Genomic DNA, 72,089 nt, shown 5'->3' on the forward strand with positions numbered 1-72,089 from the left:
GGGAAGGACAAGGTTAATCTCATGTCTTCAAGTGGATAAAAGACTTCTTGATTTAGTATAGGCATTATTTTCTTAAGAATAGATGAACGTCATAATTGTATAAATCAAATTAGACTAACAAAGTTGTCATTATGGAAGAGTACAAAAAATCATTAGCTTGAAAATAGTTTGGTAAAATTTATTTGAGGCATTTCCTTATGAAGAAGGTACGTGAAGATGAAATTCTCTTGATATATAGATTGAGAATTTAAAACTTAAGTTGATAACTAATATTTTAAGAAAGGTGAATGACTTGTCCTTGATATAACCACCTTATTATCATTGATGAAGTGATTATTGAAAAAATCATGTAAACTTATTGGTTTCAATTTAATTTGGTCTTAAGATCCTTGTTGGAGTTATAATATTAGTTCATGATTGTTGAAAATATAAGGATGATTCTAAGTCATATATTAAGTAAATATGAGAAAGTTAATTACTGTATAAGAAAGAAGAGCATAAACTACCTTAAGGTATTGGATTAGATGTGGTGTTAATCCTTTGAGCTGGGTCCATGTCTCATTGATGATGTATCTTCTAGGTGATCCTTTCTCGAAATACACATTAATGGTGTATTAATCTAATGGATCTTAAACCTGATAATGTATATAGACTATGTGTCTTAATGTAACTAACACAATTGCAAAACCAATTCTCTAAGTCTTTGGCTTTTGCCTATATTTATTCCTTGTTTGCTTTAGCCTTTCATTATTGATAATTATACAACTTTTGCCGTTCTTTCTTTTCTCGTTCACTTTCTCTCTTTCTCTTTCTTTCCCTTTGCTAACATGGTATTTAGAGCTTTATGATTTTGACCATGGCTTTCACTCAAAATTCCTAAGTTTTAAATTCTGAAAATTCCTTTACACCCATATTTCAGCCTTACAATTTCAATACTCTCATTTCTCTCAAGCTAGATGATGACAACTACCGCATATAGAAGCAATAGGTCCTCACTACCATGAAAGGATTACAACTTTAGGGATTCTTGGTGAATCAAGATTACTCTTTCAAATATCCAACCCCTAAAAATGTCGTCATCAGTATTGTTAATCTTGTTTTTCAACAATACAAGCAATAAGATCAGTTGCTTCTCGCTTGACCGCTTAGGTCCATGTCTTCTTCCATTCTAATCAAGATTGTTGGTCTCATCACTGCCGCTCAAGTTTAGATAAAATTCAAGATATATTATGCTTCTTAAAATTTTGCACGTGTTCAAGTTATGAAAATTCATATACACCCATATTTCAACATCACACTTTGAATACTCTCATTTCTCTTAAGCTAGATGATGTTAACTACCACATATGGAAACAATAGGTCCTAACTATATTGAAGGGATTACAACTTCAACAATTCTTGGAGAATTAAGAGTACCTATCAAATACACAACCCCTAAAAGTGGCATTAATAATGGCTTCAATCCTCTTTTTCAACAATATGAACAACAAGATCAGTTGCTTCTCGCCTGAATGCTTATGTCCATGTATTCTTCCATTTTGACCAAGATGGTTGGTCTCACCACCACCACTCAAGTTTGGACAATAACTCAAGGTTTATTATGCCTTTGCGCATGTTAAGCGACTCAAGATTCAACTCTAAGCTCCAAAGAAAGATAAATAGATTGTTGTTTAGCTTTTTAATACCAAGAAGTGTCACTAGTGCAGTGAAAAGATATGACATTAGTTGTTTTCAATAATTGACAACAATTTAAAAACTGATGAATATTAAGACGAGGTAAAGGGGGCAGGGGGGTTAAGGATCTATGACAACAGTTCCATAGATCCTTGATAGGTTCTATGACCTCGATTGTTTGTAGAACCGATGCCAAAGGTATTTTTGCTTCGGTAATTGTTACAATCGATGCCATAGGCCCAATTTGAATTAAAATAATTATTTAATTTAAGCATCCTTGGCCTCGGTTGCACCAAGAATTGAGGCCATAAATAATTATTTTTCCTTAATTTTTGTCATAATTGCTGCCTAAGTTTGCGTTTTTTTTAAATATCATTCTTATTTTTGTATCATCCTACGTCACAAAAACATACTTGCATATCAAAACCAGTATCCACAACACAGAAACATACTGTAATATATTTTTCAAACAAAAACATAATTATAACCCAAAATCAATATAATGTACAAATTATGATATCCTAATATACAAATTATTATATCCTAACAATTACATACTATTGTATAGTTCTATTACATATTTTGCACAAACTTTCCGTATCTAATGAATGGACTTGTTAGGAATTGGAGAAGGAGAGTCTTAAAGCTCTACACAAAAATACAATGATTTCAATTAGTGTATATGATTTCCAAATAATGGAGGACAAAATTTGATTCAATGCAAATATTACCGTTTCCCAGCCATATGTAATATGGGCACGAATAATTATCATCATCCAATGCATTACATAGTAACCACACTCATATGAGTCGGTTTGTCTATTACATTACAATATGTCATCATAATTATAAATAATTGAGGAATATCGTTGGAATAAAACAATTATAAGAAAATATGGACCAAAATACCAAACCTTGAAGGTCAACCATCCAAAATTTTTAGCCTTAGCAATTGATTTCCCTAATAACATCATATGTGCTGCAATTGAACTATGAAAAAAAAGAATATTTTAGGATACAATTATATAAAACACATTAGAAACCTAATTCTTTACTAGTACGTGTTAATTCATTACTTGTTATTGGGTCTCCCATTTCTACTCACGATCCCATTTCTACTAACGATCACATCGAAATTGTTTTTGATGGATTACTTGATGAGTTCGATGAATTTGTTACCACCATTTTATTTCGTCTCGATCTTACTCTTTAGAAGTTGAAGCCTTGCTTCTTTATCAAGAAGAACGTCTTGACAAACATCTTCTGTACATTAATTTAATTAGTATAGGATATTCTATATTTCTATCTATATAATTCAAACACAATTCAATATTTTTTTATTAATTATTTAATTATTTTTTCATATTATTAACCGTTTTGTTGTAATATCAAATTTGCAAATTAGAAATAATCATAATACGTAAATATAATATAAATATTTCATTTATAAAAAATAATAATTATATTATTTATTTTCTAATCAAAATATTAAATATAAAAAAAAAAGCATCTGACCTATATGCGTACGAAAGAGTCTCAAACTAGTTCTTTTCTAAATCTGTTTACCTTTGTTCAACTTGTTTTATTGTTTATTTAAATAGATATATTTGAAAATTTTATTTTGATTACAATTGGACCAATATCCTGTAATCAAGTTTATAAAAAAAACAATGAATACAATTTATACTAATAGTTATTATTAAAAAATAAAACACTTTTTCTTAAATCTACTACTAAAAATGGATTGTTTTATCAATGTGATTTTAACTCATACACGAAAATCTAGCATATTAAAATTGAAAATATTAGTATTACTAACTAGCCTAATAAGGAAAAGAACCTATCATATATTATTGTTCTACAATATTATTTATCTTTTTATCGATCAATTTTCTTAATAAGGACCTGGATTAAATATTTTAAGTTTCTCCCAGTGATCATGAAATCTATTTGATTTCAACATTTAATGAGCCAAAATGAAAGTCCACTTTCAATCATTTTTCAATGAGTTTGTCAAAGTCAAACCGTGTAGAAACAAATCAACTTATCGACCTTTATTGTTTTAAAATAAAATAAAGTATAATTTTTATGTTGCTAATTTATTTTATGAACTCATTTCTTGTAACATTTTGTAAAATTTCAGAAAATGATATTTTAGAAGTGGTGGTAGTTTAAAAATAGTGAGATTCGATTATTTTAATATTAAATGTGTTATTTATAAATAGTTTTGTTATAAAAGAGTTTATTATTTAAAACGTACCATACAAACTACTTTTCTAGAATTCTCTACATACAAACTAAGTTTCGACTCTTTTTTCCCTTCTTTTCTAAATCTGTTTTAGAAGAATCTGGTATTGTTGCATGTGTAATCATGCCTCTCTTACTCGTTCTTGGATCATCTAAATTTCTAAGGACTTTGTCCGTTTTCAATTTGGTGTTTCGTAGGTTCGTCTAGAATTTCCTTGCATTTCAAGCAATCGACAGAACATTCTTTGAGTTAGGTTGTTTCTTGTGAGGTAAGGGAAGCTAGAACTTGTGTAAGACCCGTATTTTTGGGACATGGTGGTTACCCACCTTTTTCATTATTGGGATGCAATAATTAGAGATGCATAAGTCTGGAAGCTAAGAAAAGGAGAGGGGGCTCATTTGTGGTCGTGAGGGGAGAGCAGCCAGAGGAAGGGAGCCCTTCCTTCCATTTTCAACCATTCAAAATAGCACCCATGGGAAGATGTACCAACTTCAGAAGGGCTGAGAGGAGGATCTGGGTTGGGCAGCTGGTGAGAGTGGAGTCCTTGCAGCAAGATCTGGGAGAGGAAGTGAAGAACTGTGAGGTTGCAAGGAGATCTTGATTTGCACGTCTGGGAGGAGATAGATCCCAAAATTTACAGGGAAGTCTTCAAGAGGTAAGGGGAGTTTGATTTATTTCCTTGATTTTTGAGATATTTTGTAGTTGCTGCAAATCTGGGTAAAATTTGGGAAAGAAGGGGTTGAAAATGGAGGTTTTCTGGGTTTCTGGACTCTGGTGCGTTTCTGCAGAATTTCTGCAGAACGCGCGTACATCCAATTTTGGTGAATCAAAATTGGACGTTCGTTCCAACAGTGCTCGACCAAATAGTTGTCGGCCAATTTCTGGACGTTCGGTAATTGTTCTGAGCGTCCGCCCGAATCAGCCAACCTAGAACGTTCGTCCACTTGGTGCTCGACCAAATAGTGGTCGGCCAAATTATAACGTGTAGAACGAGCGTTCGGTCAGCTAGTGCTCAGATCGGACAATTTAACCGTTCGGTCTTGCCTCCTCCAATAACGAGCGTTACGTTCGTTCTGGGCTTGATCTGTGGGCGTTCGGTTTTGTATTCTCGTGTAGCGAGCGTCAGCGTTCGTCCTTGAGTTAGTTAATATCAGACGTTCGTTAATGATATTATCCAGTGAAATAGAGATGTTAGACGTTCGTACTTAGCTTAGTATTCGCATTGTACAGATTGTGAGCGTTCGTTATCAGTTGATATTCTAGGTTTCAACTTGAGCGTTTGTCCCTAAATTGACATCCACTATGAGTAATCTTGGGCGTTCGGTGTTGAGTATTAGTGATTGTAGTCGTTCGTCCTTAATATGGATTTTTAGGGTTGAATCCTGAACGTTCGGTTTTTATGATATAAGTAAACGTTCGACAATCGATATTCGTATAATAGTGACTATAACTATCGGTTTTTGGTAGTCTCAAATCGTGATCCTTAGCGTTCGGTTCTAATAATAGTAATCGTTCGGTTTTGATGAGGTATTCTCAGGTTTAGTTTGTGAGCGTTCGGCCTTAAATTGATATTCTAAGTTTGAATCGTAAACGGTCGGTCTGAGGTGTTAATGATTATAGCGTTCGGTCATAAGTTAACCTTCTTAGGTTTGAATCTTGAGCGTTCGGCTTTTTGGTATAAGTGAGCGTTCGGTTTCTGAGAATAAGTGAGCGTTCGGTTTTTGGGTATAATTGAGCGTTCGGTTTTGGGTATAAGTTAGCGTTCGGTTAAGTTTTGATTTTAGCACCGTTCGGTTATCTGTTGATTTATGTCGTTCGGTCAGGCCTCTTTTAATGACGTTCGGCAAAGTGACTTAGTGGTTCGACTAAATATCAGAACGTTCGTTCTTAACTTGGAATTCTTGGTTAACAATCTTGAGCGTTCGGTTTTAAGTGTTCGGTTTGAATCTTGAACGTTCGACCTTGGTTAATTGTGAATGTGAGCCTTCGTCCTCGATGGTGTTAATCCTCAGGAAGTACTCGTCAGAGGTAACGTACGACTAGACTTGATCTCGAGCGTTCGTCCTTTGAGGCTCGGTTTTATAACATTTGGTGTCCATAGGCAGCGTTCGGTCGTTGATGATGATGGATCCCAGAACGTTCGTCCAGTATTCGAGTTGGAAATAGCGTTCGGCAATAATGAATGAATCCGTGGAAGTATTTTGAAGCAATTATTGAGAATTATTGGTTATTTCCTTGATCCAATATTGGTTTATTTATACATATTATTGAGAATATGTATGAATTTGTGATTGAGCACGTTTATTCTGTTGGAGGTGGTACATACACTATGTTATTTACTTGTAACTTCGTCTGTCTTTTGAGCATTTTTGCTAGTCTCACGCGTGAGACTGAGATTCGAGTGTCACCTTCTTCTGCGCGAGGAGGTGAATGTCTCGTCCAATGACTTCGGCTCGTGTTGAGTATAGTGCATCGTTACGCGTAGTATCGATGTTTTTACTCGTTAGTCCTTGAGGAGTCGGGGAGATAGGTCTGAAGTCGCGATGGAAGACGGCTCGGGTCGCCTGTTATTAAGAGCAGGTTATGACGACGAATTACAAGTAAACGACATTAGTTTATGAAAGACTAGTCTGCATCGTCACGTGGGTCGATTTATCATGGGAATTGTTATAGTATATGTAATGGGTTATGATGTGATGCTTCTGGTTATTCTTCTTGCATGTTGTGGCTGTGGTTTCCAACCGTGATGATCGTACTGGTACGGGAGAGATGGTAGTACAGATAAAACTGGATTTGGAATAATTCTTCGAGAGAGACGGGAAGTAAAACTTGTTGGGTCTTTAGGTAGTAGCGTGCGTTATTATTAGTGACGTCCGGTCTTGGTATTATTTTACTTTCGGGTAGTAGGCGTTATTAGGTAACGGTTGATCTTGATGTTAGTTGTTCTCAGGTAGCTAGTGTCCGGTCGTATTTTGGTACCCTGTGGTTTAGTTTGATTACGTTCGGTCAATACTGAGGTGTTCAGTAAGGTACTCTAGGCGTTTAATCCTGACTCAAGCGTTCTTTATTCTAGTGTTCTGTCTCGTAGCGATGGTTCTTAGAGAATGATCTTTATTGGTGATGTTGCTCTGAGGTTGCAATCATTTATGAGGAGTGACCGGCCTTGATATTCGTTGAAGTAGCAATCGATTAATAAATAGTGATTAGTCGTGATGATGCATGATTCAGGCAGTGATCATTCATAGGTAGTGCTCGGTTTGGAGGACGCTTGTCTCAGACAAGGATTGTTAACGGTTAGCGGTCGTACGTAGGGAACATTCGGCCTCGATGAGGTTACCTTCAGATAGTGTTAAATCCAGTAAAGTGATCAATTAAGCGTTCGTCCGAATGGTACTTAATCTGTGGTGTGCGAGATTTGATCTTTGAGGGATCGTTTGAATAGTGTTCAAAATAATAGTAATTGTTCTAGTAGAGTGCATTGTCTCAGCGTGAAGTCTAAGTGTTTGATCTTGCTAAGCATTCAGTCTCTTGGTGTGCATCCTAATGGTATACGGTCTAATAGCGTTTGGTGTCTAGTGTCGAGCCTAAGTGATCAATCTTAACATTCGTATAATCAGTATTCGATCTGGCGTTCGGTTTCTAGCGTTCGGCCTAGTGTTTGATCTCAGTATTCATTATGAGTGTGTTCGGTCATTATGGTTTTCTGAGTTTAGCGTTCGACTCAATTGTGCATGATCACCTAGCGTTCGTTCATATGGAATTCAGTCTAATAATATTCATCAGATAGCATTCGGCGGATAGCGCTCGACAGATAGTGTTCAGCAGTTAGCATCTGTCCAAATAGTATCCGGTTAGAATGTTTGGGGAATAGCTTTGTCCAGTAGCTCATCATTGTATCTTCCGTATGAGTGTCTAGTAGAAATTTTGGTATGTTGGTGTATGGGGATGTCTAACCTAAATATTATATGATGTTTATATCAAAACAATTATGCATATTTTATAAATGTTATATTGCATGTTAGCTCACCCTTACTTATTTGTGCATGTATTGGAAAAATCATATTTTTGCAATGATCGTATAACGTTTTTGTTATACGGGAGCAGATGAAGGGATGTCGCATGATCTGGTGCAAGTGCAGGAAGAGATGGAAGAGTGTATTAGAAGGATTCAATGTTATCTTTACTGTTTTGTCTGAGCTGTAAACTTATAGATTTGAGCTTGAGGTTCGGGGTGTTACCGTAATTGTATTATTGTAATGTTTCAAGTTTTGTTTTTTAAAAAAGGGCAAAATTTTTTTGGGGTGTTACAACTTGCTTTAGATTATTGGGTTGGGTTTGAACTTAATATATTTATGTAGGATAAATGAATTACATGTATTTGAATTAATTGTTCTAATTATGTTTGAGTTTAAATAATGATCCAAGGTGGTTTAATGTTTGAATGCTTGGTGTGATATGTTTAGATTTTTTACTGTTATAATTATGCATCTTGAGGTTGTATTTGGTTTAAATGGTGATCTTAAAGTGGTTGGAGTAATTGAGAGTGAATTACTTGAGTTTCAAGCTTAAAAGAGAGGTTTTTGTGAGTGAAATTGAGAATTTGCTATTGGAGTGAGATGACAACTGGTCTAACACTGTTATGTGGTTAATTAGGACTTGTTAAAAGAGTTAGATGGTTGAAATCTGATATGGAAGAGGATTGAGGTTCATTGTTGAAGTTTTGAAGTGTATTAGTGGAAAAAGCGGGGGTTTTGAGTAGTGAGAATAGGAAGTAAGAGGCGTTGAATGTTTTGGATAGTTAGGAGTGTGTTATAAGACCCATTAGGTCTTGTCTAGGCATTTAAATGAGAAAAATCTGTTTGTGCCACCTTAGGGTGAGTTCTTAGAGGATTTTGGCCAAATTTAATGTTTTGAATGGTAAGATCTGGAAACAGAGTGACTGTGAGAAATCTAAGATGTTGGGGTGTAGTAGCAGGTGTATTTGGACCTGGTTATGCAGTTGGGAAATAGATATGGGAGTTAGAAAGTGTAGATTTGAGTTTGGGTAGCTTATATGAGTAAATTTGAGTTTTCATATGTCAATTTGGTTTTGGAGTGATCAATTCAAATTAGAGGTCTATTTTTAGATGTTTCTTAGTGTCTAAGAGTGTTTATGAGTTATTTAAACTTGTGTAGAAGGTCACCAAATTCAAAATAGGTGAATTTTAAAACCTGATGCAACGTTGGGCGCCCTTTAAGGGGCCCCTAGGCGTCATTTTTGCAAGAAGAACTCGCCTGAGCGCCCTTTGAGCGCCTCTGTTCCAGGGGTCTGGCGTTCGGGTGCCCCTTTTGGGGCGTTGAGCTCTACTCAACAACTTTTGTTTTTTCTTTCAATTTCCAAGATCTCAAATTCGGAGTTTCGGTTATCCGTTTTAGACGTTTTTTTGTCGTTTTGGGGGTTTTGGACCCTTTCGGAGCTTTTGGTGAGGGTTTCAAAGCTGTTTTCCTTACCTAAATGTGAGTGTCAGGATACCAAGAAGAAATTGTGTTATTATGTGACTTCTGATGACTTGTAGGAGTGTTACTAGTTGTTTAATGTATAATTCGAGGTTTCATGTGATAGTATGCAATGTTTTTGTTAAGTGTATATATATATATATATATATATATATATATATATATATATATGATTATGAGAGGGATATGTTGATGATGAATATGTGGTTGATTAAGTAAATGGTTGATGAACGTAATTTCATGATTCTCGTGGAGAGGATACATGATGGTGTATGTTGTTGTTGTATGAATGTATGAAGCTTTGTATTGGTGGTTTATCCTGACACTCTCAATAACTCCAACTTAAGTAGAGATGGATGGTTATGTCATGGAGAGTAGCAAGAGGTCTTAGCTTGAGGGGCCTTTTTCCAGTGGACAAAAGGACGTTTGAGGACTAATCTTGTGAGTGGTAGGGTGAAACCCATTGGTAAGGAGCAATAGAGACCACCACAAGTGCAAGAACCAACATAGTTCGACATTCATATTGTATCGAGATGGTCAAGTATAAGTTTATGGCATGTTGATGGATGTTTATTATGTGTATAATATAATGTATAATGGAAAGTTTATTGTGTTATGATGCACTATTTTACCACTAACTTACCCTTGCTTCTGTGTTGTCTATCGTATGTTGCTTTTCTCTTTGCGATGATCACCTTAATGGTATGAGCTTTGGGATGCAGTCTTTTCAGTTCTTCAAGAAAGAGGTGAGGGGAAACAGATGGGAGGCCAGATAATTCTATAGGTGTAGATCTTGTTTTGTAGGTTTGTTTTCTTATAGTGGTTCCAATATCATATATGTAATATTTCATTTTAGTAGTATTTTACTATTAAAAATGGGATGTTACACATTTGCAAACAAAAATATACTCAAATCAAATTTAGACTATGTTATTAATATGATTTAAATTTTTAATTAAATATGTCAATATAAATTAATCTTGTGACATGAAAAGCTCATTTAAGAAAATACACTAGTGTAGAAAAGGCTTTTAACGTTTGTTGTTTTGGGCTTTTTACGTCTGATCCCGACCCGACGTCTTTCTAGGAGACGTTAATGAGACATCAAACCCCACAGTCAGACGTCTATATAGACGTCGGACTACACAGGTCAGATGTCTGCTGTGGGAGATTTAGTGGGCAACCTGCGTCATGGAATGCAGCTTATCTTCAAGCGCTCTTTGTATTTCCTTTTGTTCTTGTAGTTGCTTCATGAATAGTTGCTCCATTGATCTCATGCTTTGGTTGAGTCTTTCCTCCCACTAAAGATCCATCTTCCTCAATGCCTCCTGACTCATGGATTGAGTGTTTTTTTGTTTAGGGCCAAAGTAGTCACGAAGACCAAGCACACGAGCAAAACTGTACCAAAACGCAACGAAAACGCATTTTAATCAATTCAAATGAAAGATAATTCATCAAAGATTAATGTAATCGGAGTAATATTAATTTTAAATGGTGCAAAAGTGAGAAATCGAACCTTAAAATCGTAGCCCACAGAGAGAAAACGCAAGGAAGATTATGAATAGTGAGTGCGCGTAACTACTACCTCGCACGCAAGTTTGGTAATAGCAGACCATTAGACGTCAGGTCCCTTGCCTAGCTGACATTTAAAGCATTTAAAAATTTATTTTGGCGCACACTTTGGACGTTTGGGATGGGGGTGACCGATGTTTAAATGACTATAATTGTCAGAGTGGCGGGATCAGACGTCTAAATTGAGTCAAAAATTGACTTTTTAGATTCTGGGCTGAGTATTTAGACGTTTGGCCCTCCCATAACGGACGTCTAAATAGAGTAAATTTTTTTTTTTACTTTTTCGTTTAGTTTTGGCGTCCAGTCAGGGGAGCCGACGTATATGATTATTTAGACATTTGCCCACTAGTGCAGTGAAGGGAAACAACATCGGTTGTTTTTGTCAATACGTTTCGGTTGTGGAACCGAGGCATATACGGACGAGGTAAAAAGATGGGAGACTTTTGGCCTCGGTTCCAATCGAGGTAATATCTCAAAGGATACTACCTCGGTTCTTCAATAACCGAAGTAGTAAGGAAGAAAAAAAAGGGGGAGGGTGGACCTATGGCATCGGTTCTAGGTTGAACCGCTGCCAAAGCCCCTTTGTTTTTTTTAAAAAATCAGTATTGGAGAAAGAACTGATCTTGAAAGAAAGGGAAACTCTTGATGTGTTGAAAGAATTGGAAAGTACCAAAAAGCTTGTTGAAGAATTGAAATCAAAGATACAGAAGGAACAGTCTGAAGTGAAGTTCCAACGATTGAGTTCTGAGGCCGAGAATTTCAAAATAATGGGAGAATCTGCAAAAGTAGAAGTTCTGAGAACAATGTCCGAGATTGAACAGACAAAAACCATGATAAGAACGACTAAAATCAGATTGGTTGCTGCTAGGAAAATGAAAGAAGCTGCAGAAGCTTTTGCCCTTGTAGAAATTAACGCATTATCTAATAATGAAAATGAGAGTTTACCTGGAAATCAGATTACTCTTTCATTTAAAGAGTATACCGTTCTGACATGCAAAGCCCATGATGCAGAGGAACAATCTAGGAAGAGAGTTGCAAATGCAATGCTTGAAGTTGAGGAAACAAATTTGTCAAACATGAACATTTTGAAAAGGGTAGAAGAAGCTAAAGAGGAAGTTAAAACCAGCAAGAAGGCCCTTTTGCAATGACTTAAGCAACATAACAAGCAAACTTGGAGACCTAACACAGAAATGCAGATTCAAGAACAAACAAAAAAATTGAATATCATTCAGACCTTTAATCAAACAGTTCATAAGCAAAAATTGAACTATTGAAACTAGCCAAGCAATGCTCCATCAGTGGCGCACCAACATGTTCGAAAATATCCAGCTGAAAAACCAGATTCGAAAGTGCATCAAACACCGAAATCAATAATTCTAAAGAAGCGAGAAAGGCAAGAGCGACCTTCGTCCTTAAGCTGAAAATGGGGGAAGAAGCACCAACGACGACGGTGGCAGCTAGGCAACGACGGCAACCGGGGTGACGACGACAGACTGGGCGACAACGGTGATGACTGCAGGGACGAAGGCCGCGAGGGAGAACGAAGAAACTTCAGCTATACAAGATGAAGAAGAGAGGCCGCGAGGAAGGAGGAAAACAGAGGTTCAGCCGAGGAAGAAAATGGAGGTTCAACAGGTGGTGATGGCTAGAGAGAAAATGCAGTAGAGGGAGGAAATGCACAACGGAAGCGGAAGAACGAAGATGCACAATAGGTTAAGTGGCTACGCGAAAAAGTGTGAGTGAGGATATGCTTCGGTTATTCAACTAACCGATGCCTTAGCTCCAAACATATGCTTCGGTTCCACCAACTAACTGACGCAATAGCACAGTCCTGAGTGGTTTGCAGTGGGGTTGTAGGATGTGGCAAGCCTATAGGCATCGGGTCTGCTACCAACCGATGCAATAGGACCTTTTCTAAAAAATTGTCAGCCAAAAGCCTGATTTGCAGGATGCCATGCAGAAGGATAGGCATCGGTTCTGCAGCTAACAGATGCAGTATGCTTCTTCCAACTCGGGTTTCTCTAAACCGAGGTATATACTTCTTTATGCTTCGGTTTTTGCTTAACCGAAGCTTATATGACGCGTCAGTAACCACTTTTTCTACTAGTGGCCCCCCATAGCCGACATTTAAATATAATTAGTTTTTTTTTTACTTTTTCGTTTAGTTTTGACGATCATTCAGGGGAGTCGATGTATATGAGTATTTAGACGTCTAGTCCCCCATAGCCGACGTCTAAATAATAGAATAATTTTTTTTTTACTTTTACATTTAGTTTTGGCGTCCATTATGGGGAGCCGACATATATGAGTATTTAGACGTCTGGCTCCCCTAACCGACATCTAAATAATTGTTTTATTTACGAAAATATCACTGATCATTTTATACATTGGATATTCGAAGGTCGGACATTTAAAGGATGACGTTAAAGGACTTTTCGTGATTGAGTGATCTCCACACATATTATAATCATTATATATACTGTAGATTAAGCATAGTTTCTCTTTATTGATTTTAAATTTGTAAAAAGATATATAAAAATATATTACTCTCAAAATTATCCGTATATTAATATCATAAATATGAAAGAAATTATTTTTTATAATCATTTTTGGTATACAAATTTTACTCTTAAAAAGAAGAATTAATTTTTATTTATTTATTTAATTATTATAAGACAAGAGTGGAACACCTGTGTTTCCACTAGTGTAATTTAAATTTAAATTAGAGGTGATTTTTTTTAATTATTCAATTATTTTTGAAAATATATATGTATATTTTTAAAATAATAAATTAGCAATACATTAGTGGCGCCTTTGATCATCGAGTACCTCACGGAGCGGATCTTAATTCTAAAACACTCACTACATGCTTTTAAAGGATGTGTTTGCATTTTACACTTTTTTTAAGCAAAAATTAATTTATGAGTTCTTTTCATTTCACGATGCTTTCTTCGGTACACTACGCCATGCTACTACATCATTGAAGAAACATCTTTCTCTTTCATCGTATGGCATTTTGAGTGAAAATGGAAATTTCTCCGATCAATTTCCTCCATGGATTCACTATATTTTGTGTCACCTTGTTGGTTCTATTCATGTAAGCCTTCAATCATTCTCTATTTTCTTCCTAAATGTGATTCTCCTACTTACTTTTGTTATATTCAATCATGCCTTTCAATTATTATTGTCTTTTATGTAATTTTTTTATTAGAATTTGTAGACAAATATTTGTGGGTGAGATTGAATTTTGAATACTTTATAAGCATTTTAGGTTGACATCAATATGAATGGAGGAAGGTTTGGTCGTGGTTGCAACTAACTAGAGAAGGTTGTGGAGGTACCTAAAAAACGATGGTTATATGTAGAGTGCCATTAGTTAGTGAGATGGGTGGCTTACCAAAACCATATAAAATCTTAATGAATTTGTTAGCTTAATCAATCTCCACATATTGTTTTTGTAATTTTAAATAGATAATGTATTACCTTATTGCCTTCATTAAGAAAAATGATTAAATAGTTTTTTATATGGAAAAACTAGAATGAGTCTCTATTTAAAATCTTGGAGTAATTTAATCTTCTATCTTTAAAACTATATGTGAATTTAGTCATTTTAATTAAATTTTGTTAAATTTATCTAACATTTCAAACGTATTTCATAATATAAAATAAAACTTAATAAATTTTTGTTAAAATGACTAAACTAAAATAGTTTCAAAAATCAAAGACTAAATTAATTTAACGTTTCGAAGATGAACTAATTTTAATTTTTATAAGTTAAATAATCAAAAACATATTTAACTTTTAAAAAAATGTCTTTGTTATGAATCTTCAAATGGACAAACATCACCCAACAAATTCACTTGCATCTTGTTTGTTTTTCATAGTTTAATGTTTAAGTTAATCTCCTTTGTCGATACTTTGTGAATTTGTGTATATTTGTAGTTACATATACTCTAAAAAAACACACATGGAATTTAGTTTTTCATATACATAAATAACTAATTTACTTACATATTTAAATTCATATGTAATAATTTACAAGTAAATTATAATTCTTTTATATATATATATATATATATATATATATATATATATATATATATATATATCAATCATGGATGAAATTATATCCCTCATGACCCAAGAGGTGAACATGATTAATCGGCATGGATGTGGTTGTGGTCAACAGAGTTCACCTGCTTGATTTTAAGCTTCCATTCCATTGGTTTATGCTGAATATTGTGAGAATGCTAGTTGGGAAGGGGAGTGCAGTGAAGTTTGCTGGTAGGTTGAGAATGATTATCACTGATATAACAGATAATGGTGAAGCACTGCATACAATTCTGTTGCATATTGCCATTTGAACAATTTTCAAAAATAATAAACACATATCATGATAAGGATTTTTTTAAAAGTATTTCATTTATTAGTTAGAAAATTTTTATTCAATACTTACAAGGAAAAACTCAAATACGACCAGGATCCAAAATTTATTTTATTTTATTTTAGTACAATTTTTTATTTAATTTCCATTAGTATAAAATTTATTGTAATATAAACTTTATTTCCTCTTAATTCCTTAATTAAAGCAAATTAGAATTAATCTATATATATATATATATATATTATATTTCCAAATTTTTTATTTAAGACAATTGTCATTAAAATGATTTTTTTTTTCAGATTTAGTTTAGAAATATATTTTATTAGTATATTGGTAAACTCCTTTGCTATTACCATGCAAGAGAATGTTATGTTGCATTGACTTTATGTTCATTATAGTTAATGTTTTAGAAATATTTTGTGCTTTTAACCTTTTTTATTAGGTGGTTCTGATTACAAGTTTTATATCAGATCATCTTTTGCATTATTGTCATGGATTTTGAGTCGGGTACTTGGTGCATCTGTTGGATTTTGCGTTAGTGGATTTAACAGTTTAAAAGACGTGGAATTGAAGTTTAAGAAGGTTCTTCTTTACTTTTCATCACTTATTCATTTTGAAAATCCGAGTTGATATAAATGTATTGTTTGAATTAATGACATGTGCAGGGTGGTGTTGAATCTATATATGTTGGTGAAATTAAACTTAGTTTCCGTCGTTGTTTGGTTGATCATGGTTCGGGTTTTAGTTCTTGGGACCCAAAGTTGCAACTAATAATATGCAACTTAGAAGTTGTTACACGACCTCCAATTAAAAGCACTGAGGTAAAAAAGAAGAAACCTAAAAAATCCAGCGGTGCTTCTTCTGGAAAGGGAAAAGGAAAGGGAAAGTGGAAGACTGTAAGCACCATTGCAAAATATTTCTCACTTTCTGTCACAAATATAGCTTTGAAGGTATATATGCATCTTTCTATTATTTTATTTTTCTTCTTCGATCAAACATACATTCATTTTAGTATTTCCATGTTATTTGAAAATATTGTTTTGGACATTGTGAATGTGTTTGTGAACATTGCAGACACCTAAATTTAGTGTTGAAATTGGGAAGTTGAATGTGGACATATCTAAAGAGGCTGGAAGCGAGTCAGATTTGGTAGTTAGGGTTCAAATACTACCCATTCTCTTTAACATTATTGAGCCTCAAGATAGTAATCAAGTATCGGATTCTAGTGGTGGAGGAAGCAATCCTTCTGTCCAAGCAACTGTTGCTTCTACTGAAAAGACTTGTGCTACTTTTGTCTGTGAAAAATTCTCTGTCTCTTGTACATTTGGCCATGATAGGTACTAATTTCCTTGCATATTTTTTTTAAATATTAATCATGCACTTCACTCGTTTGAGTTTGAGAAAAGGAAATGAATTTGTATGTAAGATGAAAAGCTTATGGTTTACGGCAATAGGAGTTTTTATATTTGTAGTTGTTCATGTGTTACATTGTTTTACATATAAAGGTGTCTTATAATTACATTTGATTTTTCCATTGCAATTTATTATATGTCCTGATATATTGAAGTAAAAATTAGCATTGACTTGGATAATCTCTTTCGTTTCTTATCTTAATTTTTATCTCTTCTTGTTATGGATTTAGGGAAATAGGTATAGCTATAAAGAGTGTAGAGATTTCCATTGGAGATATCAGTGTGAATTCGAATGAGGGGTTGCTTGAGAAAAAAAAGAGTTCATCAGAATCTTCTTCTGACTCTCAGAAAAATATAGGATCGAGTGATGATCCTAACAGCAAAAAACCACCTTCCAACAAGCAGGAAAAAATTTCAGGCTATATTTCAAAGTTTCCTCAAACGGTAATGCAATTAACCATGCTTTTTGTTTTTTCTTTTTTTCTTCTAATGATCTCATACTGGTGCAAAGTTAGTTAACTTATGAATGAGTGACTTTGTGTTTAAATTATTGAATTAGTTTTTGGAGTGTGTGAGCCAATTTAGTGTAGAATTCTAGGCCCTATTAAGATAACAATAGTTTTCTTTATATTTTTATTTGATGTAATGAAAAAGAAAAGTTGTTCAAAGGTTTTTCAAATGATTATAATATCAAGTGTTTAACTATGTTTTTACATTATTAGGTCAACTTCAATTTGTCAAAGGTGAACGTTAGTTTTACGCATCGTGAACGTAATCTTTATGTTGAAAATAACATCATCGGCATCCAATTCAAAAGCATCAAATCACGACCGTCAAAGGATGGTGGGGAGAGTAGACGTCTTCATTTTCAACTCGAATTTGGTGAAATTCATGTATGGAGTGTGTTTGTTTATTTCATGATACTTGTGTTACGATTTTCCTTCTTACCAACAACTTTTCTTGTTGTTCTGTTGACATTACAGCTTTTTAAAGAAGTTGGTTCTTCCATCTTAGAGATATCGAGTGTGAAAATGGCTTCTTTTGTGTATGTCCCTGTACAGGTAACTTATTTTGTTTTCCACGTAGGAAACACTTTTGTGTCTTTGTTTTTCGTACGTTTTCCTAATATTAGGAGAGAAATAAAAAGGGTAAAATATGTAGTTTATGTGGAGAAATTTTAGTAGAAACAATCTTATTGTTAAAATCACATATCTTTAATCTATGAACCACATATACTTGCACTTGCTTCATATATTATTGCATTCTTTTTTCCTTAATATAAATAATTACTCTTATTCTTTATGTTATAGTATTTGTTTAAAATTATTGATTCCTCGCCAATTATATAAGAAAATTCGAACTTTAAATATAGAATAAACATAATAATAAATAAAAATCTATTACTAACAATTTGATTTATTTTTCAATATTTTCAAAGTGATATGTGAAATCTAAAATTAATTTATGATTTTTAATTGATTGAATAATAAATAAAACAATAAATTTAACAAATAATAAATTTTGTTATAGAATAAATTTAAAAGTATGACTTGTAAGATAATATTTATATCACATATATACTATATATTATACTGTGGATTAACCTTATTTATGGTTCTGTAAAACTTTCAATGTATGAATTGAACACAATCTAATTAGTATTCCAACATATGAACTTAACTCAATCTACTTAGTGTCCTTTGAGACGTCGTTGACTTGACCTGTCGATTTAACATAGAGATTGCTTTTCTACCAACATTGTCAGAGTTATTTTTTTCTGATAAAAGTCCACGTTATTTTTCAATTCAAATTATTTTGTGTTTTCGTAGCTAGCATTTATTTATAGTGTTATTTGATCGATGTCAAACTTTTTTTTTTATTTTCTGTTAACATCAGTTGGAGTTATTTTCAAATGTCAATCAGGGTTGTTTTTAACTTAATAGTTTTTTTGGCTGATGTAGGTTAACATTATTTTTCAACTAATGATGATTAGGGTTTGCTTACCAACATTGACAAAATTACATTTTGATTGATGTTAATAAGATTTTTTTTATTATTGAAGTTAATATTATTATTTTTCGATGCTAATCAAAGTTTATTATTTAAGATTTCTTTTCAAATATTGATTAAGAAAACTTGTGATTAATCACGAATAGCATTGATATTGACAAATGCTAACTTAGAAAATTCTGAATTGATATTAATTGAAAAATTGTTAATCAAGCAATAATTCCAATCAACTATGACTAAATAAGTAAAACAATTTAAATTTAATATATTTTATACTTTTACAAAATTATAAATTCTCCATCCAATGACATAATTTTTTCTTTGGAGATATAGAACAAATTTAGCATACCCATAACAACTTAAACTTTTAGGAGAGTTTGTTCATTGATAGACACAATCCTGTATAATATAATTTCTTGAGAAGTTTATATATAAAAAATTGATCTCGCAGTATGAATCAAGAAGGGTTGATATGAACTATTACACTGAATTATAACTATTTTTCTTGTATTTTATGCGCAAACTTACTTCATCTTTTGGTCTCTTTCCTCTAGTCAGTTATGCTTATTAGAGCTGAAACAGAAATTAAGATTGGACGTTCACAATGCAACATCGTAATGAGCAGAATAAAGCCTTGGTTGCTCCTAAAGCCACCTAGTAAGCAGAAAAAACTGGTCATCCGAGAAGAACCTTCTGTTGCAAAGCCAAAATCTACTGATGACAGTAAGACCATCGTATGGACATGTAATTTGTCAACTTCGGAGTTTACAATAATGCTTTTCAATATGGCTGCTTCTCCACTATATAATGTAAGTATTCTCAAACACACACACACACACACATATATATATATATATATATATATATATATATATATATATATATATATATATATATATATATATATATATATATATATATAACTCTTTATATTTGATGTTGTGCATGTGGTGATTCATGATTAAAAACTTTTCTAGTTGCATGTGTCTCATTTGAGTCCTCTAGAAATCAGAAAATAAGTATGATATTTCCAAAATAACACGCATGAAAAAGAAACTAATACCAAAAGTTTATAATTATGTGTGTGTATATATATATATATATATATATATATATATATTTATATATTTATATTTAGCCTGAACAAGCCATATTGTTGTAATGATAGTTTTGGTAACTGATTGAAGCTAAAATATTACTACAAACTTACCCTAAATATCTGCGGTTTGAAACTATATTTTGTCCATGCAAGCATATATATATATATATATATATATATATATGAAGCAGGAGAAAGTGCTACACTAGGATCAAGAAAGGATAAGCTCAAAGATAAAATCATATCAGTTTTCTTATGTTATGAATTTGAGATCACAGAAAAAAAAGTTCAGAAGTTACTTATGTTAAACTGATATCAAAACATCCTCAAAATCAAAACCTAGGTCCAAATATGGAGATCATTTCCAAATATGGAGATCATTTGATCTGCAAGCTTGTGAGTCTAATATTGGAAAGATCATAATTCTGTATTTTTTTTTCTCTTGAAAGGTTGCATTTAGTTTGTTTTAGCTTTATATTTCTTTTCGAATATACTTCTATAAACAACTACAAAAATGTCGCCTTATTTTCACTTCTTTTCTCCTTTGCAGATTCTTGAAAACAGGAAATGAAGTGAAAACAAGGTGACTTTTTTTTAAACTATTAATGAAAACATGTGAATTAAAACAACAACCTAATGACCATTCAAACTAAAAAGGATAAAAATATATCTCTATCTTTTAAAATGTTTCAAAATATTGATTTCAGTTCCTACCATGTTTAGTACGTTTTCCATCTCTACATTTATCAATATGATAATTCATTTTATATCAATGTGATAAACGTAGGAGCTAAAGAGTATTAATTTTTATAAAAACAAAAATTAACAATGGATTAAAATCATATTGATTAGAATAAACTACTAAGAGAGACAAATTTGAAACCCCTACTTGGATATTAGATTTGAGGTTCAAAGCATCATTGTTGGATATTGATTGAGTGTTGTGTTGGAGGCTCACCAAATGGATGGATTGTTTTGTTTCTTTGACTCTTCAAATTTCTTTTGTCCAAGTCATTACGTCACCTGTTTGATCATTTTGAGTTCTATTGGGGGAAGTTATCTTACATGTAATTCAAATGTTTTTGAGTAAAGACATTTAACACCAAGCATTCATCTATTGTTTCCAAATCCAGGTTTGCTTAAAATCAACACATGTAACTGCAAACAACACTTCGAAGATGGGAACTGCAGTGCATTCTGAACTTTGTGAATTAAGCCTCAAAATGGCTAATGAAAATCAAGAATGCTTGGAAAAAAGCATTTTTGGTGCTGAATCAAACTCTGCCTCCATTTTTCACATTGCAAAGATTTGTGTGGATTGGGGCAAAAAGGACATCAAATCCTCTGAAAAAGATGCTCCAAAGTGTGTGCTAAGTTTATCAGTTGTTGTGACTAGCCTGGCAATTTATCTAAGTTTTGAGCGTATAGAATCATTCATATCTACTGCAATATCCTTTCAAGTTCTATTTAAAAGCCTTTCTGGTCCAAAGAAAAAATCCACAACTACCCGGTCACATTCATCAAAAAGTTCAGGGAAAGGAACTCAAATGGTGAAATTCAATCTCGAAAAGTGTTCAGTGTATGTATTGGGGGAAACTGGAATAGAAAACGCAGTTGTTCCAGACCCCAAGAGAGTTAATTATGGTTCACAGGGTGGTAGAGTTATAATAAGTGTGTCCGCAGATGGTACCCCTCGTACTGCAACTGTAATATCCACTGTTTCCGATGAGTACCAGAAGCTAAAGTACTGTATTTCTCTTCAAATCATAGATTTGAAATTGAGTGTGAACAAGGAGAAAAGATCCAAACAGGTAGAACTTGCGAAGGCCAGATGCATCTATCAGGAGTATTACGATGAAACTAGGCCAGTATCAAAGGTGGCATTATTTGACATACGATATATTAAATTTGTACAGCGATTAGGTGGCCTTAAAGAGAATGCTGCATGCTCTCTGTTCAGTGCCACTGAGATTAGTTTGAAGTGGGAGCCTGATGTACATCTGTCACTGATTGAATTGGTTTTGCAGCTAAAATTAGCATTACACAATTCCAAGCTTCGGGAGCGGGGTAATGAACAAGTTGAAGATGTAGTGTCTGATGTAAAAGATTTTAATAAGAAAAATGAAGTTCCTCTTCCTTCGGGGCATTCTGAAAAGAAGAAAGATTCTGTTTTTGCTGTTGATGTAGAAATGTTGAAGATATCTGGTGTGCTAGGAGATGGAGTTGATGCTATGGTTCAGGTGAAGTCAATTTTCTCTGAGAATGCTCGTATAGGAGTGCTCCTTGAAGGACTCTTGTTTTATTTTAATGGGGCCAGACTCGTCAAGAGTAGCAGGATGCAGGTTTCACGAATTCCTAGTAAATCTGCTACTGCTATATCTGATGCAAAGGGAGCTACGATATGGGATTGGGTGATTCAAGGTCTTGATGTTCACATTTGTATGCCATTCAGATTAGAATTGCGTGCTATTGATGATGCTCTAGAAGACATGTTGCGTGCATTGAAACTTATTGTTGCTGCAAAGACCAACATGATTTTTCCGGTGAAGAAAGACAGTTCTAAAGCTAAAAAGCCTAGTTCAGTGAAATTTGGATGTGTGAAGTTTTTCCTTCGCAAGTTAACTTTTGATATTGAAGAGGAACCGCTTCAGGGATGGCTGGATGAACACTACCCACTGTTGAAGAAGGAGGTTGGCGAATTAGCAGTCAGGTTAAACTTCTTAGATGATTTTATATCCAAGGTTAAGAAAGATCCAAACTCTACTGATGATACCAATAATTGTACTGAAGAAAAAAAAATTTATATCAATGATATTGAAGTTGATCTAAACGATCCTTCAGTTGTTGAATCGATGCGAGAAGACATTTATAGACGAACATTCCGATCATATTACCAGTCATGCCAAAACATAAAGTTCTATGAGGGATCAGGTGCTTATAAAAATGATGAATTTCAATCTGGTTTCAAGCTCGGTACTTCAAGATCTTTTGTTCTTTCAGCATATGCAACAGACTTAGATGTAACCTTGACAAAAATCGATGGTGGAGAAGATGGGATGATTGAAATTCTGAGGACGCTTGATCCTGTTTGTCGTGAATTAGAGATACCATTTTCCAGACTGTATGGAGCAAACATTCTCTTGAACACTGGTTCTCTTGTGGCTCAAATTCGAGATTACACATTTCCTCTGTTTGCCGGAACTTCTGGCAAATGTGAAGGTCGTCTTGTCATGGCTCAGCAGGTAACATGAAGCAATATAATATTTTTTTCAACATTGTAGTTTTTATATGCTTACTTATTGTGATCAAGTGTCATCCTTAAGAACCTGCAAAATATGATTAACCTGATAACATTTTCTTGGCCATTTTTTCTTTTATTTATTTCAAGTAGGCAACTAGCTTTCAACCTCAAATGGTTCAAGAGGTCTATGTTGGGGAATGGAGAAAGGTGAGTATGCTTCGATCAGCCACCGGTACTACTCCGCCGATGAAGACATACACAGATTTGACGTTACGTTTCCAGAAAGGTGAAGTGTCATTTGGGGTGGGTTATGAACCAGTTTTTGCTGATATTAGTTATGCTTTCACCGTGGTGCTACGGAGGGCTAATCTGAGTCTTAAGACTCCTGGGCCACTAATTTTGCCACCCAAAAAGGAGAAGAGTTTGCCATGGTGGGATGACATGAGAAACTACATTCATGGAAGAATTACCTTACTATTTTCTGAAACACACTGGAATATTTTGGGAAGTTCAGATCCTTATGAAAAGTTCGATAAACTTGTACTTTTGACTCGTTATATGGAAATTCAACAGTCAGATGGTCGCATTTTTCTTTCTTCGGAAGATTTCAACATTTACTTGACCAGTTTGGAGAGTTTGGCAACCAAAAATGGTGCCAAAATTCCACCAGGTGTTTATGGTCCATTCTTTGAAGTCCCAGTTTTTATACTTGAAGTTATAATGGATTGGGGTTGTGAGTCTGACAAGCCATTGAATCATTATTTGTTTTCACTTCCAATTGAAGGGAAGCCTCGTGAGTTCTTATTTGACCCCTTCAGATCCACTGCTCTTTCGATTAAATTTAGCATGTCATTTAGATCCTTTCCTCCTCCATCAGACAAACAAAGTTCATCATTATCTGTTGCAAAAGATAGTACAGAAGGAGATGCTAATGTTCATCAGCCTCCTCGCACTTCTCAGAATGCTTCACCAACAATAAACCTCGGTTCTCATGATCTATCATGGCTGACAAAATTTGGCACCTTGATGTATCTTCCCCCACATAAACTCCGCTTTTTCTCGCGTTTCCCTCGTTATGGTTGCCCAAGAATTGTCAGATCAGGCAACCTTGCACTTGATAAAGTTATAACTGAGTTTATGATGCGCATAGATGGCACCCCAATTCGTGTAAAGAACGTGCATCTTCATGATGATGATCCAGCCAAAGGACTGACATTCTCTATGACAAAGCTCAAGGTTGAAGTGTGTTTTGGGAGGGGCAAGCAAAAGTTTACTTTTGAATGTTACCGTCCCCTTCTTGATCTTGTTTACCTAGGTGTTGATCTTCACATGCCCAAAGTTTTCCTTAGCAAAGAAGACTGCAGCAGTATTACTAAATTGATTAGCATGAAACAAAAAGGCTCACAAACTGCATCCAAGAAAACTCCCTCGGAAAAAGGTTGCATGACACAGAAGGATCCTGATGATGGATTCTTTTTATCTGGTGATTACTTCACGATAAGAAAGCAGTCCCCAAAGGCTGATCCTGATACTTTGATAGCCTGGCATGAAGCAGGAAAAATACCTTCTGACAATACCTATGTACGACCACAGCGTGGAAATCGAAATGAAACCGACGAGCAAGCGCAATCGGATCCAAGTGATGACGAAGGATACAATGTGGTAATTGCAGACAGTTGTCAGCGTGTGTTTGTCTATGGTCTCAAGCTTCTGTGGAATATTGAAAACAGAAATGCTATTTGTTTCTGGGTTGCTAGTCTTTCCAAAGCTGCCGCACCTGCCAAGCCTTCTCCTTCTCGGCAGTATGTGCAGAGAAAGTTACGTGAGGAGAAGAAAAAACAAGAAGCTGCTGAAACTGATCAAGATGGTTCAGGTGAAACTGCTCAAGATGAAGGAACTGAAGTCCATCCAGATGATGGAGCTGAAGTTCATCAAGATGATGGAACTGAAGTTCATCAAGATAATGATGGCGAAATCAGTAAAGTTGATGAAGCTGAATCCCATCAAGACAGTGTGGCTGAAACCAGCCAAGATGAAGGAGCTGGAACCAATCAAGATGAAGATTCTGTGTCCCTTAACACCAATAACATCTTGGATTCTCCCTCTTCTCAGACTGCCAAAAATCCTGAATTACCTTCATCCCCACCGCAAGTGGATAATGTGGACAACGTGCCATCATCTAGTAGTATGTGTCACATGCTTCAGAAAATTTGTATGCAAGCAGTTAAATATAACACAAGAAAAGCAAATACATAGCTAAATACGCCTTGTGTCACAGCAGTGCTGTCAGTGCTTAACAGAGATCCTTGATGAATTTTTTGTTAAGCCCCATTTGTTCCTGAGTATTAACAACTTTGTTTACCCTCTTTTATTTCCCTTTTTTGTCTATTTCCCAGCTAAAAATGAGAATGCTGATGAACCAGAGGAGGGGACTCGACACTTCATGGTTAATATTGTTGAACCACAGTTTAATCTTCACTCAGAGGATGCACATGTAAGTTATAAAATACCTTTTCATTTTAAATAGAACTTATGGGAAGAGACAGTAAGCATTTTGATAATGGAGCATGCCTTTCAGGTGGTAACTTGTACCTAGATTGAAACAATTTCCTTTTGTTCAAATTTATCAACAGATCTTATTTTAAGAAACAGCTGACAACTTTGGTTTTCTGTTTCCCGTAAGTTTGTTTAGGACAATTAGTTGTTTATCTATGAAGAGAAATACTCATATATTCCATTGACAATTGTGAGCTGGAATAATAACTCTAATTGTAGATAGTTGTAAGAGATCTCTCCTTGAAAGTTGTTCAAAAATGTCTTCATTGCAGTCACCCTTAATCCATCTTATCTTTCTTCATTCTCTGCTCTGAATCAATAGGGGAATTATGCTGTGATTTCCTTGTAGTTTAAAAAACAAGAGTCTCTTAATGTAGATTGCGTCCAATTGCTATATTATGTCTTTTATTTTTCATGTGTTAGTTCTCCTTCGTTTACAAATTTTCAAAACAGTGTGCCAAGATTATGTGTGTACTCATGCTTTCACAGGGAAGGTTTTTGCTTGCTGCTGTAAGTGGACGAATTTTAGCCCAGTCATATCACTCGGTTCTTCAAGTTGGTTTAGAGATGATTGAGCAAGGACTAAATAAAACTGAGGGACAAAGTAGTGAGTACCAGCCTGAAATTGCATGGAAAAGATGGGAGTTATCTGTCATGTTGGAGCATGTGCAGGCCCATGTTGCACCAACAGATGTTGATCTAGGGGCTGGAGTACAGTGGCTGCCAAAAATTCGAAGAGGGTCACCAAAAGTAATGCGTACAGGTGCTCTTCTTGAGAGAGTTTTCATGCCTTGTGATATGTATTTTCAGTTCACAAGGCACAAAGGAGGCACTCCAGAACTGAAGGTAACTCTTTTGTATCATTGTAAAATTGAAAGATCCTTGTCAGATGATATCTTTTATATGAACTGTTGTGCTGAATGATTTGCAGCAGATATGGATAATAGAAACAGCCATCTTCATAATGTTTATGTATGTACGTTGAGAACTTTGCATGAATTATGTTCGTAACTGAGGTCGATACATAACGATCCACGAACCCAATAGGCAATAGAGCTAAAGAATGAATGATAATGGATGAATAAATCTCCTTTATTGATGCTAATATCTGAATAAACAATAATTGGGAGCATAACCTCCCTCACAGGACGCATAGTCGCTTGTCAACCAAACTCAATAATCAAAAGTATACCTTTCACCCTAAACTCTCCCTTTATTTATACTAATTATTTCTTAAATAAAATATTTCTCTAAAATAAAATATTTCCCTAGAATAAAATCTTTTCCTAGAATAAATATGAATATTGTTCTAAATAAAATATTTCCCTAAGATATATCCTTATTTACTATAATTATTTCTAAATATTTCCCACCCAATCCTAACTGTTGTCCCAGTTAGGATAGTCAATCTTCAACCGATCGGGTCCAGCTCCCATTCGGCTTTACTTCCCCTGCACCCTACCATTCGGCTCCAGCTCTTTACCGCCTTCCACCGTTTGGCTTTCTTCCCCTTGCCTCCTACCGTTCGGCACCCTTCTATCCTATTACCCATTATCCTATCATTACACCCCGCTGCAAAACAACCTTGTCCTCAAGGTTGGAACCGGGGATCTAGATCTCATGGCTCTTCTTCAATTCAAGTCTGGAGGTTTGGGTGGTGGAAATTCCTCCTCCTCCTCCGCCAATATCAGGACTCTCAAACTCCTGTCCGGGCAATGGTGACAAGGACCGAACGGTCCCCCACACCGGATACACCTTCCCTCTTCTCTCCGTTTTATGGCTTCTGAATAAGGCATATTCCTAGTGTTTCTCCCATTATTATCACTACCCTCCTTCCGTACGGACCCCACACTCTCAGCGACTCCCGATTGGCCTGGGTTATAGTGACACGGTGCCTGATTGTTCAGGCCGTCAGTCTCTCGAAGACTGTTCCCCGGTTTCGTCCTCCGAATCGGACCATCATCGCCTCCTTTAGTCCTGCCCACGAACGGTGCCTAGCCTTCTCCCTCCAGAATCTGAACCAGTGTCCAGCAATTCCCTCCATGCTGATATAGGATAGGCGTAACTTTTCTTCCTCCGATACTCCTTGTAGTTCAAAAACTTTTTCCGCTCTATTGATCCAATTCAACGGATCAATTCCTTCAAAAACGGGTAAATCTCCCTTTTCCTCCAATTCAGTTGCTCCTCTCGGTGTCCACCATCTGGCCCGCCACCATCTCTCTCACCCTCCTCATCCTTTCTCTCGTTGACAGACCCTTGACTTCCATCCGAATTTCCTTCATATTGTCGACCTCGCTCTCCCATCACCTTCACCAGTTCTTGGACTGCCGCCTCCAATCCTCCCATGGAGATTTCTATTACCTCCAATTTCCCTTCAATTGCATTCACTCTTCCCTCTATGATGTCTTTCACTCCTCTCTATTAGGATTCGGCAGGTCGGACCAATTGTTACGTACCTGAGGTCGATGCATAACGATCCACGGACCCAATAGGCAATAAAGCTAAAGAATGAATGATAATGGACGAATGAATCTCTTTTATTGATGGTAATATCTGAATAAACAAAAGTAAACAATAATTGGGAGCATAACCTCCTTCAATTACTTGGGAGCATAACCTCCCTCACAGGACGCATAGTCGCCTGTCAACCAAACTCAATAATCAAAAGCATACCTTTCACCCTAGACTCTCCCTTTATTTATACTAATTATTTCCTAAATAAAATATTTCCCTAGAATAAAATCTTTCCCTAGAATAAAATATGAATATTGTTCTAAATAAAATATTTCTCTAAGATATATTCTTATTTACTATAATTATTTCTAAATATTTCCCGCCTATCCTAATTGTTGTCCAGTTAGGATAGTCACTCTTCAATCGATCGGGTCCAGCTCCCGTTCGGCTTTGCTTCCCCTGCACCCTACTGTTTGGCTCCGGCTCTTTGCCGCCTTCCACCATTCGGCCTGACCTTTCCATGCCTTCCACCGTTCGGCTTGACCTCTCCCCGCCTTCCACCGTTCGGCTTGCTTCCCCTTGATTCCTACCGTTCGGTGCCCTTCTATCCTATTACCCAGTATCCTATCATTGATACGTAACAATCCACGATCCCAATAGGCAATAAAGCTAAAGAATGAATGATAATGCACGAATGAATCTCTTTTATTGATGGTAATATCTGAATAAACAAAAGTAAACAATAATTGGGAGCATAACCTCCTTCAATTACTTGGGAGCATAACCTCCCTCACAGGACGCATATTCGCCTGTTAGCCAAACTCAATAATCAAAAGCATACCTTTCACCCTAGACTCTCCCTTTATTTATACTAATTATTTCCTAAATAAAATATTTCTCTAGAATAAAATCTTTTCGTAGAATAAAATATGAATATTGTTCTAAATAAAATATTTCTCTAAGATATATTTTTATTTACTATAATTATATCTAAATATTTCCCGCCTATCCTAACTGTTGTCACAGTTAGGATAGTCACTCTTCAATCGATCGGGTCCAGCTCCCGTTCAGCTTTGCTTCCCTTGCACTCTACCGTTCGGCTTGACCTCTCCCCGCCTTCCACCGTTCGGCTGGCTTCCCCTTGCCTCCTACTGTTCGGCGCCCTTCTATCCTATTACCATGTATCCTATCAAATTATATATCTGTTTTCTCATTGTTTATACTGCTAATTTCTTGCGTACTCTTTTGGGAATATTGGTTTGATGCTAAATCCTTTTACATATTTTTGTCAATATGTTAGAATATAGGGTATTTGGGGATAGAAGGATATAATGGGAAATGGGATTAGGATAGAAGGTAGAGCAACTGTATAAATATATTGTTTGGATAGTTAGAAGGGATATTTTTGGAGAGATCTTTGTTGACAGGTATTGACCTGTGAAGAGGGTTAAGCCTCTGTATTCAGTTGTACAGAACCTTCTTTCTGTGAATAATATTCAGTTTTTTCCTATCTTTCTTGTGTCTTTTGGTGAGAAAGAGAGTTCTTGATTAGGTTCCCAAATTAGGAACCTAACAATTGGTCCGACCTACCGGATTGAGACACCGCCGGAATCGTGTGCGGGTGAAGAAAATTGCGGTTGATAGAATGAAGGCGCAGACAGGGGAGCTACGACCAGATTATGCAGCAATACGCCAAGATTATGCTGCAATACGCCAAGATTTGCAAGAAATAATGAGGATGGTGAAGGTGCGCGAAAACGACAACGACGAACAATCAGGTGGAAGTCAGGCTTCCGTAAACGGGAACCAGCGACAGGCTTCCGTCAAAGGGAACCAGCGACGGTGCGAGGAGGATATTGGAGGGAGAGTGGGTGGCGATTACGGTGGGACCTAAACCCACAATCACGGTGGCGATCACCAGGAGGTGCAGAATCAATGGCGGAAAAGGGTTGAATTAACCGCTTTCGAAGGGCTGGACCCGTTAAACTGGATCAATAGGGCGGAGAGGGTTTTCGAGCTTCAAGGAGTAGCGGAGGAGGAGAAAGTGCGGTTCGCGGACATAACCATGGAGGGCAGCGCGGGCTACTGGTTCAGAGCCTGGAAGGAGAAAGCCAAGAATCGTTCCTGGGATGGCTTGAAGGAGGCCCTGTTGATAAGGTTTGGAACCATTGTTGAGCGTTTGGCGGCATCGAAACAGATGGCGACGGGGGAAGATTATGTGCAGGGAGGCGAAAAGGTAAGGAAGGGAGCGGGATAGAAGACGAGTCATCTGGGGGACGAACGCAAGAAGCGGTTACCGAGCGGTACGAGGCCAAGTACTGTAGACCAGACCGAACGGGATTAGCCAAACAGTCCGAGGCTGATTGCTATAACACAGGCCGATCGAGAGTTGCTGAGCGGTCAGACGAAATAGAAGACCAGTTGACTTGGGGACGAACAAGCGGCCAGTGCATACAGTCCGAGGCCGATCGCTATAACTCAAGCCGATTGAGATTTGCCGAGCGGTCCGAGGACATAGAAGACCAGTCGTCTTGGGGACGAACGAGCAGTCAGTGGACACAGTGCGAGGCCAATCGCTATAACACAGGCCGATCGAGGGTTGTCGAGTGGTCCGAGGTCAAGCGCAATATCCCAGGTGAGGTTGTCGAGCGGTCTGAGATAGAATTAGACCTGAAGCAGACGGAGTTGTCCACTCTCTCGGCTGGAGTCCCTATTCAGCCAAAAGCGATGAAGCTGCACGGTTCGATAGATAAAGAGCCGAACGGTATAAATATAGTGGGAAGAGAGCCGAACGGTATAAAGATAGTGGGAATTGAGCCGAATGGTAGAAGAGGTTATTGGAGCCGAACAGTTGAAGGGAACGATAACCGAACGGTTGAAGTCAGGGGGGAGGAACCGAAAGGTAGAGAAGCATGGGAAAGCAAGTCGAGCGGTATAAAGATAGGAACAAGAAAACCGAACGGTACAAAAGCATGGGAAAGCAGACCGAGCGGTATAAAGACAGGGAGAAGAAAACCGAACGGTCGAAAAGCGTGGGAAAGCAAACCGAACGGTATAAAGATGGGGAGAAGAAAGCCGAATCCTATAAAGATAGGAAGAAGAGAGCCCAACGATAGAAGAAGTTATTTTACAGGGAAGGATAAGAAGCTCCTCGCTTTCAAGGAAATAATGCAGACACGAAAAGGGTCCTATAAAGTCTGTATCTCATCTCGACCACCACCCAAGCCTCCTGACTGGAATTGGAGGGCATCCCATAAATTCTGTATGTCATCTCGACCACCACCCAAGCCTCCTGATTTGAATTGGAGGGCATAATCAGTGGGTTCCCTTACTAGAATAACAAGATTATAAAGAGGAGCCAGGAGATCAAGTTTTTCGTTTCCAACCTTGAGGACAAGGTTGTTCTGCAGCGAGGTGTAATGTTAGGATATAGGGTATTTGGGGATAGAAGGAGGGGGGTGTTCTAGTTCTGGTGGTGGAGCGTATTTTGTTTCAGAATAGGGCTTGTCCTGTGTAGAAGAGAATTTCTTCCCTTGGAAGTTGTTGGATGTTTTCTTGTATTATGTTTTTCAGAATTAGAGTGTTATTTACATTGTGCAGTAAGATATGTGTGTTAATTTCTTAAACTGGTTTCTTGTCTCCAAGAAATGTAACAAATTGGTCCGAACTGCCGGATTAAGAAGGAAGGAAAGCATGAAATTCAATACTTTGGAGAGGGAGACCAATGAACTGGAAAAGGTGAGGGCATGGCGTCAAGAGATGAGAAAAAGTTTCCAAAAATTGGAAGAAATGATACACAAATGTAATAGGATTCTGGATGTCCTAATTCAGAAAAAGGACTCTAAAGGAAGGGAGAAATATGTTGACAGAGCAAGAAAGGGAGGGAGAGAGGAACTTCTTCATGACATCAAGAAAGTCAAGAAACCCTCAAATAGAGGAGACAATTCCATCAATTGGGAGAAGAAAAGAGAAAAGGATATCAGTGAAGAGGAAGGTGGAGACCAAGACTGTGATGGGAATGTTGTGACTCTTGCTTCTCAGAATGAAGTTGCAAAAGTTGTTGCTGGTTTTAGTGGAGATAGTGTGGTAGGTGTTGATGAATATGTCAAAACAGTGAAGGAGAGTGAAGACAGAGGAAAGAAGGTCGAATGTAGTGGGAATATTGTAACCATTAATTATGGGAGTAAAGTGAAAGATAGGGCTGTTTTGAGTGTAGATGGTTCAAAGGTAGTTGGTGTTGGGACAGAAAATGTTTTAAGTCCAGAACATCACAAGAACAATAGAAGTACACCTAACCATCAATAACATGGGAAAAAATGCAGTCAAGGGGTTCAAGACCTAGCAATAGAAATCTCATAACCTTTCTTCGGAAGATCTTGCAAAACCTCAACTAAGGATACTTGAAGGGAACAAGGGAAACATGTTATTTGAGAGTTTGGCAGTAGTAACACGGATTGGGAGTGTGGAAATTTTATGTGAGATGATGGCAGCAGTAACAAGGACAGGGAGGGAGGAAAAAGTCATCCAAGATTTCAAGATATTGATGTCTCTAGTAAACCCAACATCAAAAAACGAGTTAGGGGAGTATTTCTTGACAAAGTGGCAAGCCCTATGCAAGAAGGACAAGAAAGTTGGATGATCTCCCTTTTGTCTTTGGTTACTTATCTGTTATGGAAATCGATTGCTAGCAAACTCTAGTATTAAACTTGTTAATTTTGGAAGCTGAGTTAGATTGTTTATTAAGCATTTTTTTGCAAAAGATTATGTTGTCAAAGTTAGATCTTCATAGATTCAAGGATTAATCCAACGACTGAAAGGAAGCCTTGAGGCAGTCACATGGGAAGTTGTCGCAACGATTAAGGATCAGTTTTTAGATTACAACCTTGAAGACAAGGTTGTTTTGCATTGGCGAGTAATAATAGGATATGTAATATATTAGATAGTTTGTAGACAATTTTTAGATAGTTTGTAGGCAGTTTTTAGATAGTTTGAAGTGGTTAGGGGTAGTTAAGAGGAGTTTAAACAACAGTTAGGGGAAGATTTAATTAGTAATTAGTAAGTTTTTGTCTTTTAAGGAGGGGGGTGTTCTAGTTCTGGTGGTGGAGTGTATTTTGTTTCAGAACAGGGCTTGTCCTGTGTAAAAGGGAATTTCTTCCCTTGGAAGCTGTTGGATGTTTTCTTGTATTATGTTTTTCAAAATTAGAGCGTTATTTACATTATGCAGTAAGATTTGTGTGTTATTTCTTAAACTGAATTATAAATTTGCAAGAAACGTAACAAAAGGTGATCAACATGTGGTAGAAAAATCCTAATATGCCTTCCTTAGAGATTTGAATAAAAAACCACCCCATATAAGAAAACAAGGATTTCTCCAAGATAATTGTTACATAAACTAGTGAATGTTCCACATGCCACTAAGGATCGACAATCTCTCAAAATAGAAGAAAGTATGGAAGATGCACAACACTAAAATGTTGGGATAAGTTTCCACAAGACAAAAATTTGCATTATTTTTGGGTATGATAGATATTCCAAAGGATATCATTTATATAACCTCATAAGCTATGCAAGTAGAATTGGATTAGACTCAATTATTGAGTATCTGTTAGTCTCACACACATATATCTTGGGTGATTGTTGTTATTAAAAGATGAGGTTTGCACAACTTATACATTGTGAATTGACACATGTTAGTCTCACACACATATATCTTGGGTGATTGTTGTTATTAAAAGATGAGGTTTGCAGCACTTATATATTGTGAATTGACACCTGTTGTTGTTAAAAGATGAGGTTTGCACCACTTATATATTGTGAATTGACACCTCCTGCTAAGAACAAGACAATAAAAGAAAAAGAGAAATAAGCAACACAAGACTTTAACATGGTTCAACACACAATGTGTATGCCTACGTCCACACTACACTAGGAAGTATGTTTATTTTGGTGTTTCATTCAAGCCTTACATGGGGTTTCTTATATAGCAAAGTGGAGAACAACATCTTACAATACTAAACAATGTGGGACTAAATCAATCTCCACAATACCAACAATTCTCCCACTTGGAGTTTGATTTACATTACCACCTAGTATAGTTGCCTTCATCATCAATTATTCTTGAAGGCCACGCAATACAAAGCCTCAACTTATTTGTTGTCACAGTCTTCGTCAACAAATCAGCTCGATTCTCTGCACCTAGAATCTTCGACAACGACAAGTCTCCATCATTTATGAAGTATCTGATAAGATGATACTTTAATTCAATGTATTGTCGTCTAGAATGAAGAATTGGGTTTTTAGCAAAAATATATAGCACTTTGACTATCATTGAACAACGAATAGTCATCTTGCTCTTTTCCTAATTCTTTTAGAAGGTTCTTCAACCATATCATCTCCTTTGGTGCTTCTGAGATAGCTACATACTGACCTTCAGTGGTTGAGAGGGAGACTCTTCCTTGAAGTTTAGACTTCCAAGTGATAGCTTTACCATGCAACGTAAAAATGTAACCTATTATGCTTTTTCTACCAACCCTTGTAAAGTGATTGCTTCTTCTAAAAGAAGAATGCATCTTTGAAGTGACCTTCAAATATCTCAATATCCACTTCACACATTCACAATGCTCCTTTTCGGGATTTGATAGAAACCTAGTCACAACTCCTATTGCATGTGCCATAAAGATTTCCTCAGATGGTAAACTCTGGTTGGGCTCTAACTTATGGTTCTGATATCATGTTAAGAAATGAACTTTAAACCTAACTAAACCCTCCAAAATAGGCTTGTAAGGTAAGGTTCACACTCTCTTATATATTGTAAATTGGCCTTATCTCTAGTTGATGTGAGACTTCCAACAATTGTAAAATGGGTTTGAAATTAAACTCTAGTACATCAATAAATAAACTCAGTTAGATTGGTGATTAAAAGGGTATTTCAGCAACATGGAGTAGATTATTCTAATACTTTTTCTCCAGTGGATGAACATGAAATAAGGTTGTTGACAACCTTAATTGCAAGGCTAGATTGGAAAAAATTTCCACGTTGATGTCAAGTCAGCCTTTTTGCATAGGCTACTTAAGTAAGAAAAATTTGTTGAACAGTTAGATGAATTTCAAACCAATGATGAAAAAGTTTACAATTTTTATAAAGTTTTGTAGAGTCTAAAACAGGCTCCAAAACACAATTTATGACCATCTTGAGGAACAAGGAAAGGAGTAGAAATGAAGCCAGTTTGTATGAGAAATGGGAAAATCACAAGGTAAACTTAGTATCTCCCTTTATGTTGATGATCTTTTGGTTTTTAGGAGTGAGTCCAATACTCTAAACCAATTTAAAATGAACATAGAGCAAGAGTTTGAAATAACAAACCTTGGTCTGATGAACTATATTCTTAAGATGATGATACCTCAATCATTTGATGGAATCTTCGTCTCCCAAAAAATGTATGCTAAGATTTTGAAGAAGTTTAACATTTGCAAATGCATCGTCACTCCATTGGTGGGAAATGAAAAGTTGGGACCAAATGACATTGATCTTTGTATCTGTCTGCAGCCACCAGACTTAACTTTTACAAGTTTGTTATCCAAATTCATGAACTCACCAAGCCGGGTTCACATGGGTGCAGTGAAAAGAGCCTTGAAGTGTATCAAAGTCACAACAAACCTTTGCCTTTGGTTTCTGAACAAGAGTGAAAATCTTCATACTACCGAATATCGATTAGGCAGGAAGCTTACAAGATGTAAAGAGTACAACAGGATATATATTTTCATTTGGAATGGAGTTTTCTATTGGTACTCTAAGAAGCAAACGTTGGTCAAGAGCAAAGATGAAGTAACCATTTGAAGAGTTGACAATAAGTCTTCTATTGCAACTCCAAAGAACCATGTTTAACATGGAAGAACAAATCATATCAAAATGAAATATCGTGCAAGCAGGGAAGAATACAATTCAGAAGAAATCAGAATGGAGTATTGCAATTCTGAAGATCAATTAGTATATGTTGGGTAAACTTTAAAATGGTCCACTATGTTGAAAGTTGTTTGTTTGTTTGTGATAATTGTGCCAACTGAGTATTTTGTTTTTAGTTGAAAATAATGCACCGAAAGTGTACCCATTAGGTATTGTTATAAGTGCCCACTTAGTAGTGGAGATGTTAGGTTTAGTTTCTTTTATTATAAATATGGATGTGTTTGCACCGTGGTTGATAAGAAGAAAAAGAGAAGGAGAAGTGTGCTCCCAAGTGAAACACACCACCGAGAAGATTGGTTGTGCTATTTGTGTGTGAGAGTTATTTGTGTGAGAAAGAGAGCTTCACTACCGTAAGAAACCAAAGAAGGGGCTGCTGTGATTTGTGAGTTACTTTGAGTGTGCTCTTACTATTGTGAGTTTGAGAGATAGTACTTTGTCTTTCTTGTATTTCTGAAAGCTTTATTTTCAATAAAAATATATTTGATACCAACAAATTGGTATCAGAGCTTTCACAGTCTGAGTGTTCGAGTTAAAAAAAGAAGAGAGTGAGAAATGGCAAACTTTGCAAACAGTGTGTCTCTACCCCAATTGTCAAAAAAGGTTAATTATGACAATTGGAGTGTGCAAATGAGAGCACTTTTGGGATCCCAAGACGTATGGGATGTAGTGGAGAGTGGGTACGAAGAACCCACAGATGATGAAGCACAGACGGTTGCCCAACTTGCAGCGTTGAAGAAAACGCGTGTGAAGGATAAATCAGCTCTATACATATTGTACCGAGCTGTGGATGAATCTGGCTTTGAGAAGATAGTAAATGCTAAATCTTCAAAAGAAGCATGGCAGATTCTGGAGAAAGTATACAAAGGTGACAACCGAGTCAAGCAAGTCAGGCTTCAAACTCTCAGAGGCGAGTTTGAAAATTTGAGAATGAAGGAAAAAGAAAAAGTAACCGAGTATATATCTCGGGTCGAAGCAGTGGCAAATCAAATCTGTAAAAATGGAGAGGAATTGTCAGCCAGCAGGGTGGTAGAGAAAATTTTGAGATCACTAACAGATGATTTCGAAAGCATAGTTTGCGCTATCGAGGAATCAAAGGACCTCTCAACGCTCTCAGTTGAAGAGCTTACTGGGTCACTTGAGGCCCATGAACAAAGGAGAAGAAAAATGAAAGAACCTCTTGACCAAGCACTACAAGTGCAACTTGACTTAAGAGGAACTCGGAACACTCAGGGCCAAGATCCTAGAGGAAGAGAAAGAGGTGGCCGAGGACGCGGTACACGTGGTAGAGGTGGACGTGGCAGAGGTGAATTTGAAGCTGACACAAACCAGACCAGACAACAGAATTGGCGTGGTCGTGGTCAAGGAAGAGGTCGAGGAGGTCGATCTAAGTCAGGAATTGAATGCTTCAAGTGTGGCAAAATTGGCCACTACGCAAACGAGTGCAGATCAGGTAATTGCTATAATTGTGGGAAGCCAGGCCACATAGCAAAATATTGTGAGGCTGAAAAGAAAAAGGAAACAAATTTTCTTACTGAGGAAACCAATGAAGAAATTGGGATCTTATTAATGTCAAAAGATCCAGAAGCTGAGCATGTGCCAAATTGTTCAAACAATTCGGTTTGGTACTTGGACACCGGTGCAAGTAACCATATGTGTGGCGACGAGAGTTTATTCAAAGTACTTTCAAAGGCGGAATCCGGATCTGTTTCTTTCGGCGATGCTTCAAAAGTAACTGTCAAAGGTCGAGGAACGATCTGGTATGAACAGAAAAATGGGCAGATCGGAGAGATCAGAGATGTATACTATATACCTGATCTCAAAAGCAACATACTGAGCATGGGACAGATAATGGAGAAGGGGTACTCAGTTCTGATGAAGGACCGAGAATTACAACTGAGGGATAAATTCGGGAGGCTCATCACCCAAGTAGAAATGAAGAAAAATCGCATGTACAAACTTGAGTTGAAAATAGTTCAAGATAAAAACATGCAACTTGATATGCAAGATGAGGCCATGAAGTGGCATTTGCGGTTCGGTCATCTTCACTTTGGAGGGTTGACTGAGTTGGTGAAAAAGGAGATGGTGCTCGGACTGCCTAAAATGGAATTTGAAAAGAAGTTCTGTGAAGAATGTGTGATCGGAAAGCAAGCAAAGACTTCGTTCCCTCGGATCTCTGAATACCGAGCAAAGGAGCAACTTGAATTAATCCACACCGACTTGTGTGGGCCAATAACTCCAGAATCATTTAGTGGTAAGAAATACTTTGTCTCCTTCATTGATGATTTCTCAAGGAAGACGTGGGTTCACTTTCTGAAGGAGAAGTCAGAAGTGTTTGAAACTTTCAAGAAATTCAAAGTGATGGTAGAAAAAGAAACAAACAAAGTCATCAAAACAGTCCGATCTGACAGAGGAGGCGAGTTCATTTCCGCCGAGTTCAACAAATACTGTGAGGAACACGGAATCAAGCGTTTCTTGACGGCTCCATATTCTCCACAGCAAAACGGTGTAGCAGAACGAAAGAACCGAACCATTCTTGACATGGTTCGATCTATGTTGAAAGGGAAGAATATGCCGAAGAAGTTTTGGGCAGAGGCAGTGCAATGTGCAGTTTATGTGCAAAACAGATGTCCACATGCAAAGTTGGGTGAGAAGACGCCTCAGGAGATTTGGAGTGGTGTGAAGCCTAATGTCTCTCATCTAAAGGTGTTAGGTAGTATAGCCTATGGGCAAGTACCAAGTCAGCACAGGACAAAATTAGAAGATCGGAGCAAGAAGTACATATTTATCGGGTATGATAAAAATTCTAAAGCATATAAATTATTTGATCCTGTTAACAACAAAGTAGTGGTGAGCCGAGATGTTCACGTGGAGGAAACAAAGGAGTGGTGCTGGAGTAACCTGGTCGAAAAAGAAACTAGGTCGGAGATTGTTGTACCTTCAACAACAACAACCACCGAGTCCTCAGATGAAGAAACCGAGCCACAACAGCCTAGGATGAGAAGTCTACAGGACATATACGACACTACAAATGAAGTTCATGTTGTATGTCTTCTCGCCGACTCTGATGACTTGAGTTTTGAGAAAGCTGTCCAAGATGAGAAGTGGAGAACAGCCATGGATGAGGAAATCGGAACGATTGAACGCAACAAAACTTGGGAACTGACTAACCTTCCTGAAGGAGCTCGACCCATTGGAGTAAAATGGGTGTACAAAAAGAAGATGAATGTTGAGGGAGAGGTTGAGCGTTATAAGGCTCGACTTGTGGTAAAGGGGTATAGACAAAAGGAGGGGATAGACTATGATGAAGTATTTGCTCCTGTAACGAGAATGGAGTCAATCCGACTCTTGATCTCGTTAGCTGCTCAGAACCAATGGCCAATTCAACAGATGGATGTGAAGTCGGCATTTCTAAATGGCGTACTGAAAGAGGAGGTGTATGTTGAGCAACCACTCGGGTACATGAAGAGAGGGGATGAGAAGAAAGTGTTGAGATTGAGAAAAGCCCTCTATGGACTGAAGCAGGCTCCCCGTGCCTGGAATGAGAGAATTGACGGATACTTCAAGAAAACCGGGTATGAACAATGTCCGTACGAACATGCTTTGTACACAAAGAAATCAGAAAAGGATATGATGATAGTTGCTCTCTATGTCGACGACCTCATATTCATCGGAAGCAACACGAAGCTGATTAAGGAGTTTAAGGAGGCAATGGAAAAAGAGTTCGAGATGACAGACTTAGGCTTGATGAAATATTTTCTTGGCCTGGAAGTGAAGCAATCGGAGGAAGGGATTTTTATATCCCAAGAGAGGTATGCACTTGAAATTTTAAAGAAGTTTAAAATGGAGGACTGCAACCCGGTTTCTACTCCAATGGAACCTGGCACTAAACTATTGAAGTTTGATGGAGGAGAACGAGCTGATTCTGGGAGATATCGAAGTTTAATCGGAAGTCTGAGGTACCTTACAAGCACGAGACCCGACTTAATGTTGAGTGTTGGGATAATGAGCAGATTCATGGAGGATCCAAACTATACACATTGGAAGGCACTGAAGAGAATTTTGAGATATATTCGAGGAACCCTATCACTTGGTCTTTTCTATTCAAAATCAGATGACTATCGACTAGTGGGTTACTCAGACAGTGATTGGTGTGGTGATATTAATGACCGGAAAAGTACTTCAGGTTACGTATTCCTACTTGGAAATACAGCTTTTACTTGGCTGTCTAAGAAGCAACCCATTGTAACTCTATCTACCTGCGAGGCAGAGTATGTGGCGGCCTCTTGGAGCATGTGTCATGCAGTCTGGCTTTTAAATCTATTAAAGCATTTGGGAGTGATCCAAGATGAAGGGATTGTGATCCGAGTTGATAACAAGTCGGCAATCGAGTTGGCAAAGAACCCAGTTAATCACGGAAGGAGCAAGCACATCGACGTCCGTTTTCATTTCATCCGAGAACAGGTCAAAGAAGGAAAGGTCAAGCTGGAACATGTTGAAAGCCGAGCTCAAGCCGCAGACATATTCACCAAGCCACTACCAACCACATTGCTGGAGAATTGCAAAAGGCTTATTGGAATGAGATAATGGTATACAGTGCAAGAAGACCAATTTAAAGTTTACGGGGGAGTTTTGTTGGGTAAACTTTAAAATGGTCCACTATGTTGAAAGTTGTTTGTTTGTTTGTGATAATTGTGCCAACTGAGTATTTTGTTTTTAGTTGAAAATAATGCACCGAAAGTGTACCCATTAGGTATTGTTATAAGTGCCCACTTAGTAGTGGAGATGTTAGGTTTAGTTTCTTTTATTATAAATATGGATGTGTTTGCACCGTGGTTGATAAGAAGAAAAAGAGAAGGAGAAGTGTGCTCCCAAGTGAAACACACCACCGAGAAGATTGGTTGTGCTATTTGTGTGTGAGAGTTATTTGTGTGAGAAAGAGAGCTTTACTACCGTAAGAAACCAAAGAAGGGACTGCTGTGATTTGTGAGTTACTTTGAGTGTGCTCTTACTATTGTGAGTTTGAGAGATAGTACTTTGTCTTTCTTGTATTTCTGAAAGTTTTATTTTCAATAAAAATATATTTGATACCAACAGTATATATATATTATGATGAAGGCACTCCCAGAAGAGAAGTTTGAATTCTTAAGATCAAGACTTGAGTATTGAAGAAGCATCTCAAGGAGGAGTCTTAAAATTTGAGAATATTTCTTCTGTTTGATGCAGCTTCCGTGAGTCAAGTCTTCCGTGGGATGGATTTTTCTTCATCAAATGATGCTTTTACTTCATTTATTGCCCATTTCATGAAAATGGGTAGTTTGTGACAATGTCTAAGAAGACATATGCTCTTTGTTTTATGTTGTTCTTTTCTTTTACCAAGACATTATCTGTTGCGTAAAGGAGAACTTTCGTAATGATTTCTTTCTACGCAAAGAGTAATGTGACCTTAAGTGACTATGTAACCAAATCTTGGGTTCATTTCTCTCGTGACTTCATTTTGTTAATGTGACACATTTTCTTCTGATAATATACAAAATTTTTCTTCTTCATTTCTATCTCATCTCTATTCCCTAACAATTTATTCTATATTTACTATTATTTAATCTCCTCTTTAGCTAACATTTTAACACGGTTAAGAAGTGAACTTTAAACCTAATTCAACTTCACAAAACTGACTTGTAAGGTAAGGTTTGCATCTACTTATATATTTTAAACTAGCCTTATCACTAGTTGATATGGGAATTCCAACACACCATCTCACGTCAATGTATATATATCTCATGCGTGGAACTAGACATTTATTCTCCTGTTTATTGATATCTCCTTTCTTAATGAAATCACCTTTTATAAATAAAAAATTATACTAACTAGTGATCATCTGTATCTGAATTTTCGTTTTCGTAGTAAACGAATATATGTATGGAGTGTTTTTCACCAGTTTGTTGTCTTTTGTCATGTCTATGGCGATCAGTAATCTTTGTCAAATTCATACTTTAATACTGCAGGTGAAACCGCTGAAGGAGCTCACCTTCAATTCTCATAATATAACAGCAACAATGACTTCTCGCCAGTTTCAGGTCATGCTAGATGTGCTGTGCAATCTTCTCCTTGCACGGGTTCCCAAGTATGGATTGCCATTCTTGCTTTATACTCCTTACAAATCTACCTTTTTCTGTTTTTTCCTACGTCAGATGTTCTTGTATGTTTACTCCTCATAGTATGCTATAAGTGTAACAGTGTCTAGTAAATTTGGTGATTCCGTATATGATGACTACACTGGTAGGATCACTGTAATTTCCATTTGGGGATTCAGGTGTCAGATTAATAAGCTGTTATGGATGGATCAAGCTGGGTTTTTTTGTTGGTTTTGCTATCTGGCAAGCTCAAATCACATACTTGGCATTCCCTTTATATTTTCAACTTCTGGGTTACTTGTTTTGGAAAGTTTCACATCCCTTGATGCCAATTGGTTTTAAGTTCAAATCTAAAATGGTACCAAAGCTTATAATAATCATATGTTCTTATAAATTCGTCTATTCCGGCAGGCATGTGGGGCAACTTCAGTTATTAGTTTTTAAGATAAAACATGACAGCTGATATTCATTGATGTTGCAGTAGTTTTCTAATGAAAATTAGTTAACTCTTAAATTACTTTTCAGGAAGATATGTTTCTCATCCATGTCTATATATTAAGAGCCCTTTAAATTAACCAAGTATATATCATGTACAACTTAGGCCTCGAAAAAGTAGCATGACTCTTTTTGCTGAAGATGATGAAGATAAAGAAGAAGAAGCAGATGAGATGGTACCAGATGGTGTTGAAGAGGTGGAACTTGAAAAGATCAACCTTGAAAGGAAAGAGAGGGGTCAAAATTTGATTCGTGATGATATAAGAAAATTGTGTCTTTGGCATGACCTTTCAAGAAATTCACACCCAGAAGAGGAAGCAGACTTGTGGATGATAGACGGTGGAATAGACAAGCTGGTAAGAAATGAATCTTTTCAACAATCCTTAAATCGCAGGGCTAGTTTAAAATCCACAAATTTGCATGTGTAATAAACGTTGTCCAACACTGGCAGGTCCAAGAACTGGAGAAAGAACTTGTAAATGCGAAAAAATTTAGGAAGGAAGCATATGCATCATTAAGAGTGGCTATGCATAAAGCTGCACAACAGAGGTTAATGGAGAAGGAGAAGAACAAAAGTCCTTCATATGCAATGCGCATATCTATGCAAATTAACAAAGTTGTTTGGAGCATGATCCTTGATGGTAAACCCATTGCTGAAGTCGAGATCAATGACATGGTAAGAACTCTTTTGCTCCCTGTGTTTATCCTTCCAAGGCTCATTGAATCCCCTGAAATCCCCTGAAAAATTGTTTCTCAGCGTGTGCTAATCTCAGCACTGAGTTTGACTTCAAATATATTAGATAGATTCTAAAAATTTTGTACTTTGAGGCTCAAATTTGCTCCATTGACTTTGTAGAGAATGCATTGATACATCTATTATAGTGCTCTTCGGTCATCACAATATTGAATCTGCAAATTTATCATCCCTGCATGTTATGGAAAAAACTGCAATGATCTTTTCTAATTCAGTAGTTCTGTTTTGTCCTTGATCCTATGAACCTCAGAATATCATGATTCTCTTTCTTTCGATTTGCAATAATATACTAATTCAGTTTCTTTCTTCTAATCTCTTAGATCTACGACTTCGACCGGGATTATAGGGATATCGGCATTTCTCTGTTTACCACAAAATTTGTTGTTTTCAGAAACTGCCTGTCTAATGCCAAATCTGATACAATTCTGTCAGCATGGAATCCCCCTCCCGATTGGGGAAAGTATGTATTTTTTTTCAGGCCTTTTTCTTCAATTTACTGGTGCTTCCAAGTAGATTTTCTGATATTTTTTGCTTTGCTGTTCCATGAAATGTCTTAATTTCTAGTTAAATTATGATTACTTTTAAGTTCAAGTTCAACTGCATCATTTCAGCCCTATTTAACTGAAAAGGCATACAGAAAGTAAAATTAAAATATTTGCTTGTATTGTTGAAATTAATTATGTAGATGGAATGGGAAGAAAAAAAAGGAGCCTCTTAATAACTTATTTTATCATAAGACTGGTGTTACCTTTTCTATAGCAATAAAGATTAGTGTGTTTTTGTGTTTTCTATATCTTCTGGGTACCTTGATATTTTGCTTGTTTTTTTCTTTTTTCCAGAAAAGTGATGGTTAAACTTGATGCGAGACAGGGAGCTCCAAAGGATGGAAATTCTCCTTTTGAACTTTTCCATGTAAGTGGTTCCATACCTGTTGTTGTACAGTAATACAAACTCAGTTATGATATTACAATGATAACAGATAAACCATTGTGTATGGAGAACTGGGAATCTGTTTGAGTAGAAAATGTGTGCAGTAATACTTGTGTTTTTTGTTTCCTAACATGAGCACATTTTACTCTATAGGTAGAGATTTATCCCCTTAAGATCCATTTGACAGAAACAATGTACAGAATGATGTGGGTCTATTTCTTCCCAGAAGAAAAGAAGGATTCACAACGCCGACAGGTTTATTAATTATTTCAATTGCAATGTTTCCACAACAATGAAGATATTCATGGATATTTTGTGTTCTAAGTCAAAGTCATGATTGCTTATATAGGAGGTTTGGAAGGTTTCAACCACAGCTGGTGCAAGGCGTATGAAAAAAGGTTCAACAGCTGATGGTTCGGCTTCAGGCACTGATCCACCAGCAAGATCTGGCTTCTCTGCAATGCTGTTTCCCACAGTCAATCCACTTGCTTCCCAAGCTGATTCAGCCCAAGTGAGTTTATTCTCTAGCATGGTTCTCCATATTAAGATAAATTCTAGCAACACATTAATCAAAAACACTATCTTCTTGTGAAATCATGTTATATGGAGGATCCAGCATAGGATTTCACCCAATAGTGGAGAAAGTAGGAAAGAGAGTATCAAGAAATGTTTTGTTACTAGCTAAAATTAGTCTAATAATAAAAGAATCTGGGATGGCTAATTGCATGCTACATTGGTAGAAAAGTTAGGAAAGAATGTAGATTCTCATCATCCTAGTATATAATGTTTTAAGAAGTGAGATAGATATGCAGCAATGAGCTTGGTAACATGCTTGCAGGCATCCAAAGCACAAAATGCCAAAGCTAATCCTGCTACTGGTCTAAACCCCGAGTTGAAAAGGTCATCATCTTCTGATAAACCAAAGGAAGAGGCTGTAACAGAATCTGCAGCTGATGAAGAAAAGAAGGTAGCTGTGACACCAGAAGAGAAGAAAGCTAGACCACAAAAGATAATGGAATTTCACAACATCAAAATTAGTCAGGTTGGTAGTAGTTTTGGACCATTAGATGAAGTAGTCACTTATTATCAGAAGTCGTCACAACTGTTGAAATAATTCCAATTTCCTATAAATCATGTGATCTTTCTTTCAGGTGGAACTGTGTGTTACATATGAGGGGTCAAGATTTGTTGTGAGTGATATGAAATTATTGATGGATCAATTTCATCGAGTTGAGTTTACCGGGACTTGGAAAAGACTCATCTCACGAGTTAAGAAGCATATCATATGGGGAGTTCTTAAGTCTGTGACTGGAATGCAGGTGAAGAACAACTTACAGTTTCCTGTTCTCCTTTCATTTTAGTGTTAACAAGAATGAATGTATATTCACTATGTTTATCTTTGTTGACAGTTATTCATACCTACCCACCACTTCAAATTTATGATGACATTCTTAAACAAACTTGAGTGAAATTGTTGTTTTTCTGATTCACTTTGAAAGTAATACACTGTGTCCAAGAGACAAGAGTCTCCTGTCACATACAAATACAGCAATGCAATTGCTGTCCAAGAAACGAAACGCTCCAACTTGGAGTATTCCCTTCCATCAATACAAGTTACAAATAACTTCAAACTGCCTAATTACACAAGCCACAATTAGATATATACTCCTAATAATTAACTGCCAGTGGTTATTTTCACCACATAACCGTCGTCCTACAGATTCTAATACATAACTGTCATACTGAAGTTTTTAATACTGAACATATTTCTAAAGTAGTTATTTCTACACATAACTTCCCCCTAACTCTAAGTTCCTTTTATAGAATTACCTCCATTACAAAGATCTAACTATATCCAACACTCCCTGACTAGTTGAAGCATGTAAATCATATGCACCAAGGACGCCAGAAAGACTTGTTGAAGATATCTGTAAATTAATCATTGAAGATAAGAAAATCTGTGATATCACCAAATAAAATATTCTCTTTGATAAAGTGGCAATCTTCCTAAATATGCTCAGTCCTCTCATGGAATAGCAGATAAGAAGAAATATGCAAAGCATCCTAATTATCACAAACTAATGTCAATTGTTTGAGCCAAATAAGTGCACAAGGGACTCAAGCCATGGCTTTATACTCTCTTTCTGCATTGCATCTGTACAACATTTTGTACCTTACTTTCTCAAGAAATTCAGTTACCATCAATATCAATTCAGTATATGGAGGTGAATCTTCTAACGCAAAGAAACTTGCCCAATCTATTGTTAAATATCCCATGACTCGAGTATGAATGGTGTCTTCCTTAGTAGAGGAGACTTAGAAACTGACTAACTACACTACCTGCAAAGAATATATATAGTCTGGTGACAGTGAGATATTCCAACCTGAATTATATCACTGTACCTAAAATAGTATACTTATAGGGAGGGACAATCTCTTTATCTAGCTCTTGGCATTGAGTTAATCCTAAAATTCAATTCTAAGACAAGTTAAAAGGTTTCTGAGAGCTTGAGTGCTCAGTAAGACCTTCTTCAGAGTGCTTTTGTTGCTGAAGCTGAACCCTCTAAATCAGAAGTTCCTTGTGAGAAATAGAGAATCATGGAAATTTTCCTAAGGGCATGAGTGAGTATACCACTTGGCAAGTTTTTAATTTATAGGCATGAAGATCACAATAAATGACTAGTTATTCACAAGAACAAACAATTTCTTAGGACAAACTGAACTATTAATTCTGTTTGATACTAAATCTGATACAATTATCACTACCAAACTTCAATTTCACAACAATTTAGTTACCTTAGATTTATTCAGTTTAGCCGATATGTTGCAATGCCGTGTGCAATTTCAGTATCAAGGAGCAATATGTGGTTTTTTCCATACCCTTTACACTGAAATTGGTGACAATGTTCAACTGATTCTGCTTAGTTCATGTAAATGTCTTGTTATGGATCATGCAGATTAAGAAATTTAAAGACAAAGGTCAGATTCAGCTCCCTAGTTCCAGTGGTCCAGAAGTGGATGTTGCTTCTATTGACAGTGAAGGAAAATCTGATAAGCTTCCACCATCTTTTCCAAAGCGTCCTACTGATGGAGCAGGTGATGGATTTGTAACATCCATTAAAGGAATATTTAGCCATCAAAAACGCAAGGCAAAGGCATTTGTGCAAAAGACAAAGAAAAATGAAGGAGAGAATGAAATTCAAGGGGATCTGAATGAAAATGATACAGAGATCTCTCCTTTTGCTAGGCAGCTCACGATCACACAAGCCAAAAAGCTTATTAAGAAGCACACCATGAAGTTGCAGGCTAAAGGACAAAAGGGTTTGTTCTTGAGTCACTTGCATGTCATTGTTTTATCTTGCTTGTTATAGATTGCAATTGATCAATTCTTTTCTTTTTTACTTAGTAGTTGAAGGTCTGAAAGTCACTCTTTTACAGGTTCTCCCTTACAACAAATAGTAGAAGAAGCATTACCATCATCTCCACAAGAAGAGACCATTTCATTTGACAGTGATTCTTCGAGTGAATCTTCATCCGATGATGAAAGTTTACCAGAACAGATTATGTAAAGGAATAATTCTTAGTTTTTATGTTGATCATGAACTACGTTATTCCTTATTCTTAAATAACTAAATCAGCAGATAAACAGCTAACAGAAATGGAAACATAGAACTTTGAACTTCAAATTTAGATAACATGTGATTGATGTCGATGTCTATTCAGTGTATTATTCCCTGGCAACCTCAGCCATTGTTGTTAAAGAGCCTTGCATTTTCTTCTCTTCTTTGTCAACTTAGTTCTGCTAAATTTGCAATGTTCAGCTCTTAATATTTCAGAAAATAAAAACTTAGAAGGTGACATGATTCCACACAGATATTTTATTATTTTTCATTCCAAATTTCGTGAGAAAATACCATGTTTCACTTCTATCACGATTTTTTCTTTAAAAATATTAACAAAATTAAAAAAGAAATGAATTTATCCAGTTATTTACCTTTGACTTCTAAATAATGTGTAGCCATTAAAATACATATTTCAAAATTGTAATGAATGTAGTTTGCTTTGCATAGATTTTATCATACAAATCAGTTAAAAATGTGAAGGCTATAGTTATGTCATTAAAAGTAAAAATCAGTAATAAGAAACTCTGACAGATAATCGGATAATAATTTAATTTTAAAAGTATTTATTTACGTGCACAATTTTTCTAAATATGTTTAGTTTCTAAAAGAAATATTCTCTCATTTTTAAAAAATATTTGGAGTGGAGTGTGATCATTGTCAGAAGAAAACTCCTCTTGATTGTAGAAATAAAATCACATGTGACATATTTTCACAACTAAGGAACTAAAGAAAAATATTTTTCAAGAAATTAAAAACAAACATTATTTTGTTTGCAAGGATTAAACTACATATAATAAATATATAAGAGGTATTAACTTACTTCAAGAATATCTACATAAGAGTTTTATTTATCTTAATCTTTTTTTAATTTAGTAGTTATAGAAAGTAATTTACCATTGGTTAAAAAAATAGGTTTATTTGTAAGTTAGCCCTTATTTTGGGTCACCAAAATTTTAGTCCCTTAATTTTAAATTATATGTAAATTTATTTATTTATTATTTAGAAAACTGTTTGCTTTGACTAATTAAATGAGTTTGGCTTTCATAAGTGGGAAATTAAAATTATAAGGAAAGTGTAAGACAAATACTTATTTTCTGTGGTGAGAATAATTTTCCCAAATTATCAAATTTCGTTCAATTATTGAAAAGAAAAGTAATCATGAGATTAAAGATAACATAGAACCTTCAAAACAGGGGTGTAAGTTGTCTCACTATCAAATTTAGATAGCTTCTTTCTGCACCCCTATATATTTCTCATAAAATATTCTTGTTTTGTTTTTTTTATTGTACAATTTAGAAGTTAAAAATAAATTTTGTATTGTGTAATCCTAAAATTAAAAATTATTTTTCAAATGTACAATTTTGAAGTTATTTTTTCTAACCCTCTTATCAATTTTTGGAAGTCATTTTTTATTTTTAAGTTTTTTTAATTAAAATTTATTTTCATTTTGAATTATAAAATGTTAAAATGAATTTTTTTTTATGAAAGTACGTGAAGAAACTGCCTCAAATTTAATATAATTTTAACTCAACCTAATTAAATTTCATTAGATTGGATTTGGCGGGATTTATTATTTTTTTCAGCTTTTTACACTCCACTTATTTCACCGTGCACCTCCAAAGCTTTAGAATAGCAATTTACCCTTTGCCATTTTACATCAGAGAGGTTACACCCATAGTGGAAGATGTGAACGTAAAAACTTGCAAAATTTATTAAAATAACTAATTGTATTACATACATCTTGAAAAGTATATTTTGGAAGTTTAAAATTGAAGAAAACGTATAAATTGATTTCTAAAATATTATTAGATTCAACCAATATCACTTGTAATGTATAATGTCATCTAAGTTGATAAAGATTTGCATGTGTTTGTACGGATTTGTAAATTTGTTATACTTGTTGAACAATAACCTTTTTCAGTTATAAGAGATCTTCATGATCCTCGGAACAAACTACAACAAACTGGTTGGGTTAACAGTTATAAAGGAGTGATGGGGTCTTTACTCGCGTCAAAACTTCTCGTCTGGACTTTTCGATTTGGCTCATCCCGAGGTTGCTTAACGGGTTCTTGAAGAGTGGAGATGGATGGCATAGGACCTTTATTACCCTTCTATTGCCAATAGTCTTGTTCTTGGCTCATGATGCTTTTATTTCTTCCTCATATTTTCTCTACATCTCATCCATTTGTCTTTGCATTCTCCTCATCATTTCCATTGAATCCATCTGGTCATTAATGGTTTTTTTGATGCTAAGTTGCTTACCATATTTCTAGTTATTACCATGTAGATTTCATAAGTTTTAGTTCGATGCAGTGGTCATCAAAATGTAAAGTCAAACGTCTATTTAAACAATTTTTTTGTCGCTTACTCCTTAGGTGTCCTCTTTTTGTTCGGATAATGTATTTTTAACCAATTGAGTGTACTTATTAAAAATACTTTGATGCTTAAATTAGTTTGGATTTTATCGGTTAAGCAATTAATGTTACAATAAATGTATAGTAAAAATCTCAACAATTATAATTTTGATTTGTATTTATAAATTCTTTCCTAGACTTTTGATCAGAATAATCACCATTCAATTTCATTTAAACATGATTACTAATCTATTTAGATTAGTTAGATATATTATCTTTATCTTTTATCTTTAGTTAGTTATTTATTATTTGTATTTTGAGCTTAGTCCATATTTTTTCTATTATAAATAGAGGACCCTATGTGTATATTTAACACGAGGGAGATTAATCCCATATATAGTTTTTCACTATATTCAACATGGTATCAGAGCCAGGTTCTTTTAAGGAAAAGGTGTCGGAACAATCGGTACCGTTACAGAGTCGCGCAACGGAATAAAATATAGATAGCGGAAAGCGTGTAACGATCACAACACAAGTTAAAATAGTCAGTTTCAAAAATTGATTTTCTTAGCGAACTTTTATCAAAAATTTGATGTGCTAAGAGTTTAGGGATCAAGAAAATCAACACAGAATTTTTATCCTGGTTCGAATCAAAAGATTCTACGTCCAGTCAACCTTTTTCACTAAAAATATAGTTGTACAGATTACAAGATAATGAAATGAGCAAAGAATAGAAAACACCTTCCTTCGACAAACGAACCGGAAGAGCTTCCTTCGACGCACGAACCGGAAGCAACAACTCTGCCAACTTGAAGAGAACTGCTCCGACCTTTGACACACAAAGCGCGGGCTTCTCCTATTCACAAGACCAGACAAGAGCACTCTATCACTTTGAGAACTTCCTCAGACAAACTGTATTCTCAAAATGGCATAGATCCTTTTCACTCACAGAGAGCTTCCCTTAGGCACAAAGCTCTAATACTCTCAATTGAAAAGTACTTTCTAAGAGCTGTGAAGACCTCTATTTATAAGCCTAGTTTCGTGCAAGGTCAAAAACTGAAAAAATATCTCCCAACTGCCACTGATAATCGATTATCATAAGTGATAATCAATTATTTGTGTCCGTTATGGGGTTTTCAAAATATGATAATCGATTATCCTAAGCAATAATCGATTATTCCAGAGACTTGGACAGTATTAAATGAAACAGTGATAATCGATTATTCTGTGTAATAATCGATTATTTGCGCGAGCAACTCTCTTCTAAATTGGCTCGTGATAATCGATTATTTGCGCAATGACTCACTAAATATGAAAACTTCTAACAGTTTTTACATCATTACAATTTATCCTATACATTTGTTTCTACAAAATGCGTTTAACAAAGATGCATTTAGAGTCTTCAATTCTTCAGCTTTTATCATCATCAAAACTTCACAGTAGCTTCAAGATACCAATGCTCCTTATTGGTAACAAAAGGGTTTTGGTGCCTCTGTCACTACATCCGCTGTCGGCGGTGGCGTTATCTACTACCGGCGGCGCCGTCATCTACCGCTGTCACTATCGGAGTTTTAGTTTTGATCGACGATCACATGGTTTTGATCGTCTCAGTTAGGCAACCACCATGTCATTTACAACGCCTTCATCAAATCTCCTACGCGCATTCAACGCCTTTTGAAGTTATGGATTTGCTCCCTTTTCCGTCGTGCATGGTGGCATGTCTATTAGTAGTTTAGAGCGTCGAGGTCGCTCGTTTTCTGTATTCACGCTCATCTTGTGTTGTTGCACATCCCGTCTCCTCTAAGGCACTTATTCAGAGCATTACTCTTTTTTCCTTTTTCAGGTGCCTTGATTGGAGAATCTTTGATTTATATAGTTTCTCTCTCCTGTTCATCCATGGCTTCTTCCGTTGTTGTCTCTTCTGACTTCTCTTTTGTCACCATTGCGTTTGACCCGTCCATATATGCTTTTTTTGCCCATGGAAAAGATGGTTTTTGTTAGTTTATTTATAGTCGCGGTGGCTCTCCAACAATTACCATTTTATCCACTGGTGGCATTCCTCAACGACGATTTGCAAGAAGAGATTTACATGGAGCAACCTCCCAAATTTATTGCTCAAGGGAAGTCTTTTGGGTTGGTATTTCGTCTTCTATATCGTCTTGCAAATCATTAGCAATTTGATGTCACTCGAGTACAAAAGTAAATATTTTTCACTAAGCCTTTATGGATTATATTAGTAACAAACTTAATACATACCATTTATATACATCAACTTGAGAGGGAGTGTTAGATATATTATCTTTATTTTATATTTATCTTTATCTTTTATTTTTAGTTTGTTTGTTATTATTTGTATTTTGGACTTTTTTTCTATTATAAATAGCAGATTCTATATGTATATTTAACACAAAAAAGATTAATCCCTTCACTATATTCCAACAAGATTAATTAAACAATTAACTAATCTTAATCGCAATTGATTGATTTCTCTCAAGACTATCAATATTATTATTTTGAGCCGTATGTACTGGACGTACATTAAATACAGTTTGTGTGTTTTTATTTTGGGCGTACATACTGTACAGTTGGTTGGTATGCTTTTATTTTGTTTCATAGTGCTTGAAATTAAACTGAATTTCTATTCATTTACTTTAGTAAAACCCCTATGTTTTATCTTGATATTTCTTAAATATCTTTAAACATGTGCACCTTAGAATATTCTAAGAGCGTTTTTTTGTTTTTACCAAATATCTTTACTTTTGTTCATACATCTAAAAACTTCTTGAACCCCTAGAAATATATTACCTCTAATAGTAACCGAAACAAAAGGAAAATAACTATAAAAATGAGATGATGAATATTGTTTATAAACTTTCACATTAAAACCTATTAGATGCACATAGAAATTTTACGTATTTTCTTAAAAAATTTAATAAAAAATAATTTAAAACAAATATTTCTATTTTTTCTTAATAATGATTACAGATAATAACAATGTTTATAATACAAATAAATAATAAATATATAATCAAACATAAAACTATTAAATAATTTTTTTTCTTATATGTTTATTATGTAAGAGTTATGTCAAGAGTACTAAATATTTACTTAACTCAATATTAAATAAAAGTAAAATTCAACCAAATCCACCTAAATATAAGAGTTTAGTAGGGGATCCTATAACTCAACCATCTATAACTCAACCATTTCTCTTTCATCTCTCTCACTCCAACCTTTTCTCTGTCATCCCTACTTTAGCCCCAATTGAAAAAATTATAAACACTTGTCATTAAACAATTTGTCTTTGTAAAGAGTTGAGTCATTGACATATTCACCTTCAGGCAAAGGTTCATTCAATATCTCTTTAATTTCACCATCTTCACTGACCTCTCTAATTTCATCATCTGCATATGATGAATCATCATCTGCATATGATGAATCATCATCTTTAGAAAAAACCCTCCAGGCCAATTACCAATTCCTTCGAATGTCATTATGCTTGTGAAAATTAGATAAAATTATATACGACAAAAATTATAAAATGAAAACTCATTATAAAATCATTTTTGTAAGAAATTGTTTAACAACGAGTGTTTCTGATTTTTTCCAAGCCAATTACCAATTCCTTTGATGTCATTATGCTTGTGAAAATTAGATAAGACAAAAATTATAAAATGAAAACTCATTATAAAATCATTTTTTTGTAAGAAATTGTTTAACAACGAGTATTTTTTATTTTTTCCAGGTCAATTACCAATTCTTTTATGCTTGTGAAAATTGGATAAAATTAGATAAGACAAAAATTATAAAATGAAAACTCATTATAAAATCATTTTTTGTAAGATTGTTTAACAACCAATGTTTCTGATTTTGTTCAGTTGGGCTACCATAGGATGACAGAGAAAATGTTGGAGTGAGAGAGATGAAAGAGAAAGGGTTGAGAGGAATGAGGGGGTGAGTAAGGGTTTGGAGGCTTTTTTTTTTTTTAGTTTTGAGAATGTTTCTGATTTTGTTCAGTTGGGCTACCATAGGATGACAGAGAAAATGTTGGAGTGAGAGAGATGAAAGAGAAAGGGTTGAGAGGAATGAGGGGGTGAGTAAGGGTTTGGAGGCTTTTTTTTTTTTTTTTTAGTTTTGAGAATGAAAATTATTAAAATACCCTTCACCTTAAAAGTTAGAATCTATGATATATAAGGATATTTTTGTCTACCAAAACCCGGTACATGTTACTAAAATGTACCAACTGAAAAACAGGCTACGCGCGTTAGCAAACCCCATATATATATATATATATATATATATATATATATATATATATATATATATATATGGGGTTTGCTAACGCGCGTAGCCTGTTTTTCAGTTGGTACATTTTAGTTTTTCAATTGGTACATTTTAGCAATGTGTACCAGGTTTTAGTACATATCGATTCTAAGTTTTAAGGTTAAGGATATTTGAATAATTTTCATTCTTAAAACTAAAAAAAAAACAAGAAACCTTTAAACCCTTACTTACCTCCCTCATTCCTCTCAATCTTTTTTCTTTCATCTTTCTCACTCTAACCTTTTCGTTGTTATCCCTATAACCCAAACTGAAAAAAATCAGAAACACTCGCCTAACCCTAATCCACCCTCCTCACTTATTGATAACGGTTCAAAATACTGTTATCTGTGATGTAATTTTGATACTAAATGCACCCTTTTTGACTTAGAAACTTGCTTGGACTCATGCTTTTCCATTAAGTTGTGTGAATAAGAGGTTGAGGTTGAACTTGATGATTTTATGACTAATTCCCTTTGTTTTGATAGAAAAAGAGTTAACACAAGAAGCAGAGATGAAGTGCTAAGGATATAGAGCTCAGAAAGGTCTAGAAAAGCACCAGAAGAGGGAACCGCATGAAGCTTGGGCGACCTGTAGGAGGCTTGAGTGTAGAAAAATCGACGTCCACCGCCCAGGCTTGAGCCTTCAACATGAGAGGGAACTTGGTGAAATCTAACCCCAACAACATATTCATCTCATATTAAACAACATCCGTTCATCTTTGTGTTACTCTACTATTGATCAATTTGCATTCATATTTAATTTTCTGTCTTTGCATTTTAAACCAATGATCTTGATTCTTTTAAGTCTTAATTAATTAAGTTATCACGTAATTGTTTAGTGTCGAGAGTCTTCTGGGATACGATACTTGGTCTTACTATTTTATATTACTTGTGCGATTCGGTACACTTACCGATCCATCAACAAGTTTTTGGTTTTGTTTCTGGAGATCAAAAATATTTTTAACACTTATCCAATTTGTTTCTCACTCATCTTCATACTCTCTCTCACCCACACACAGCAACCCGCGACACCGCATTTTGTTGCTCTTACTTTGTTTGTTCATTTGTTTCTACTTTAATAACAAAATAATCAAAATTATTTTATTATTAAAGTGGAAAACAAATGAACGAGCAGAGAAAGAGCAACAAATTGCGGTGTCTGATAACAGTTGAAAAACTGTTATTTTCATGCTTAAAATTGATACTAAAAGCAACCTTTATACTTAGAAACTAGCTTGAAATCATGCTTTTATTCATATTTTCAGAAATAAGAGAGCTGGACAGGTTTATGCTTGATTTCAGTGTTTTTGTGCAGGTTTTAAGGTGAATTTGGTGAAAGAAGTGAAGAAGGAGAGAGATGAAATCAGAAAAGACATCAAAAAGTACAAAAGGAGAAGCCGCAACTGCCGCTCAACGGCAGTTTACCGCTGAGCGGCACTTAGGAAGTCACGTTGGATCCGCTGAGGGGCAAAATGGCCGCTGAGGGGAAGAATCGAGCTCGCGCACTTACCGCTGAGCGACACTTTTATGGGCTTGGGCCTAATTTTTCTGTAATTTACGAATAGTATATAAGCTTTAGGGTTTCCTAGGGTTTGTGTCTTTGGCAGAAACGAAGCAAACACTCTCTCTTCACCCCTTGGGGGTAGATTGGGAGATGGTGACATCTCTCCTCTTCTCTTTCTCGGGTTTTTCTATCTCTTCCATTCTTCCATTATTGTTCATCTAGTTTCACTATGAATATGGTGAACTAAACCTTGTATTGTTGTTGGGGAATCAATGTAGTCTTATGAAACTCTCATATATGGAATTTGTTTTTACATCTTATATTTAAGACCTATGCTTTCTTTCATCATTAGTTAGGGTTTTCCTTCTTTGCTCAATGTTTGCTTTGTTTAACTCATTCACTGCATGATTATTGATTTTGTCGATACGGAAACGTACGGGGAAGTCTAGATCTGGGGAATTACTCCCAATAGTATATTGGTTGCCGTTAAGCTCCTGCGCTGAATAAACTAATTATTAGGGATGCTAGGAATCGTATGAACTCGTAATTAGGGAGAAGCCTTCTTGAAAGGTAATTTAGAGAGTGGCATTAACAATGATGAATTGAATGTTGAATTCCTAAAATATATGAGAGTGGATAAGATGAAATTGATAAACCCCAACAACATACTCATCCATATATTCCATTGAAGTATTTGTATTTTGTTTTAGCCATTGATCAAATTCATGCATACATGTTTATTTTCTGTTTTGCATATAAAATCCAATTATTTCGTTCTTAAGTCTTAGCTAATCAACAAATCACATAACTAAACTAGGCCGTGAGTCCTTTGGGAGAACGATACTTGGTCTTACCAAGTTTATTACTTGAAACGATTCGGTCATACTTGCCGATTGTAAAACAAGTTTGTGACGCCGTATTTCGGTGTTCATAAATTTGTCCATCAGTGTCGCGGATTGCTTTTAATTAACTTATAACTTTTTTCGAATTCAAATCTAAAAAAAAGATGAAAACAACTAAGATAAAAAAGAAGAATTCAAAAAAGGGTTAAATATGTTTTTAGTCCCTAAACTATCAAGAGAATTTGTTTTTAGTCCCTCTTTCAAAGTAAGGTACATTTTACTCCTCCTTCTTCAAAAAAACCTTAATTTTTTGTCCTTCTGGGAGGATAAAAAATTAACGTTTTTGTTAAATAGAATGACTAAAATGTACCTTACTTTGAAAGGGGGACTAAAAACAAATTCACTTGATAGTTTAAGGATTAAAAACATACTTAACCCTTCAAAAAATGATAAAAGATTTCGTTCCAATTTAATGGAATCTAGTACAAAAAAGATTATACAAAAAGAATACATCGATTTGGAACTATATTTTGTTTCAAATTGCCAATATTTTAATTTTTTTTAAGTATTTTTTATGATATTGTTGCCCCAACCTATCCATGAATCTAAGAAATAGAAAGAATTCTTGATTTCTCTCAATATCTCCCTTAATTCGAAATCCAGGATTTGAATTGATATCTTTCAACAAGTCCTCCTAATTACATTGATTTATCCGAAAGATTTCACTTTAATTGGAATTGTGTGGGTGAAAGAAAGTATGGAGTTGAGAGAGAAACAAATTGGATAAGTAAGGAAGGTGAATTAGGATTAGGGAGTGTTTCTAATTTTTTTTTCAGTTGAGGCTATAGGGATGACAGAAAAAATGTTGAAGTGAGAAATATGAAAGAGAGAGTTGATAAGAATAAGGGAGGCGAGTAAGGATTTAGAGATTTCTTTTTTTTTTTAGTTTTGAAAATGAAAATTATTCACATACCCTCGATCTTAAAACTTAGATCCATACTATATGATAGTACTTTTGTCTACTAAAATCCGGTACTCATTGCTAAAATGTAACTGAAAAAACATACACAAATTAGCAAACCCCGTATGTATGTATGTATGTATATATATATATATATATATATATATATATATATATATATATATATATATATATATATATATATATATATATATATATATATATATATATATATATATATATATATATATATATATATATATATATATATATATATATATATATATATATATATATATATATATAATGAGAGAAAATATAATTTCTTAACTTTTACGCGTGATAGCAAAGACTCTTAAAACTGAAAATGAAGTAAATGTAGCGATAATTAAAGTTAAATTATATAAAAATGAAAAAGAAAAAGTGAATATTTTAGAAAATATAGTAAACAAGAATTAGTCAGAAATTTAAGAGAAAAAGTGTCTAATCTTTTTCACATTTATTTTTGGTCATTTGGGATGAAACAAATGATCGATCCAATCGATTTACTCTTGATGGAGTATTGTTGACTTTGAAATTTTTAAAGACTAAATAAATTTTATTCTTATTAGAAAATCATGTTTGCACCATAGCATGCAAAAGGTGTTAATCAAATAAGTTGCACGAGTGGCAGTTCGTGACATACGAAAAATCTTTTTCCCAACTTAACGTATGTGGTACTTCAAGGGCTGTGGAGCATCACATCTCCTGACCTACGTCTGTTCTAAACTAATTCAGGACTCCAAATTGTTGATCTTTCACCCCACAAAATTTCTTCCAAATGTTAGAGTACATTATGGAACTAGTGTTGTTCGAATCAAAGCCAATTCCGAAGGTAAAAGAAAACAGTTTCTGTGTTGGAAAATGTAAGTGAATCGAAAATAAATAGGTAAAATTAAAATTCAAGGTATTGTGATTGGGTGACCTATCGCAGAGTCATGGCTTAATTTCAGGTTATACATCCAGGGATCAACTGTTAATGCCACCGATCGAAGCATGTAAACAAAGTTGTTGCATTGATGGGAGTTTGTTATATCTGTACATTCTATTTGTCAATCTGAAGGGAATTACTATAGACCAACTTATGGCAGAGTGAGCTACTCGAGCATTTTCTGGGACTGGAAAACTTTACGATCAGCTACCAAAGCAGGATTATCATGCTCTGAGTATGCAGCCAGATTGTTATGCGCAGGGTTGGCGGCAGTCCGACAATCTGAGACGTTACCATCATCGACCTGGTTATCAGATTCAAGAAAAATGTAAGGGCATGTACATATTACCATTTGGATTAATAGATAATAAATGAATGCATGCCTGCTCAACTGGTACAAGAGACTGTTCATGATTTCTCTTGGAAAGGTCTCTTAAAGCACCCTGCACAATAACATCGTCAAAAGGTGGAACACCAACAACTATAAGCAATCAGTTAAAAGATAATTGCAAATTCAGAATTGAGCAATTTGAATTCATTCTCATGAACAATATATTTGCACCTCCCCCAATGCAAGATTACGTGCCTTGAAGATTAAGGGGAAAATGTTAAATTGGCTCCCTGTGAATCTAGTAGAAGAAAATTAGCACCAAAAGGCACAGCTTGAGGTCATCATATGCATTTCACGTCATATGCAGTTTGATTAATGGATTACATATGTAGCTACAGTACATACTAGAACATCTATAACAGACAAACAGACATTGCTCTTAAATATATTCTACAGATAAAACTAAAAACACTTCAATATGGACATTAAAGCTGCAATAAATTTTAAAAATCTTACCACATATACAGAAAAAGAAAAAGTAAAATACAAAATTGTAGGTTTTATATAGATCAACCCTTCCAAATTCCAATACAAATGGAGTAAAGGAGCATGCTATGCTTGAGAATGTATATGTTGATCGTTACTAGGCAGCCATTGATATAAATTTCTATAGTTATAAGAATATATACATCTAGACATTAATTCAAACTTGTATATAATTTTTCCCCGAAAACAAAAGCAGTATGATGAAAATACCTACCCTATTTGCCCAGAAAAGCCCACAAGCATTGCAAAGTGACCTTGGACCAGACGGCCCTCGCCGCATCATTGGGGTGGATTTTGAACTAGTGCCACAATGTGTGCATCTGTAGACACATGCCACAAAAAAGAAATGATAAAACATCTAGTTAGAAACCTCCCAGTAAAGGGAAATTAGCTTCATCTAGTAATAACTTCTCAATATAAGTCTCTAATAATGTGAATTATATAATTATAAAGTGCGACAAATTGTATGGCTAAAAGAAAATATAATTAACACAACTTACGAGGTTTCTGATTGACTATCATCCTGTCCTGAATCTTGGTCTGTACCATAACTATTAGCTCCATCTTGTTTCTTAGAAGAAGTGAATTGCCCCTTATTACGGTGCATCCTACATTTATTTATCAAATAAGTATAAATAGGCACTGAAACAACTAACATATAACAGTTAAAATGATGAGTGAAACTAAAAGGGGAAACATTTACAATGTTGAAAAATTAAAGAGATTATAAAAGATTCATTTTCGAGATAACAAGTCCAAGAAAAACTCACTGAGTTGTAATGCTGTTACATTATACATTATATTAAATTCTTGGTGAACTAAAATTTTGCGAGTAGAGAAGGAATGAAGTTTCTTGTTAACCGAAATAAGTCTATGGGTCAATATTTTTCTCATAATAATAGGAACACAAGTTTAAGAAGAAAATAGATCATCCAAATTTTAAAATCTCGGCATCAAAATCAGTCACTTACAAAAGATACCATGGAGTAGCTTTGGAAATCTTGTAATAAAAATAAAGCAAGTTTCATTTCAAATTAAAAAAAAAAGCTTAAAAAATCAAATTACTACAGTTAACAAAGTTTAAATTACACTCTGAGATTGCAAAAGTTTATTAGACATCAGCTTACATTAATACGTAACCATAGCTTAACAAGATTAGACATTAAATTCAAATCCAGCTCCACAATCAGAAAGGACAGGATTCTGTATAGTTGATTCTTTCACAGTTACCAAGTTAAATTTCCCCTCAACACATGATGGCAGAGAGTCAGTTGGGTATTACTACCCACTCAATATAATGTATGTAACTAAATATTATATGCCAGTTCAAACTTCAAAACTAGATGGCAGTTTAAAAGCACATATTTCTGTATTAGAACAGATTATATGGATGGGCTCTAGCCGTAACTTCACCAATTCCCAACGAGTTGAACACAAGTCTATGTAAAATGAAGCTCGAAGCCAACACAATATTTTGTAAATTAAAGTCTAAAATCCAGCTTGCTATCGTTTCAATTATTTAGCATACTTCCCAATTATATTATATTTACTACCAGTAAATTATTTGATTTGTAGCAACATAGCAAACTCTCTCAGTTATCCATAAACTTTTATACCCAGATTGTAAATAATTATGTACATGTTCATACAGTTCAATCTAATACTCGCAAGTTCTATCGCACACCGCAGAATCTTAATTATCAAACAAACCTGAGCGCAACTTCTTGCCGTACACCATATCTCACTTTCTTATCAAAACATCGCTCTTTCCTCTTCTTCCTGAACCTATCTAACGACGCAGCTCGCTGTGGTAGACTACATCTTGCAGGATATTCCATTGAACCCTGCAGAAGGACCCAAAAATATTTAAAACACTACCCAGCACTGAGAACGTAAACATTAATGAAATTCTACTATGAATACCCACACATCACTTTATCATTGACTAAGTAACCTTGCAACAATAATCTCCTGATATCAGTACATCTACCACTAATGACCAAATATTAACAAATTTGGTCAACCAATGATAGGTCTGCCCACTACATAACTTTAAGTTAAGTTGATTACCACCGAACATCAAAGTTACTATTCAGTATTTACTACCTGACTCTGGTTAATAAATATACAAATGACAATGTCTCACTTTATCAATATCTGGTGGAACAAAGTACTCTGCATCAGGTGATGTTACTAATAAATCAATTGTAAAGCGATACAAGTGCAAGCGGGTGTGAATAATATATAATATTCTTCTATTATCAGAAAATACCCTCTGATTCTGTTGAGGCACCGCATCCACACATGGCGAACCACTCGAAGACAGTTCACATCCACCCAACAGTAACAACACCGCTTGAACCTGCCACGTGAAGCCAAATACAGATTAAATTTATCAAAGTAATTAAATAAATAACTTCACGCCATGTCCATCAATTCAATGAATTACCAAAAAGCATAAAATAAAATAAAAAATCATACAATTGCAACGCCGAATCAACGAAGAACAAAAGAAAAATTGATAAAACAAAAAGGAACCACAAAACAAGGGAAAATAAATAAGGACGAGGAAGGGGGAAATTGCACCTTATCAGGCGTAACAGCATCGAAGACGTAAACTTGGCCACGAAACGACAGCGTAAGCTGACTGGACTCTTCGGGCCCTCCACCGCCGGAGACGTAGACCGCATCGGAAGTGACATCCTCGACAACGACCATGGCACCGGCGGCACCGTTTTCGAGCGCGTGAGTTTCGTAGTGAATGTGGTGGTGGGCGTCGAGGGCGGGCTCGGGGCCGGAGCCGTTGCTTTCGGCGGCAGAGATCTGCGGAGGCATGTTCAGTGGCTGGGAGTGTCCGTACATTGCTGGTGGCTCCATTGTAGGGCCCGGGAATCACAGTGCATTACAGGGAGAATTGGAGGGGAGTTGGAAACCCTAACCTAGTGGGATTTTAAATTTGATTCCGATTTGTGAGTGTTTTTGAGAGAGAGAGAGTGTCTGTGTGAAGGGACGAAGGAATGGAGGGAGTGAAGGTGGAAGAGAAGGACAAGACAGGAATTGATTCAGAAAAAGGGAGAATGAAAAATTGACCTTGTCAATGCTCATATTTACGAGGCTTGCCCACTTCGGCCCAGGCCCAATACGGATGCCGCATGCCACTTGCCCCAAGGAATTTCAAGTTTTCAATAACCGACTTTATTTAATTTAATAATAATAATAATAATAATATCTCAAGCCAAAACCCAACATTATTTAATTATTTATTTATTTATTTATTCGTAATCAATATATCATTTTCACCATAACTACTTCCTCTCTCATCGTTCACAAAAATTTACATAAACTAAATTGCTTATATTTAAATGGAAAACGTTTATTTGACAATCCAAAGTTGTCAAAGTTGACAACGACACGTGATGTTTTTTATTCGTTGGTTTGTAATATTTTATTAAGAGAGTGCATTTTGTCGTGGAGGGTATTTTTAGAAAGGCATTTAAGATTTTCCTCTTCATTTCGCGGTTTCATTTGAGACTTCCTCACTCTTCACCATTTTCATTTCCGTCTTCTTCGTCTCTCTCCACCATTTTCACGAAGCATTGCTTTCATTCTCGTGGGTCTTCCTATCCATCGAAAGAAATTTCTCCTTCTATGTGTTCCTGTTTTCGGGTTAGCGGCATTTTCCTCTTCTTCGTCTCTCTCCACCATTTTCACTTTGTCTGGAGCATTGGGTCTTCCTCTCGATCGAAAGAAATTTTTCACTCGAGTTGGAACTTGTACATGTTTTTTTGTATACAAAAGATCAAGATTATAAATGTTGGGTATTTATGTATTGATAATATATTATAGGAATAAAATTTCAATTTTGATCTAGTATTCTCTGCTAGTGTTGAAACTTGTATTTGATTATGGGTGTTTGGTACAAAAATTGATTTTGTAAGCGACCTTGATAGGCCTGAGTGTTGGTGCCTAAAAAAAGAATCACATCACACAGGTGCCTAAAAAAAGATTCAATTCAATTACGTAAAATGTCTTTGGCTACTTATGTGCTCACAGCTAGCTATTGCAGCACCAGTTTTTGTATAAAACCATATTTTTGTTCGTGTAATCGTTTACAGGATCCTTGTAATCGATTACAATGGCCAAAAAGGCCTATACTCGATTACCAAGGCATAATTTGAAAGGTCTTTGAGTCTAGAATCCAACAAAACAAGAATCAACTCATTTGAAGTTTAGTGGAAAAAGTTATGAGCAAAACAACTAGCAAAGGTCAAAGTTGGCACGTATATATAAAGCGTTAATTTTAAGGAATAAACTATACCTACTCAGATGTCCAAAAATTACAAATTAGTAGTCATTGGAAACCTTTTTGAGTCTAGTTTCTAATAAAAAAAATTACATCATTTTGAGGTCGGTGGGAAAAGTTATCATTAAAGTAGCCAGCAAAGGTCAAAGTTGACAGCATGTTAACTTGGTCATGACTCCAACATTGGGTCTTTCCTCCACCAATGACTGCCCAAAATCCAGTTTTCAGACTCTACTCACACTTAAATATTAAAAAGAACTCTCATCCATTCAAGAAATATGAAAAAATTACGCAAAATTTCTTTGGCTACTTATGTGCCCATAGTTGGCTTCTGCAGCACCAGTCATTGTACAAAACCAAATTTTTGTTCGTGTAATCGTTTACATGATCCTTGTAATCGATTACAATAGCCAAAAAGGCCTACACTTGATTACCAAGACATCATTTGAAAGGTCTTTGAGTCTAGAATCCAACAAAACAAGAATCAACTCATTTGGAGTTTGGTGGAGAAAATGTTATGAGCAAAACAACCAACAAAGGTTAGAGTTGACAGGAATATATAAAGTGTTAACTTTAAGGAATAAACTGTATCTACTCAGATGTCCAAAAATTACAAATTAGTAGTAATTGGAAACCTTTTTTAGTCTAGTTTCTAATAAAAAAATAATCAAATCATTTTCGATGGAAAAGTTATCATTAAAATAGCTAGCAAAGGTCAAAGTTGACACCATGTTAACTTGGTCATGACACCAACCTTGGTCTTTCCTCCACCAAGGACTGCCCAAAATCTAGTTTTCAGGCTCTACTCACACTTAAACATTAAAAAGAACTCTCATCCATTCAAGAAATATGAAAAAATTATGTAAAATATCTTTGGCTACTCATGTGCCCATAGCTGGCTCCTGCAGCACCAATCATTGTACAAAACCAAATTTTTGTTCGTGTAATCGTTTACATGATCCTTGTAATCGATTACAATAGCCAAAAAGGCCTACACTTGATTACCAAGACATCATTTGAAAGGTATTTGAGTCTAGATTACAACAAAACAAGAATCAACTCATTTGGAGTTCGGTGGAGAAAGTTATGAGCAAAACAACCAGCAAAGGTCAGAGTTGGCAGGAATATATAAAGCGTTAACTTTAAGGAATAAATTGTACCTACTCAGATGTCCAAAAATTACAAATTAGTAGTCATTGGAAATATTTTTGAGTCTCGTTTCTAATAAAAAAAAGAATCACATAATTTGGAGGTCGGTGGGAAAAATTATCATTAAAATAGCCAGCAAAGGTCAAAGTTGACAGCATGTTAACTTGGTCATGACACCAACCTTGGTCTTTCCTCCACTAAGGACTGCACAAAATCCAGTTTGTAGGCTCCACTCACACTTAAACATTTAAAAGAACTCTCATTCAGTCAAGAAATATGAAAAAATTACGTAAAATGTCTTTGGCTACTTATGTGCCCACAACGAGTTCCTACAACACAAGTTTTTGTACAAAACCAGATTTTTGTTCGTGTAATCATTTACAGGGTTCTTGTAATCGATTACAATGGCCAAAAAGGCCTACACTTGATTAACAAGGCATAATTTGAAAGGTATTTAAGTCTATATTACAAAAAAACAAGAATCAACTCATTGGAAGTTCGGTGGACAAAGTTATGAGCAAAACAACCCGCAAAGGTAAGAGGTGGCAGGAATATATAAAGTGTTAACTCTAACGAATAAATTGTACCTAATCAGATGTCCAAAAATTTCAAATTAGTAGTCATTGAAAAACGTTTTGAGTCTAGTTTCTAATAAAAAAAGAATCACATCATTTGGAGGTCGGTGGAAAAAGTTATCATTAAAATAGCGAGCAAAGGTCAAAGTTGACAGCATGTTAACTCATGACACCAACATTGAGTCTTTCCTCCACCAAGGACGGCCCAAAACCCAGTTTTCAGGCTCTAGTCACACTTAAACGTTAAAAAGAACTCTCATTCATTCATGAAATATGAAAAAAATACGCAAAATGTCTTTGGCTGCTTATGTGCCCACAGTTGGGTCCTTTTAGTTCACCTACCTTGGTTCAAAAACATATATGGTTTTTGACCTTTGCTGACTATTTTAATCATAACGTTTCTCACAGACCTCCAAATGATGTGATTCTTTTTTTATTAGAAAATAGACTAAAAAAGATTTGCAATGACTACTAATTTGTAATTGTTGGACATCTGTGTAGGTACAGTTAATTCCTTAAAGTTAACGTTTTATATATTCCTACCACCCCTAACCTTTGCTGGTTGTTTTGCTTTTAACTTTCTCCACCGAACTCCAAATGAGTTGATTCTTTTTTTATTAGAAAATAGAATCAAAAAGCTTTCCAATGACTACTAATTTGTAATTTTCCCATCTAAAATACGAAGCATGAAACAATAACTTGAAAGTAAACTCATTTAGGTAGCTTAGAAAAACGTTGTTTTTGGGAAATTAACTTCATCTAGTACAGTGATCTAAAAATTATGGATTGGTAGTCATTGGAAAGCTCTTTGAGTCTAGATTCCAACAAAACAAGAATCAACTCATTTGGAGTTCGGTGGAGAAAGTTAAGAGCAAAACAACCAGTAAAGGTCAGAGTTGGGAAGAATATATAAAGCGTTAACTTGAAGGAATAAATTGTACCTACTCATATGTCCAAAAATTACAAATTAGTAGTCATTGGAAAGCTTTTTGAGGCTATTTTCTAATAAAAAAAGAATCGCATCATTTGGAGGTCGATGGGAAAATTTATCATTAAAATAACCAACAAAGGTCAAAGTTGACAACATATTATCTCACTCAAATTGCCTTTGGCTACTTATGTGCCCACAGCTGGCTCTTGCGGTAGACGTTTTTGTACAAAACCAGAATTTTTTTCATGTAATCGTTTACAAGGCCTTTGTAATCGATTACAAGGCACAAAATTGTCTGCACTTGTTTTAGAACTTGAACTAACTTGTCCTTGACATCAACATTGGGTCTTTCCTTCACCATGGATTGCCCAAACCTCAATTTCCTCCCTCTAGTCACACTTAAACACTAAAAACAACTGTAAATAAATATGAAAAAATAACGTAAAATGTCTTTGGCTACCTGTGTGGTCATAGCTAGCTTCTACAACACAGGTTTTTGTACAAAACCACAATTTTTTTCGTGTAATCGTTTACAGGCTCATTGTAATCGATTACAAGAGACAAAATAGGCTACACATGCCATAGATGCAATGAAAATTGGTGATATCATTATTCATGGATGGTACTCAATCGCATTGGCCACTTTGTTTATTCACATTCCAAACAATAACACATTTGACAATGACAATAACAAAGACATTAAAACTTCAATTATCATTAATAATAACCAACTTAAGTAAAGTTTCATCTTTTATTTCATTAAAAAAATTGGGTACAATAAACTTATTTGTTCCTCTATGTATAATTTTGTATTCCTTCCTATAAGGATTCAATACAAATATCACTCATGTTTCGTTGTATTTCCTGTGTATGGGGTTCTAAGCGCCTTGCTCTTGTAATGCTTTTGCGATCTGACCCTCACAAACCTCTGCACACTAGGTGGGTAGTTGTACATGGGCTTACAAAGGTAGTGTTCATGTCGGATTCTGCACAAGGCGTACTTTTTACATTTCTCCTTTTATTCTTCTCTTCAAAATACAAACATACTTTGTTGAAAAAGAATAACGGAAGCACAACTGCATCAAAGAAAACAAAATAAGAAACCGCAAAACCCAAAAACGGTAACAAAATTTTTTAATAAACAAATAAAACCCCAAAGAACTAAAACTCAATAGCCAAATCGATAATGCAAATAAAAAAAGACAAAAACCCATTTACCTTGCTCAAACCACCAACGTCACTAGAGGATTTCATTCCGCATTATAACATCAACTGAAATGCTCAGATCTTGAAGATGAAAACCTTTTGGTTCGTCGGAGCCGAAGGAAACTAGGAGCCAGGAGGAGGACGAAGTTGGAGAATGCCAAGTGTTTTGCAAAACGACGAGAGGCGAGAAAGAGGAGAATGAGAAAATGGAAAGATAATGGTGAACGAAAACGAAGAAGCACAATCTAGATAGATAAGGAAATAAGGGTACTTTTGAAATCACGAAAAATTGAACCCTCAACCCATTTCGACGTCAGTTTTTTATTTAAATAAATTCTTCAAATGGACCAATCAAATGCTGACACGTGACGTTGACAAAAAGTTGTCAAAATGTGGTTGTCAAAATATTGGGATCCTAATTAAATTCCTTTGTAACATTAGTTTTAACAGATAGTAATAACGGACCAAACACACTAAATTAAATTGTTTTTTTTTTCTTTATTTATGTTATATTCCTTTCATGTGTGTGTTTTTTAAATAACCTTATTCCATTTTCTTTAGCGGTTTACTCATCAATTTTACTCTTCCAAACTATTAACCATAATATTAATGAGATTAGATAAATAATAAGGAGAATAGTAAAATGACTATAAGATAATTCAAAATAACTAACTTTCCTAATTATAATAAGTATTACTTTGATATGTATTAATTTTTGTCGGAAGTAATGAATAACATCATAAATGATATTTAGCATACATAAATGTAGTTATTATGTAATACAAACATATATCTACCAATATTGGTCAAAGTAACTATCATTACCTAAAAATTTTAATACTTAAACTAAATAATATTTTATGAACAAGAATCATACTTATTTGGTCTTTATTTATAAGATTCTTGCAACTAATTCGCATTTTTTTTAAGAAAAGTTGTTAAAAATAACAAATTTATTTTAATAATTTGTATCGTGGTTCCAAAATGATTCTTATATTTTTAAAGTTAAAGCAGTAAATATTTGTGAAGTTTTTAGAGTCTCTGATCGGATAAAGAGAAAGAAACATTTATATGAATTTTATAACAATTCCACAAAGGATATTGATATCTTGAAAATAAAAATATAAAAGCTATATTAACTAAAGAAGCATAGCAAGTTAAATAATTTACATTTTACATAAGTAAAGCAAGATTTAGGTTTTTAGCGCTTCTTAAAGAAGCCTAATATATTATATATGAATAAGAACAATGAATATAAATATTTTTTTATTTTCTTTTTGAAAAATAATTTATCTTAATTTAGTTTATATGTTTCTCAAGTCACCAAACTTTATGGAAGTAGATAAAGTTCTCAAAAAGTTCATTTACCAATTAGAAGTTATTTTAAACATCTCTTATAACAATCATTTGAATATAAACACATCTTTTCAATGAATCATGGTAGGTATGTTTACACAATTTTTTCTTCCTTTTTCTCATCTTATACTACTAAGCTCTACATCTCGTATACAGTACATAATCACTCCTTTTAGTCATAACTTTTTCACTCTTTCTTTATTTTAATATGGTCTACTATAATAATTTTTATCATTTCTCGTACATGTTTCCTTAACCAAATGCCTTCTTTGTCTCAAACATAAAGGAGACATAAAGGAGATATGTGAATTTTTTGAATTTGTCCCACCTCGAATAACCCTGTCATTTGTCCACTTACCTTTGATGGTCTTCAATTTTAAGATTGGTTATTTCACAAAAATCAATACTTTATATTTTATTTTATTCTTTGAAACCAAAGAATCATTACACAAAATATTAAACCACAAAGTTCACTCTTGTTAAGTAACCCTCACCATAGTCTATAAATGTTCCATTAATCACTTCTTTTTAATGTTAGTTGAGACACTAAAGAATCAACTATATCACTGCCTAAAAGACTCAACTCCATTATCCATTTTTAACTTTCCATCAAGGGCATCATAGGTTGATCATTCTCACACATGATTAAGCTTTAAAACACTATAAGCTTCAAATACAACTTGAGTAGTGCCCGCACCATCTAAAATGTGATTCTTTGTATACCCTCAAATATTTATATAGAAAAAAATTGTTTTGGTAGAGGATTCGTGATTCATCATAACTGTAAATATCTAAAATGTGATTCATCAAAGTTGTATGCATTTGCAAGTTCTTATAAATATTCTTATAGGATTTGTGATTTGGTAAAGGTGTACCTAGAATTGTGAGCCTTAAAAGTGAACAATTTTTCTTTCTTTCTTACTTCATCTTATTCTAACTTTAATTTATGCCCCTTTAGGTGACAAGGAATTCTTCCATGGACATGTTATACAAACTTTTGGATGTTTTGATAGTTATTACTCGCAATTTGCAAAAACTAAGCAAACTACATAATATTTTTTCAATGTGGTCATAAAAATCGTAATGCTTACCATGAGAGTTAAGTTCATTTAATATGGTTTGAACTCTTATAAATATACTTTGTGTTCTCATTTGATTCCATATTAAATAACTCATTGACGAGTAAGGAGACATAACTTATAGAAATTTACCTCTATGAAATCTTTATAAGATATCATGAGAGTGTACCATATTTCCTTGGTTCCTCTAAATGCATACACTTCAAGGTGTTTTTCTTCTAACAAAGCATACATCATTGTATTCCTTACTTTAGTCTAGTGAACTTCAGGAGCATGTTCATTATCTTCATCAATAGGGTTGTAGTTCTCATTTCCACTACATTTATGATATCAATGTGATATCATACAAAGGATGAGATAATGTGTTGCTTCCAATAGTCAAAAAATTTTCCTTTAAACAAGAGGAGTATATTCACAACTTGTCCATTTTTCATGGCAATAGGGATAATTTCCAATTGTCTTTCAAAGAACTAATCTCAAAATGTTAACTCTTATACTAACTGAAAAAATAATGTTAACTCTAAAAAAATAGAGGATGATGACACATATTTTGTATATACATTTATAGTTTTATTGTACATTGAAAACACTTTCAATGTTTTTTATTTTCAAATTTTAAATCATTTCCTTTTAGCGATAGTAAATTATGTTTCATATCCATGGTTGTTTTAGTTTTTCATTTTTACCTAATTTAACATTTACTTATTATTTTGGTTGTGCATTTTTTTTCTGTAAATATTATTTTTACTTGATTTCAATTGTATTGGATTCTACATTTTCAATGCTTTTAAACAGGCGTAGTTTTTGCTTAATTTGGAGTGTCATGATGTGTTATATAGTTTTTGAAAGTTTACATAAATTTGTTAAATTTTTGTATAAGAAACCTATACGAATTTGATTTTTCTTGCATTAGTTTGAAATTTTGTAAATGGACTTATGAATCTGATTTCATATACACACATGTATTCTAAATTTTCTATGATTACATATACTAAAATCATTTACTTTGTTTTTGATTTTGGAATTTGTTTATTCCTTTCATTTTCCCTCAATTTCTGAATTACCTATTCATCTTCTTTTCTTATTTGTTTTCTTCATTCTTCATCAATGTTAATTCTTGACATTAAGATAACTCAATTCAAATTGAGTTTTACACTTATTGTTTAAGGCTCCAAGATTGTTCTTTTTCTCTCTAATTTTATATTTGCATTTGTGATTTTAAAAATAAAATTAAAAATTCATTGAACTTTGATTTGATAAACAAATGTAGATAAGATTGAATGATGTTTATTTGATTTTAGTTAATGATATTTGTTTAATGGAATTGGATAATTGTTAAAAAGTTTGATTTGATTACATAGAAAACTATGATAAGATGAATTGCATGATTATGAATTGACCTTTCATTTCTTTTCAATCTATTTTGGTTTTTAATTATGGTTCACTCTAACCCCACCCTTCCTACCAAATAAATTTGTAAAAAGAAATTATTAATGGTTGAGTATAATAGATATTTATTCTTTGATAATTGACCAAAATTGTGCTTTATATTGAAAAAATCTAGAAAAAAAAACTTAGATATGTTGATTTCAAAATAACATGAAAAATGATATGAGTT

The 72,089-nt window shown here is 34.9% G+C and overlaps 3 protein-coding genes across 4 annotated transcripts; 2 read left to right on the plus strand and 1 right to left on the minus strand.

The window, feature by feature from the left end:
- Positions 1-4,394: 4,394 nt before the first annotated feature.
- LOC108336712 (WEB family protein At2g38370) lies at positions 4,395-12,138 on the plus strand. The gene is made up of 2 exons (XM_017573177.1): positions 4,395-4,500; positions 11,594-12,138. The coding sequence occupies exons 1-2, from the start codon at positions 4,395-4,397 to the stop codon at positions 12,136-12,138; spliced, it is 651 nt and encodes a 216-aa protein (XP_017428666.1).
- Positions 12,139-14,016: 1,878 nt separating this feature from the next.
- Positions 14,017-48,238, plus strand: LOC108336287 (protein SABRE). The gene is made up of 23 exons (XM_017572680.2): positions 14,017-14,087; positions 15,845-15,956; positions 16,040-16,324; positions 16,449-16,711; positions 17,017-17,230; positions 17,509-17,679; positions 17,770-17,847; positions 19,351-19,605; positions 21,029-23,137; positions 23,287-25,086; positions 25,544-25,630; positions 26,182-26,538; positions 42,112-42,230; positions 42,842-43,091; positions 43,187-43,411; positions 43,810-43,949; positions 44,329-44,401; positions 44,573-44,674; positions 44,769-44,930; positions 45,258-45,461; positions 45,571-45,738; positions 47,377-47,740; positions 47,858-48,238. The coding sequence occupies exons 1-23, from the start codon at positions 14,017-14,019 to the stop codon at positions 47,986-47,988; spliced, it is 7,740 nt and encodes a 2,579-aa protein (XP_017428169.1). The 3' UTR covers positions 47,989-48,238.
- A 10,697-nt stretch (positions 48,239-58,935) lies between these two features.
- Positions 58,936-62,954, minus strand: LOC108337113 (GATA transcription factor 25). Of its 2 annotated transcripts, none has more exons than XM_052880868.1 (7): positions 62,459-62,954; positions 62,145-62,234; positions 61,583-61,716; positions 60,373-60,480; positions 60,087-60,192; positions 59,388-59,438; positions 58,936-59,299 (listed from the first exon to the last, which is right to left on the minus strand). In XM_052880868.1, exons 1-7 carry the CDS (start codon positions 62,747-62,749, stop codon positions 59,162-59,164), a joined length of 918 nt encoding a protein of 305 aa, XP_052736828.1. In that variant the 5' UTR covers positions 62,750-62,954; the 3' UTR covers positions 58,936-59,161. The 2 variants fall into 2 exon arrangements, with proteins under 2 accessions (XP_052736828.1, XP_017429060.1); XM_017573571.2 differs by having other exon boundaries at positions 59,379-59,438; positions 62,459-62,952.
- Between the last annotated feature and the right edge of the window lie 9,135 nt (positions 62,955-72,089).

This window comes from Vigna angularis, chromosome 7, assembly GCF_016808095.1.
Source record: "Vigna angularis cultivar LongXiaoDou No.4 chromosome 7, ASM1680809v1, whole genome shotgun sequence".
NCBI lineage: Eukaryota > Viridiplantae > Streptophyta > Magnoliopsida > Fabales > Fabaceae > Vigna > Vigna angularis.

What these genes read in the sequence shown, in the direction of transcription:
- LOC108336712 (XM_017573177.1), top strand. Translation starts at nt 4,395, where the DNA reads ATGGGAAGATGTACCAACTTCAGAAGGGCTGAGAGGAGGATCTGGGTT. An exon ending in GGGAGAGGAAGTGAAGAACT is followed by an intron (nt 4,501 to 11,593) that starts GTGAGGTTGCAA and finishes TTAAAAAATCAG; the next exon opens with TATTGGAGAAAGAACTGATC.
- LOC108336287 (XM_017572680.2), top strand. Translation starts at nt 14,017, where the DNA reads ATGGAAATTTCTCCGATCAATTTCCTCCATGGATTCACTATATTTTGT. An exon ending in TTGTGTATGTCCCTGTACAG is followed by an intron (nt 17,848 to 19,350) that starts GTAACTTATTTT and finishes TCTTTCCTCTAG; the next exon opens with TCAGTTATGCTTATTAGAGC. An exon ending in ACAACATCAAAATTAGTCAG is followed by an intron (nt 45,462 to 45,570) that starts GTTGGTAGTAGT and finishes TCTTTCTTTCAG; the next exon opens with GTGGAACTGTGTGTTACATA.
- LOC108337113 (XM_017573571.2), bottom strand. Translation starts at nt 62,749, where the DNA reads ATGGAGCCACCAGCAATGTACGGACACTCCCAGCCACTGAACATGCCT. An exon ending in TGCCTCAACAGAATCAGAGG is followed by an intron (nt 61,717 to 62,144) that starts GTATTTTCTGAT and finishes GTCCTTCTGCAG; the next exon opens with GGTTCAATGGAATATCCTGC. An exon ending in CGGCAAGAAGTTGCGCTCAG is followed by an intron (nt 60,481 to 61,582) that starts GTTTGTTTGATA and finishes AAATAAATGTAG; the next exon opens with GATGCACCGTAATAAGGGGC.